The sequence below is a fragment of the Carassius carassius genome, chromosome 17, assembly GCF_963082965.1.
Source record: "Carassius carassius chromosome 17, fCarCar2.1, whole genome shotgun sequence".
Taxonomy (NCBI): Eukaryota; Metazoa; Chordata; class Actinopteri; order Cypriniformes; family Cyprinidae; genus Carassius; species Carassius carassius.
This window is the reverse complement of record NC_081771.1, coordinates 20,846,857-20,910,711: the sequence shown is the minus strand read 5'-3', so window position 1 is coordinate 20,910,711 and position 63,855 is coordinate 20,846,857. Positions and strand designations below refer to the sequence as shown.

The following is a 63,855-nucleotide window of genomic DNA, read 5'->3' as shown; positions in this document are numbered from 1 at the left end:
AATTGTTATACTCAATTGTTAAAGTGAGTTCGCATTGTATATGCTGATGAGAGGAATGTCTTTGGAATGCCCATGAGAGAGATTTGAACTTTATTCATATTAATCCGCAGATGGAGTAAAGTTATTGCTGGGCATGACTGTCAATAAATCCCCTTTGGTGAGCAGAAGTGAAAGTGTCCTGAGCCTTCTTAAAGGGAAGCTAGTTACGTGGAAGGAGAGAATAGAGGTGCACAAACACAGAGGTTAGATACTTCTAAGACATTATCAGATATACCTTCACTTAATTTGACTGGAGTGAGATTGGTCATGCAGTCAGACGCAAAGGAGCCCCCAGTCTACCGTGGAGATTCGTCAGACAAGCTTGGGGTGCATGAATGGGAGGAGCTGATGGACACATATCTGCGAAAGAGAGGAATACCATTAGCAGAGCAACATCAAGAGATTCTAAGCAGATTGATGGGTAAAGCTAAAGATGTTGTCAGAGTTACTCTTCGTTGTAATTCAGCTTTAAACCCAGTTGAGAACCCAAAGGTTATCATAGACATCCTGAAACAACATTATAGTGATGTCAATTATTCATGTATGCCCTTGGCTGATTTCTATGGCACTGTTCCATTAGCAGGAGAAGGTCCTGTTGAGTATTGGGTGCGGTTGAATAAAGCAGGGGATCTCGTGGAGGAAGCATTAAAAAGACTTGGAAGACGAATGGAAGATCCGTGTCAAGAAGCGGCTATGATGTTCGTGAAGTACTGCCCTGACTCCACCCTAGCTTCAGTGTTCTGTTTCAAAGCTCCAGAAAAAATGGACTGCACAGGAGATACAAGAACAGCTTGACAGGTACCAAACAGAGTTGAAAGAGCAGATGTCAACGAAGTCGAAGCGTCATGTTACTTCAAGACATGTCACTTCTCGTGTTCAGACTTCACATGATGTTGATGAAGTGGATGTTGGCTTTTCAACAGAACCAGTTGAGTGTAGTCGTATCAGCACAGCACACACTATAGATAGTGATGAGAATTGTATGAGAACTCTGATTAATCTTTTTGATCGTGCACTGTCTCAAAATGTCCAAATGCCATCTCACAAGCCCCAAGGCAAGCTCTGTAGAGTATGCAAATCTCCAGATCACTCCACTGTAACGCATTGCCGGCAAGAACATCTGTGCTTTGCGTGCTTCCAGCCTGGGCATAGTAAGAGACTGTTCAAGTGACAGGTCGATACCTGGTCTGACAACATTCAGGGGCTCTTCAGGTTTAAACTAGATAGCTCACGTTTGGAAGGGGGATGCGTGGGCACAAGCGAAGAACCCCTAGAGAGTGTTGATCTCCATCACTTATATGAAAATGCATGTGCACAGGCTCCCACAGGAACCAAAGTGATAGCACAAAATGTCCAGGCAGTTGAAGCATTTGATGAATTGTTCTATGTGCCAGTCAGTGTAAATAATGTGTTTCAAATGAAGGGAATACTTGATACAGGGTCCATGGCCTGCACTTTCAGCGACAAAGCAGAAAAGAGGATGATAAGTGAGAATGTATTGCCTCCACCCACACTTCTTCAACAGGAAGTCATTCTAGTAGGATGCGGAGGTAAAGTTACAAGGCCAAAGTGTATGTATGAGGTTGAATTGAAAATTTATGGGGAGAGTTGTCTAGTGCCTATTCTCGTTGTACCTGGCCAGCGGGATGATCTAATCATTGGCACAAATGTGATCAAATTCCTCGCACATCGTATGAAGGGCGACGGTGATTATTGGCGACTTGTTTCTAATCAGACAGAGGAGCCGATGGCTGGATGTGATCAGTTCCTGGATGTAATGGCCAACACTTGTCGGTGGAAGGGCTCAGAGTTGCCAGACAAGGTGGGAACCATCAAGCTCCAACAGTGTGTTACTCTTTTAGCAAGACAGGAGCACCTTGTCTGGGGAAAGTTGCCAAAAAATGTCCCCATGTCACCAGGAAGCACAGTTGTAGTGGAACCAACAACTTCAAGGTCTGTATCAGGAGACATCATGATCGGGCGTGTTATCACGCCATTATGGGGTGACCGCTGGGTTCCCGTAAAAGTCACCAACGTCTCTGACAAGCCAATTACTCTCAAGAGAAATCGCAAATTGGCAGATGTATCGCCATGTGTCGCCGTGGAGGACTTTGAACTTTTCCAGGGATTGAGTCGAACTGAGTTGTTTGAGAAGGAGAGTCAGTGCTTACCTAATCCATCTTCTGATTTCAGACAGCGACTGGAAACCGTTGGTCTTGCTGATCTTGACATCCAGTCTTGTTCTGTCAACCTTGGGACAAAAGAGAAGTTAGTCCAATTACTGGAGAGATACAACGATGTGTTTTCCAAACATGCTTTGGACTGTGGAGAAGTAAAGGACTTTGTTCACCGCATTCGGCTAATGGATGAGCGTCCATTCAGACTCCCTTATCGTAGAGTGCCACCTGCACACTACCAAAAGTTGCATCAGGTTCTGTCTCCGATGGAGGAACAAGGGATAATTAGGAAGTCTGTAAGTGAATATGCTTCCCCGTTAGTCTTGGTGTGGAAGAAGGATGGGGGTTTGAGGATATGCACAGATTTTAGATGGTTAAATGCAAGAACGATAAAAGATGCACACCCACTTCCACACCAGTCTGACTGTTTAGCTGCTCTGGGCGGAAACACACTTTTTAGCACCATGGACCTGACACCAGGATTTTATAACATACCCATGGCTGAAGAGGACAAGAAATATACTGCGTTCACGACTCCTGTGAGTGAAGTGACATTCAGCCAAGTATGGTGACCCATACTCAGAATTCGTGCTCTGCATTTAACCCATCCGAAGTGCACACACACAGAGCAGTAAACACACACACACACACACACACACTGTGAGCACACACCCAGAGCAGTGGGCAGCCATTTATGCTGCGGCGCCCGGGGAGCAGTTGGGGGTTCGATGCTTTGCTCAAGGGCACCTAAGTCGTGGTATTGAAGGTGGAGAGAGAACTGTACATGCACTCCCCCCACCCACAATTCCTCCCGGCCCATGACTCGAACTCACAACCTTTCGATTGGGAGTCCGACTCTCTAACCATTAGGCCACGACTTCCCTGTAGGGCTGCACAAGTATAATAGGATGCCGCATGGGCTATGCAACAGCCCAGCCTCGTTTATGAGGATGATGGTAAGCATTTTTGGAGACTTAAACTTTAGCAGATCGGCGAGATAACATAACAAGCTGCTAGTGTTCGCTCCAAGTGAGCAAGAGGCATTGGAAAGGCTGGAGGTTGTGTTCAGTCGCTTGAGGCAGCACAACCTTAAGTTGAGCCCTAAGAAATGTCATCTGCTGAGAACCTCTGTAAAGTTCCTAGGTCACATCATAGACAGGGATGGAGTTTCTGTAGATCCTGCTAAAGTCGAGGTGATCTCGAAGCTCTCCAAATTTGATCTGATGGAAAACGACAGATGTACCCCATCAGTGCAAAGAATTAAATCCGTCCTTGGTTTGATCCTTTATTATCAACATTTCATTCCTGGATGATGTTATTTGGCAAAGCCACTCTTTGCTCTTACGGCTGGGCAGAGAAGGAAGAAAGGAATTAAGGGAGATATTAAAGCAGGAACTTATAGGAAGCTCAAACCCACGGATTGGACGAAGGAATGCGATCATGCATTATTTAGTCTCAAGGAGAATTTGCTACAAAGTGTGGTTCTGGCACATCCTGACTTCACTCGATCCCTGATTCTTGCAATTGATGCTTCGTTAGACGGTTTGGGAGCTGTGCCTGCAGGCGAAGAGCGAGCTCGTCCAATCGCATTTGCGAGCAAGACCCTGAGCAAATCACAGAGGAACTATCCCGTCCATAAGCTCGAATTTCTGGCACTTAAGTGGAGCGTATGTGAGAAATTTAGCCATTGGTTGAAAGGCCAAACATTTACTGTTTGGACAGACAACAGTCCACTCACATACATTATGTCCAAGGCAAAACTCGACGCTTATGAGCAACGTTGGGTGTCAAAACTGGCAGCTTACACTTTTGAGTTGAAGCATATAGCAGGTACGAAAAACTTAGTGGCAGATGCTCTGAGTAGAGACCCTTTTGTCAAGACTGTGAGCGTCAGGCTAATAAGGGAGCGCTATCGTGACTTGCTTGTGGAAGCTGAAGAGGTTGATGGAGATGGAGTTCGAGATGCTTTTCGTCAAGGTGCTCAGAACTTACAGATCTGCCTTCAGTCCTGTCTTGCCTCCCACTTTGACAGCACCACTGTCAAAGCCTGCTTAAGTTTACATGATCAGTGGGAAGAAACATCAAAAGCAAGAGCTGTGCAGATAATTCAATCTTATCAAGATCTAGTACCAGCTGGTGCTGATACCCTTCCTATGATTACTGCAAACGAAATCAGGGACTTGCAAGAGGCTGATTTGGTCATTTCAAAAGTTATTTCCTTTATGAATTTAAAGCGTCAACCATCAAGACGAGAAAGGGCCAATATGAATTCCAGAGCATTATCTCTTTTCAGGCAATGGGATAAACTTAAGATTGTAGATGGAATACTGTACCGAGTCACACAAGATCCACACAGTAAACATAAGCGGTATCAGTTGGTCTTACCTTCCAGCCTTAAGGAACAAGCTTTGACAGGATTACATGACTTGGCGAGCCACCAAGGGCAAGCAAGGACCACCCATCTCGCCCGCCAACGATTCTTTTGGCCAGGAATGGGGCATGATATTTGTGGATATATCAAGTGCTGCCAAAGGTGCATTCTAGCCAAGGCTCCAGAACCATCCGCACGGGCCCCACTTGAAAGTATCAAGACCTCCATGCCTATGGAGCTGGTATGTCTGGATTTCTGGACTGCTGAGGATGGGAAAAAGCGTTTTGTTGATGTGCTTGTTATGACAGACCATTTCACGAAGTTGGCTCACGCCTTTCCTTGTGCAAATCAATCAGCAAAACAAGTCGCAAGGAAACTGTGGGACCGTGTATTCTGTGTGTACGGATTGCCGAGTCGCATCCATACAGACCAGGGAGCCAACTTTGAGAGTACCCTTCTAACGGAGCTTTTCAAACTGTCAGGAGTTGCCAAGTCTCACACCACTGCATACCACCCAATGGGGAATGGGGGGGTAGAGAGGTTTAATCAGACCTTGGGGAGTATGCTTCGAACTTCGAACAAGTGGCCAGAGCAAATTCAAACTTTGACCTTTGCCTACAACGCTACAGTCCATGAAACAACAGGGTATGCTCCTTTCCAGCTTATGGTTGCCGCGTACCAAGATTGCCGGTGGATGTTATGTTCAGACAGGTACTACATGACCCTGTAGTTGTTGATCATGGTACTTACCTAAAATCGTTGATGTCGTACCTCCATGAAGCTGCTGAGATCGCACAGCGACATTCTGAAATAGTGTACACCGTAGTGGACAGGAACCTGCAGACGCACACTTACAAACTCAAGGATGAGAAAGGGAATGTGAGGATAGTGCACAGGAATTTGATGTTGGACATAAGTTTCCTACCTGTTGAGTCACCTGATGAGGAGGAAAGCTTCCTGCTTTCTGCAGGAGAGTCCGAGGATGAGACCTGTAGTGCTAGGAGTGAGTTCTGCGTCGAAACCGTCGATCCACCAGACCTGGAGGAAAGAACCATGAGATGGGTTAATCAAGAGTCTGAAAGCCCTCTAGACCAGAACTTTGATGTTGAGGAAGCCATGGGCACAAATCATGAAGAGAATAGTAACGGGGATCTTCCTCAAAGTGATGCTGAAACCAGTCCAACATCTCTTGACGTTAACCTTGACAGTGACATGGATACACATACACAAGTTCAGGCTGACATTCAAATTGACACTGACACTCAAGTTCCAGTTCCTGATAGGGATGTCCAGATCCGATCACGTGATCGGAAATCGGGCCCGATCGCGTGGTTTCAGACTCGATCGGAATCGGACGTTACCTCCCGATCAGGACTCGGATATATATATATATTCTCATTAATTTTTAACACATCTTTTGTTATGCGGTGGCACAGAGTTAGACCCTTTTGACTCCACACAGAAAGAGGAGCTCTTTTCAAGAGCTGGTGTGAATAAATATAGATTCAAACTCAAAGAGACATGATAGTTTGCGCATGACCTGATATTTCATTCGGACTCAGGATACAGCGAGATGAACATCACAGAGCGCTAAACTCTCATGCAGTGTGTGTTTCATTCATACTCGAAGCCGGAGCGCGCTCTCGCGCTGATATCAGGAAACTCCTAATATGGACAAAAGCGTCCAGCTATGCTGTGGTGCACACAGGAAAACAGAAACTTATGCAAACACGAAGACGTTAATATACGATCACGACAATAAATTGTTCTTCAAGTCATCTCCAGCAGGTGATAAATAAAGTATGAACAATGCAGTGCTGATTGACATAGTATTTATTACAGTATAGAAACTATTCTGCATTATTATGTGATAAACAGTGTTTGTAGTATATAAACAAATCATTATTATTTGTTATTGTCCAGCATTTATAGATTTCTAAGCCAATTAAAAGCTAGAAATTAGAGAAAAAATAAAGTTGCCTATACTACCAGTCAGAAGTTTTTGAACAGTAAGCTTAAGGTTTTTTTTTTTTTTTTTTAAGAAGTCCCTTCTATTCACCAAGCCTGCATTTATTTGATCCAAAGTACAGCAAAACGGTAAGATTTTGAAATATTTTTACTAGCCTATTTAAAATAGCTGTTTTATATTTGAATATATTTCAAAATGTAATTTATTGAACATCCTGGATCTGTTTTTTCGCTCTTCTTTATTCTTTTTTTATGTATTATAGAAGTATCGGATCGGGACTCGGTATCGGCAGATACTCAAAATCAAATGACTCTGACTCGGAGACAAAAAAACCTGATCGGGACATCCCTAGTTCCTGATGTTCAGGGTGTCAGAACAAGGGCAGGTAGAGTTGTTAAGAACGTGAACCGGTTAATTGAGTCAATGGTTCAGAAGCCTTTTAACCTCCAAGGTGTAGGGAGTCATTTGAAAAAGAGATCTGGATCATTTATTTCTCTGTTTTAAGAAGTATTCTATTTTATTTTGTTTTGTGTGATGAAAGGACATGACTCCAAACAAGAGATTTAAGGGTCAGGTCATATTATGGTGTACCAGGCATCGTAATGTTCCAAGATGATCTTAGGCTTGATCACCCTGAGGTTTTTCTTGACCCATTAATGGGTAACTCACAAGTTGAATTAATGAATGTTTCATTGTGGACCTGTACCAGGTGATGTGGATTCAGTGCGGATTTTAGTGAAATCCGGAAGGGGTGAATGTAACGAGTTATAGTGAATACAGTTTGAATGTAACACATTGTTCTTTTTCACTAAAATCCTTTTTATTGTATTATTGATTTATTTCTGTTTTTCTTTAAGCAGTATATGTCGATACTGTTGTTCATTGTTTAGAGACTTTTATTATGAAAGTTCCTGTTGGTGCTCTACTGACGCCATTTTCAAGTGAGTGCGCGCTTCTCTTCAGTTCGCATTGTATATGCTGATGAAAGGTTAAGCGTTTGTCAGAGCTCTTCATTTTATGGATGAATTAAGTTTGCAAAGTGTATAAACTGACTAAATATTCTATTATATGTGCTTCTGTGACTGTATGCAGTGTTGTGTTATAAATTTAATGCGTGAGTGGATTAAGAATATGAAGTTATATCGTGTGGGCTGGATGATATGCTTTTGAGTCATTAATTAGTTAACAAATATTATATCATAAAGGAATGTCTTTGGAATGCCCGTGAGAGAGATTTGAACTTTATTCATATTAATCCGCAGGTATTTCACTCTTATTGTTTATTTTCTTTTATATTCTTGCACTATGTTAATACTCTGTTTCAGTGTTAATGGTGTCTTTCTCAATTGTTAAAGTGAGTTCGCATTGTATATGCTGATGAGAGGAATGTCTTTGGAATGCCCATGAGAGAGATTTGAACTTTATTCATATTAATCCGCAGATGGAGTAAAGTTATTGCTGGGCGTGACTGTCAATAAATCCCCTTTGGTGAGCAGAAGTGAAAGTGTCCTGAGCCTTCTTACACACAACGCAGATGATAGTAGCAGCTGTCAGAAAAGGACCGGTTACACATGGATCCACCCTGCCTTGTCTCAATGGTTCAGGCTGGTGGTGGTGTAATGCAGGGGATATTTTCTTTGCACACTTTGGACCGCTTAGTACCAATTGAGCATGGTTTAAATGCCATAGCCTACCTGACTACCTGTTTCTGACCATGTCCATCCCTTTGCGACTACAGTCTACCCATCCTCTGATGGCTACTTCCAGCTGGATTATGCACCCTGTCACAAAGCTCAAATCATCTCATACTGGTTTCTTGAACACGACAATGAGTTCACTTTACTCAAATGGCTTCCACAGTCACCAGATCTCAATCCAATAGAGCAGCCGACAAATCTGCAGCAACTGTGTGATGCTATCATGTCAATATGGACCAATATGGAAATCTCTGAGGAATGTTTCCAACACCTCTATGCCACGAAAAGGGGCCCAACCAGTACTATAGCAAGGTGTACCAGTGAGTGTATATGAAGAGTTCAGATGCAAAAGCCTCTAAATGCCATCTGAAATTTGCATCTAAAATTAGGATTTTTATCAAGCTCCTATGCTTAGATTGAGTAATTTTACTTTAATGGCAATGTGCAGGTCCTTTGCCAGACTATTAAAGTGAAATAACTGAACATAAATATAGGAGCCTGATAAAAATCCTAATTTTAGATGAAAATTTCAGATGGCATTTAGAGGCTTTTGCATCTGAACTCATATCTTCATTGTATTTATTTTGTAATATTGATAAAGAATCTATTCTACATCTGTTTTTATCATTGCCCATTCGCCAAGCCAGTTTGTTCAGAACTTACCATGTTAACTTTTCTAACCTGATTTTTTTGTATATTTAGTAACAATGACAGATACGTTTTTTTTCCTCATTCTGCTGATTTGTGTAGCTCTTATAGCTTCATGTGATTTATGTCCGTTTTCCTTCTGTGACTTCATAACTGTTGCAATATTTTCATTTGCATATAATAATACTTTGGCTTCAAGCTGGCAAACGTATTATGCAACTGGTCCTTTTTTTTTACATTTTCTTTTATTTCCAGATGTAATGATTTCTGAAAGTAATGTGAAAATCCTTCTGAAAGGCAAGAACCTGGTTGACAGCTCTGCTGAATGAACCGCAACTGTACTGTGGGAAGTCGTTTACGCGAATCGGTTCTTTTGAAACGTGATAACTGGATCAACAAACCAATTCAGTGATTCTTCTACGGTTACATAAGTGATTCAGATTATAGAAAACGCTCTCAGTTACTAACGTAACCTCGGTTCTCTCTAGATGAGGGAACAAGTGTTACGTAAGCTATCTTACGCTATGGGAAAATCCCTTTTTCTCGAGAATACTGAAGCCAAAAATTTTGCATACCTATTGGTCGCTCTGCAGCAACTGCTGTAACCTATCGAAAGACTGCTCGTGACGTAGGCACCAATGAGGGTGCGGGCGCCCGTTCACGTCACGTCCCGCCAAAATGAGCATGGCTTATGTCTATATAAGCTGAGTCCAGATAAGTTACTCTTCGGTTTTTCATTGATGAAGCGGAAAACAGAACGTAGCACAAGCACGGCAGGGTTACGCAACACTCGTTCCCTCATCTAGAGAACCGAGGTTACATTAGTAACTGAGAGTCCTCTCATGTTGCGTAAACTAGCTTACGCTACGGGAACCCAATGTAAAACGCTGTGCGTGCGTAGTAACATCCACACATTTATTCCCCAGGGCATGTGCCCGAGGTATACAAAATAGTGGGTAAATCCAGACCAACAACGTGGGTCTGAGAATATAATATGACCATCTAAGGACAAATGTGCTTATAACAGTATGACAGTCAGATCTGTAAGGCTTAGTTCCATGCTATCAGCACGCTCATAAAACACTGTTTGCACGACACAGAGTCTGACAAATCAGTGGATATACACCTAGACTGACCACAGCTTAGCCTGCAAGGCAGGAACTTCAAGGTTATAGAATCGAATGAATGTAGATGGGGAGGCCCAGCCTGCCGCCATACAAATGTCCTGGAGTGAAACACCACTAGACCATGCCCATGAGTAGGCCATGCCTCTTGTGGAATGAGCTCTGATGCCCAGCAGGCAGCAAATGCCCTTATATTCATAAGCCAGAGCGATAGCATGAACTATCCATCTGGAAAGGCTCTGTGTCGACGTGGATAGCCCCTTAGTACAGCCAACAAAAGAAACAAAACTCTGCTCTGACTGTCTGAAAACAGCAGACTGTTCAACATATATCCTCAGTGCCCTGACCGGGCAGAGGAGGTTTGCATCATCCTCGCTATCAGATCTTGGAAGGGCTGACAGTGAAATGACTTGTGCGCTGAATGGAGTGAAAAGTTACAGGTTCCTTTTTTGGACATTCGGCGCGTTCTTTTGGGAAATTTTTCACAAGTTCATCAAACAACCGCAGTAAGAATTTTCATCAAGCACGGTGAGTAATGGCTTCTCCTATCATTGTTTCTTGCACCTCTTGCCACATGTACAGTTTATCTATCTCTGTCGCTGATGAGGGATTCACATGTGATAAATGCAGGGAAATAGTTAGGCTGACAGAGAAGATTTCAGAATTAGAGACACGCATCCAAACTTTAATTGAGGACAGTAAGAATGTTAGGGCTCTAGATACAGCTTTGGATGCGTCTAGCTCAGGGATTCCTGTACATTGTTCGGTTCCGGAAACAGAGCCCCAGCAGCAGGGCAACTGGGTGACGGTGAGGCAGCGTAGTCGTGGGTCAAAACACCGCTCTTCTGTTCCGATCAAAACATTAAACAGGTTCTCCCCACTCAGTGATTCACCCACTGAGAAACCTGATGAAAGTGCTCTAGTTATTGGTGATTCTATTGTACGGAACGTGAATATAGAGACACCAGCCACCATAGTCAAATGTTTACCGGGAGCCAGAGCGCCTGACATCTTGGCAAATTTAAAAGTGCTGGCTAATGCTAAACGTAAATACAGTAAGATTGTTATTCATGCCGGCGCTAATGATGTTCGACTTCGCCAGTCGGAGATCACTAAAAATAACATTAAAGAGGTGTGTGAACTTGCAAGCACGATGTCAGACACTGTAATATGCTCTGGTCCCCTCCCTGCTTACCGTGGTGATGAGATGCATAGCAGATTGTCATCACTCAATGGCTGGATGTCTAAGTGGTGCCCACAGAATAACATAGGTTTTATAGACAATTGGACGAGCTTTTGGGGCAGACCTGACCTGTTGAAAAGAGATGGTCTTCATCCCTCCTGGGGTGGCGCCACTTTTCTCTCTAGAAATATGGCAAATAGTCTTAGTGTTTATACTTGACTAACTGGGGCCCAGGTCAGGAAGCAGACAGACTGGCTAAACCGACCGTCTGCTAGCTGCCTCCCGTCACAGAGGTCAGTTAATTCTCAGCACATAGAGACTTTTTCACCTAGATATCACACTATAGAGACTGTGTCTGTTCCCCGAACTATAAAATACAAAAAACGTCCAAACCAAGTTAAGATTAACAATTTAATTGAGGTTCAACAAATAAAAAACAGAAGCAATATGGATAAACAAATCATAAAGCTTGGCTTATTGAATATCAGATCCCTTTCTACGAAAACACTTTTTGTAAATAATATGATCACTGATCATAATATAGATGTACTCTGTTTGACAGAAACCTGGCTAAAACCTGATGATTACATTATTTTAAATGAGTCCACCCCCCAAGATTACTGTTATAAACATGAGCCACGTCTAAAAGGCAAAGGTGGAGGTCTTGCTTCAATTTATAACAACGTTTTCAGGATTTCTCAGAGGGCAGGCTTCAAGTATAACTCATTTGAAGTAATGGTACTTCATATAACATTATCCAAAGAAACAAATGTTAATGATAAATCCCCTGTTATGTTTGTACTGGCTACTGTATACAGGCCACCAGGGCACCATACAGACTTTATTAAAGAGTTTGGTGATTTTACATCCAAGTTAGTTCTGGCTGCAGATAAAGTTTTAATAGTTGGTGATTTTAATATCCATGTTGATAATGAAAACGATGCATTGGGATCAGCATTTATAGACATTCTGAACTCTATTGGTGTGAGACAACACGTTTCAGGACCTACTCATTGTCGAAATCATACTCTAGATTTAATACTGTCACATGGAATTGATGTTGATGGTGTTGAAATTATTCAGCCAAGTGATGATATCTCAGATCATTATTTAGTTCTTTGCAAAATTCATATAGCCAAAATTGTAAATTCTACTTCTTGTTACAAGTATGGAAGAACCATCACTTCTACCACAAAAGACTGCTTTTTAAGTTATCTTCCTGATGTATCCAAATTCCTTAGCATATCCAAAACCTCAGAACAACTTGATGATGTAACAGAAACTATGGACTCTCTCTTTTCTAGCACTTTAAATAAAGTTGCTCCTTTACGCTTAAGGAAGGTTAAGGAAAACAGTTTGACACCATGGTATAATGAGCATACTCGCACCCTAAAGAGAGCAGCCCGAAAAATAGAGCGCAGCTGGAGGAAAACAAAACTAGAGGTATTTCGTATTGCTTGGCGGGAAAGTAACATATCCTACAGAAAAGCATTAAAAACTGCTAGATCCGATTACTTTTCTTCTCTTTTAGAAGAAAACAAACATAACCCCAGGTATTTATTCAATACAGTGGCTAAATTAACGAAAAATAAAGCCTCAACAAGTGTTGACATTTCCCAACACCACAGCAGTAATGACTTTATGAACTACTTTACTTCTAAAATCAATACTATTAGAGATAAAATTGCAACCATTCAGCCGTCAGCTACAGTATCACATCAGACAGTGCACTATAGATCCCCTGAGGAACAGTTCCACTCATTCTCTACTATAGGAGAGGAAGAATTGTATAAACTTGTTAAATCATCTAAACCAACAACATGTATGTTAGACCCTATACCATCTAAGCTCCTGAAAGAGGTGCTTCCAGAGGTCATAGATCCTCTTCTGACTATTATTAATTCCTCATTGTCATTAGGACATGTCCCCAAAACCTTCAAACTGGCTGTTATTAAGCCTCTCATCAAAAAACCACAACTTGACCCCAAAGAACTAGTTAATTATAGACCAATCTCAAATCTCCCTTTTCTGTCCAAGATACTAGAAAAGGTGGTATCCACACAATTATATTCCTTCTTAGAGAAAAATGGTATATGTGAGGATTTCCAGTCAGGATTTAGACCGTATCATAGTACTGAGACTGCTCTTCTTAGAGTTACAAATGATCTGCTCTTATCATCTGATCGTGGGTGTATCTCTCTATTAGTTTTATTGGATCTTAGTGCTGCGTTTGACACAATTGACCACAACATTCTTTTGCATAGACTTGAATACTTTGTTGGCATCAGTGGAAGTGCATTAGCATGGTTTAAATCGTACTTATATGACCGCCATCAGTTCGTAGCAGTGAATGAAGATGTATCCTATCGATCACAAGTGCAGTATGGAGTACCTCAAGGCTCAGTACTAGGGCCGCTACTCTTCACGCTTTATATGTTACCCTTGGGAGATATCATCAGGAAACATGGTGTTAGCTTTCACTGTTATGCTGATGATACTCAGCTCTATATTTCTTCGCAGCCCGGTGAAACACACCAATTTGAAAAACTAATGGATTGCATAGTCGATATAAAAAACTGGATGACGAGTAATTTCTTACTGCTAAATTCTGAAAAAACAGAGGTGTTAATTATAGGACCTAAAAACTCTGCTTGTAATAACCTGGAACACTGTCTAAGACTTGATGGTTGCTCTGTCAATTCTTCATCATCAGTTAGGAACCTAGGTGTGCTACTTGATCGCAATCTTTCCTTAGAAAGCCACGTTTCTAGCATTTGTAAAACTGCATTTTTCCATCTCAAAAATATATCTAAATTACGGCCTATGCTCTCAATGTCAAATGCAGAAATGTTAATCCATGCATTTATGACCTCAAGGTTAGATTATTGTAATGCTTTATTGGGTGGTTGTTGTGCACGCTTAGTAAACAAACTACAGCTAGTCCAAAATGCAGCAGCAAGAGTTCTTACTAGAACCAGGAAGTATGACCATATTAGCCCAGTCCTGTCAACACTGCACTGGCTCCCTATCAAGCATCGCATAGATTTTAAAATATTGCTTATTACTTATAAAGCCCTGAATGGTTTAGCACCTAAGTATTTGAATGAGCTCCTTTTACATTATAATCCTCTACGTCCGCTACGTTCTCAAAACTCAGGCAATTTGATAATACCTAGAATATCAAAATCAACTGCAGGCGGCAGATCCTTTTCCTATTTGGCGCCCAAACTCTGGAATAACCTACCTAACATTGTTCGGGAGGCAGACACACTCTTGCAGTTTAAATCTAGATTAAAGACCCATCTCTTTAACCTGGCATACACATAACATACTAATATGCTTTTATTATCCAAATCCGTTAAAGGATTTTTAGGCTGCATTAATTAGGTAAACCGGAACCGGAAACACTTCCCATAACAACCTATGTACTTGCTACATCATTAGAAGAATGGCATCTACGCTAATATTTGTCTGTTTCTCTCTTGTTCCGAGGTCACCGTGGCCACCAGATCCAGTCTGTGTCCAGATCAGAGGGACACTGCAGTCACCCGGATCCAGTACGTATCCAGACCAGATGGTGGATCAGCACCTAGAAAGGACTTCTACATCCCTGAAAGACAGCGGAGACCAGGACAACTAGAGCCCCAGATACAGATCCCCTGTAAAGACCTTGTCTCAGAGGAGCACCAGGACAAGACCACAGGAAACAGATGATTCTTCTGCACAATCTGACTTTGCTGCAGCCTGGAATTGAACTACTGGTTTCGTCTGGTCAGAGGAGAACTGGCCCCCCAACTGAGCCTGGTTTCTCCCAAGGTTTTTTTCTCCATTCTGTCACAGATGGAGTTTCGGTTCCTTGCCGCTGTCGCCTCTGGCTTGCTTAGTTGGGGACACTTCATCTACAGCGATATCGTTGACTTGATTGCAAATAAATGCACAGACACTATTTAACTGAACAGAGATGACATAACTGAATCCAATGATGAACTGCCTTTAACTCTCATTTTTGCATTATTGACACTGTTTTCCTAATGAATGTTGTTCAGTTGCTTTGATGCAATGTATTTTGTTTAAAGCGCTATATAAATAAAGGTGACATTGACATTGACAAAAGCACTTTGGGGACATAACCGTGTCTCGGTTTGAGAATGACTTTAGAGTCATTAGGTCCAAACTCGATACATGCAGCACTCACAGAGCGCATACAGGTCTCCCACTCGCTTGACCGAGGTGAGAGACACAAGGAAAGCGGTCTTAAATTAAAGATACCGCAGATCCATGGACTGCAGCGGCTCGAAAGGGGCGCCCTTCATAGCGTCCAGGATTGTGGAGCAGTCCCAGACCAGAACCAGAGGGGGCCGGGAGGGTTTAATCTCCTAGCACCAGCCACGTAGACTTTGAGCGTGGAAGGGGACCTGCCCTTCTCCAACAGCTCCTGAAGGAAGGAGAGGATCTCCACAACACTACAGCGTTGTGGGTCTATGTCCCGACCCAAGCACCAGCCGGAAAACACTGACCAATTTGAGGTGTAAAGCTTTCTAGTAGAAGGTGCTCTCGCCTGTGTAATAGTGTTCAACACTCTGGGAGGTCCGCAGGTACCCGTTGATGACCCAGACGTGCAGGGCCCATAGGTCGGGCGCGGGTGCCAAATCGGACCCCTGGCCTGAGAGAGGAGATCACTCCTCACCGGAATCAGCCACGGGGTCGTACTTGCTAGCTGCATCAGCTCTGGGAACACAACCTGCTTCTTCCAAAATGGCGCACAGAGCATTCGCTCTCCCTGATTCGCTTGATCACCTGTGGAAACAGTCCGGGTAAACGCATAAAAGGGGGCGGCTGGGCCATACATGGGCCAGCACGTCTCTCTCTTTGGTGAAAAGAGCACACAAGGAGGTGTTGCGCCAGTGTATGGAGGCTCCGTGATCTGAGACCGCCCTGGCAGTTTATGTAAGAAACCACCGCCATATTGTCCGTACGGACTAAGACAATTTTCGTTTAAGCAGGGGAGGAAATATCCCAAAGCATTCTCAACTTTTTTCATATCGAGACAGTTTGTGTAAGCGAGTTGGAGGCATCTGTCGAGATTACTGATACCAGTTTGCCACCTTCCAGGACTCCAGTGCTGCCACACAGTTCTGAGTCACCCTGAGGTGAATAGCGCCAGATGTCCAAGCTCGATGCGGGACCAATGTTTTCAGCTAGTGCTGCAGAGGGCGCATGTAAAGCAACCCTAGTTGGAGCACTGCCGAGGCTGAAACCATAAGGCCTAGCATACTCTGAAAATTCTTGAGAGGAAAACTGCTGCCGGCCCTGAAAACCGCTGCTGAGTGTTGTATTCACAGCGTGCACTCTGACATGAGTCGTGCTGTCATCGATACAGAGTCCAAATCTGTCCCCAGAAACGAGATTTTCTGACTGGGAGACAGCGAGCTCTTGAGTAGAGGTTAGGGTTATGATTGGACGACCCTTCCTCTCTGGGGCTGTCCGAGGCCAGCAGCACGGGGCGCCGTCAGGGCTTCTTGGTCTTCCGACTCTGTGGGTGGTTCCCGCGGGGCTGACAGGATGGCTAGTGAAGGCAAACAGGCGATCAAATCCCGGCCAATCCCTGCTGAGGAGGACTGGAACTGGCAGATCCTTGACTATCCCAACTTCTACCGGCCAGGCGCCAGGGGGCACGGTGATAGTTCATGAGGGGGCGTGGTGATAGCTTCGGTGGGCATGGGCTCGTCCTCGTATATATATATATATATATATCTTAAACCAAATAAACACATTGCATTACGCCAAATACACAAAATAATGTTCTTTTTAGCAAAGTCATATGATCCCTTTAAAGCAACTCATTATCTGGCTCCGCTATGTGTTCATCTTCAGTTCTCTCTTCACAGCAGTTCAGTCAGTGTACTGTTTGAGTACATGAATTACTCCGGGATATTGGTTTGTTTGAACTCAGAGGGAGTGTCAGCCACATTAAAAAAGTTAACAGCTTAAGTCATTTGTGGATTAATGTTTAAAAACGATTCAGTTCGATTTGGTGAACTGGTTCAAAAAGATCCGGTTACATCCGGTTTTGAACTCTCTCACAACAGACACGAAAGAGAAGACAATGCTGAATAAAGTCGTAGTTTTTGCTATTTTTAGACCAAAATGTATTTTCGATGCTTCAAAATACTCTAACTGACCCTCTGATGCCACATGGACTACTTTGATGATGTTTTTCTTAACTTTCTGGACATGGACAGTATACCGTACACACAGTTTCAATGGAGGGACTGAGAGCTCTCGGACTAAATCTAAAATATCTTAAACTGTGTTCCAGGTCTTACTGGTTTGGAACGACACGAGGGTGAGTTATTATTTACATAATTTTCATTTTTGGGTGAACTAACGCTTTAAGAAGTCTTAGACCTTTCCAACAATATATAGTTTGTCATTATTAGATTAAGATTAAACTGTAATATAGTAGTATAGAATATAGTAATATAGAAGTAAACGTCTGCTAGCGGGACTGTAACAAGGGGTTAAGAAATGTTAAAAATCATACTTTTGGATGATCAATAGTTTGTACTGTGTGACAAATACTGATATTAAAATAGTTCCATTCATACCTGATTCCGTCTTGTTTTTTTTGTGCGTTTTTTATTTGATATTTAGGGAACTGCACTGAATGCAGTTCGGGTCAATTTGACCTTCTCCATCAAAATCATACCCAGAAATCGAACATTATACAAGTGTTAACTAAACAAAAAACAAAAAATAATAATAACTATTTTCCGGTACAATTATTTCATGTTGCAAAAAAACAGAAAAGATTAGAGTAAGATTTGCTCATAGGTTACCTACTGAACCCAGTGGCGCCCCCAGAAAATGTTAACAGGGGTGGCCAAATGAGGCCACAGTAAATTTTGGGGTGGCACATTAAAATAAAGAAAAACAAAAATTAAGGGTTTGCAATATAGACAAAAAGTTATATCTGTGAGTTATAGGATTTAATCGATAATGATAATTACACTATTTTGCTGAGTGTTATTGTGCTGATATTTTTAATTGTGCTGACACCTGATTTTTTTTTTTTTTTTTTACCTTTACAACATTGTTTCTAAAAGTGTGCACCATATTTTAGGTCAAATACTTGCATTTGGGCTGTTACCTCACAAATGCAATCAGTATCAACAAAATTGATCTTTGCAATGCAGATAAAACAGAAGCTGCATCTGAAGTGTTATTCAGATGTTTTTACACACTGTTTAATGCAGTGGAACATGGAATACTTTAACCTGCAGTTACAAATGAATAAATAATGTTTTGATATTTTAAAGATAAAACATTGAAAACTGATGTTTGAAATTATTAAAAAAATGAAAAGGTTCCATAAAATGTGAAATTAAAACCGCCAATAGGTGACAGCGAGTCACTGTTAATAAGTGAGTCATTGCGATTGAACCGAATCATTTAAACGGTTGATTCATTCAGGAACGAAACACTTTAATGTTGCTCAGAGACGCAAAACTGTGGCTGCAGCAGGTGCTGCACTTTTTTTCACTTCTTAAACTATTGTGAATTTACATTCTGCATTTAAATTAATAGTACCCACTGCAAATAATCCTAGGGGTGGCCAGAGTTTATACAGGGGTGGCCGTGGCCAAATTTATTGTGTGTGAATAAATTTAAGGAAGGGCCAATCATATCTAACTGTTTGTGACTGAGAGTAGCATTTAATGTTTTCACTTGGAAATATTTAACTTGTTCAAGTTACACATCCTGGGCAAGAATGTGCTAATGCCACTTTTTTGAAAGTCATATTTCATTATATACTTGATTTTTCATTTATTTTATTTCTCTAATTGTTCAATATTGTTTTTACTGCATTACTTGATCTCAATACCTGTACCAGTTGTACAACTGGTAACCAATTAATCTTCCTCCAGTATTTCCAACCATTGCATAAACCACATAATAAATGGTTTAATTTTAAATCATGTGGTTTATGCAACTTAATATAATATAGATATCAGTGCAAATAAACGAATTCTCATTAATTGTGGACTAATATGCATGATACGTTTTAAAGTTAACTCCATCACAAATCTGTTAGCAAAAATGGTTGACTATTTTTTATCCCAAAATAATTAATGAAGGTAAAAGAGTGTTGATTAAATTTTAAAATATTTCAAATTGTGGGAACACAAATGCACACCATTGTAAGTGTTCTGAGACATTCTGTACTGTTCATAATTTACATATTATTTTCATTTTGTGGGTTATTTAATAAAAAATTCTACATTTGTAGGATGTAAAATATACCACTGTACAATAAACAAACAAAAGAATCGATCTGAGTGTGCAATTATTTAATCTCCTCAGGAAGTTTCCCCTGAATAATAAAAAAAAGAACATTCATTGCGATAGTAGTCCAATTATATATATATATATATATATATATATATATATATATATATATATATATATATATATATTTAGTATATATAGTTCAGCCACTTCAGGATGCACTGACCCCAAACCAACGGACAATCATCTCCTGGGACCTTACCTGTTAAAACCAGAGTACATTTCATTTTGTTATGCTGATTACATTTTGTTCAACTGCATAAGTAGAACTTAAACAGCAACAGGACTTAATAACAAAACGGCAAAAAAAGGCACAGGTGGCAGTGTAGATCAAGCGAAATCAGGTTACCCACAGTCTGGGCAACAGCCGTTGAAAGGCGCTCTGCAGATGCCGCAGTTCTCATCGTTACCCACAACCATGACGCCACACCATTCCACTGCTTTATTTTAACCTTCATCTCTTCTGGAAAGTCACAAAACAAAAGAGACTGCACTAACAAAATGTAATTTTATATAGGGTCCCTTATACCATGCTACCGAATAAATATCATGTTCATGTTACGTTACCCATACAGAAGTCACATAGATCGAAATATATTTAAAATAAATACATTTTTATATATTGAAATATCTTAAATTTAAATAGAAGAAAATATTTTTTATAAAATATATGTAAATATATTTAAAAATATATTACACAAATATATTTAAATATTTGATTTTGGCCGCTTTTTAATATTTTCCACATATATTAAACATATGTAAATATATTTTTATTGGAAATATTTACATATATTTATTTCCCATATATGTAAATACATTTAGATATCAGACTATGTAAATATATTCATTTGTAATATATGTCTATATATTAATTTCTAATATTTGTTAACATATTACATTTATATATGTAAATATATTTTATATTGTAAATATTTACATATATTTATTTCCCATATATGTAAATACATTTAGATATCAGACTATGTAAATATATTAATTTGCAATATATGTCTATGTATTAATTTCTAATATTTGTTAAAATATTACATTTCAGTGTGTGTATATACATTTATATATATATCCACATTTATATATATATATATATATATATATATATATAAAACATTCAAATACTGAACAGAAATTTGAGACTGAAAAATGTAAAAATCCCCAGACAATGCAACTTAAAAACTGTGACAGTATAAATTCACTTGCAATAATGAGCAGTATATTCAGATGACATAACACCAAAAAACAAGAAAAACAAGAATTTTATTGATATTGACAAAAGAACAGACGGCACATAAACTGCACAATTAAAACAAATTAAACCAGCAACTTTACTGAAATTGCTATTGCTATTAATACTAAAGGATGATGCTAAAACCTGAAAAGTAATTCTTGAAGAGTTTTTTTTTTTATTATTATTAATGAAATAAAGTCTGTTTAAAAAAAAAAGAAAAAAAAGAACTCTTTCATTTGTCTTATAGAGAGGGTGAAAGAAGAACATCCAAACCCTGCCCCTGATTCCTACAAGATTTTTTTTTGAATTTATGTAATGGCAATAGTTTGATTTGTTTTTTTTTTTCTTGCAAATGCAAACTGTATCAAAATTGTTGTTTTTTTTGGAGTGTGTGTGTAGTTTAATTTGTAGAACAAAACATCAAAGTATTGTCATGTTAATTTTGCCACTCCCTTTACTTTACGAAAAAACACCATTATATAAATCCATAAAAAATCTTGAAGGGAGCAGGAGCAGGGTTTGGATGTTCTTCCTTCACCCTCTCTATTAGACAACTCTAAACTCTAACAGGTTTCCTTTTTCTTCAGTTGGAACCTCAGTTCCGCCAACTTGGAATTAATGGCCTGTCCCAGGTGTCGAGCAGTTGCCTTTTCATTGTGTTTCATGACAGCATCTGCAAAACAAAACAAAACAAGAAAGAAGATCAAAAACATTTGGATTAGTCAGTTGTTACTTGACATGATTCTGGTCAAGTGTTTTTACCCTTAACCCTTAAGGTAACTGCACACTATAGTCCAATATTTTCGCACATTAAAAAATAAATACGACCTCACGTTGTATCAATCACGTTTACACAATGCCTCCGAAACTTGTGTTCATCATAAAAAAAAATATTGGTAGTTTGATTTTCTGCTTTATCACATCCGTAGCATACACAAGACCGACATTCCGATGAGTCCCGACACACACACACACCAGTGTCTGGTTAGCTATATAGTAGTGTTGTCAAAAGACGGTACTTCGGTACCAAGTCGGTACTAAAAAAATGAAAATGTGATGGTACCAGGTTTCTTTAAGTTCTTTAAAGAACCTGCTCAAATTCTTGACCCATACAGCGCTATGATTTCCGCGAAGCAGAAAACGCGGATGGAATCTCAAAATCCAGCCATGAAAATTAAACTTACATTTTAATATGGACAGTCACGGAATTTTGTAAAGTTAGCATAAATTAATCAAATCAAATCTTTATATGGACCACTATCTGTAAATGTTAAGCCACAAAAGTTGGTTGAAATATGAATCCCGCATGTTCTGCGCGTCTCTGTGTGAATGAATGAATGGTTTGTTTACTACATAGACTGAAGCGTGTGACACTTGCAGTGATTTCAGCATCTGCCGTCTCAATAAGGACATAAATACATAAACAACATCAGCAGAACTGTTCTGAGTCACTTCACAAGCATTTTACCGTTTCATTTGAGTAAAACCAGTGTCAATTTAATAAAGGTACTCACAGGATCCCGTCAAAATAAAAGTTCATTTTTACATAAAGGCATCGTGCTAGAAATATTAGTATTATTTAGTAGAATGTATCTGATACTGCTACTAATGTTGAAAAAATTAATACAACTATTTTTTAAAGAAATAAAATCACAAAATATTTCTTACATGTTTTAATTTTAATATCAAATCCTCTTTATTTACCAAAAAATAAAATGGGTTTAAATTTCATTTATTAAAACACAAATTAAATTTTGGTTAAACTTGTTTACTGTTTTTCATAATTATATTAATTGTAGAAAAACTTTAAACACAATTGTAAATAAGGCTAAAGAATGGCATTGGTTTTATTTTTAGTCATAAAAATAAAAACAATTTAGCATATTTTTGTGTTTTGCTTTGGTACTGAAATTGGTACAGAGAACCGTGGATTTTCACTGGTATCGGTACCGAATACTGAAATTTTGGTACCTTGACAACACTAGTTGTACCTCCCTGGTTGTAGTGTCCTCAGTGCAGTGTTAAACAGGATGGCCTTGTAAGACATACAGGACACAAAACATATTTGATATTTATTTGATATATTTTTTAAATATCTGATAAACTTTTGAATGTTTGCAGTTTTTCTTACTAGTCAGATGGTTCATAGTGCCTGGAGAAGTTCTTCAACAAGAGGTAAACTCCAACTCTGCTGCATCGTCATCAGCATGGAATATAGGAAAATAAACAATTTGTCACAGAGCCAACAATACGTAGTATACAATGTCAGATTTATTAGAAATAAACTACAGCAGAGGTGTAATGCAGACAATAGAAAGAATAATGTACAGAACATCCTACAAAAAATATAAGGAAAGAGAATCTACATTTTTAGGTTTTAAAGATGTTTTGATGATATGGGTGAAATATTTTGTGAAAAAAGCATTTTAAGTTATTTAATAAGGTTTCTCAGATCACCTGTGTTTCCTATATCTGCAGCTCCCATTAGAGGACTTTTTTATGACACTACTAAAACCACATTACAATTTTTTATTAATAATTGTCTACTCTACAATGAAACATAAAAACATGTTTGGAATAGTTTCAGCCCATTTTAGTTCATGTATGGTTGCCAACATGATGAAAATAAGGGACATTCGTGGTTTTTCATAGAAAAATATGGGACAGAATAAGGGACACACACACAGGCCTATATATATATATATATATATATATATATATATAAAAACGGGTATATATCTTTTAGATTTGTAATGTTTTTTAATGGAGTCTCTTATGCTCATCAAGGCTGTATTTAGTTGATCAAAAATACAGAAAAACAGTAATATTGTGAAAAATTTCTAATATTGGTTTCCTATCTTATTATACTTTAAATATAATTTTTATTAATCTATTTCTGTGACGCACTGTATTTTCAGTATCATTACTTCAGTCTTCAGTGTCACATGATCCTTTAGAAATCATTCTAATATGCTGAGTTATTATCAGTGTTGATAATATTATCAACTGTTGTGCTGCTTAATATTTTTTGGAACCTGTGTTCCATAAATAAAATAAAAAGTTAAAAACAACAGATTTATTCAAAATAGAAATTTTTACAATATTCTAACAATATCACTTTTTATCCATTTAACACCTTAATCCTTGCTGAATAAAAGTATTCTAAAAATTTCTTTAAAAAAAAAGAAATATACTGACCCCAAACAGTAGTGTACATATATTTAAAGCCCATGTTGCAGGTTAAACACCACTGTCGATTAATGGGTACATAAATCACTCAAGATATGTATATAATTTTTAAAATGTCTCAAAAATGGTCTTAAAGACCAGTTTTTTACGTTTTTGGTATTAACGTTTAAAGTTTTTTACACAACTCGGTGATGACGTCACGTTGGGGAGAAGTGGAGGAAAGGTAGCCTCAGCCTAGTATTATAACTATAGCGACTGACTGGGATGAGGAAGAGGTGGCAAGAGCCAACATGTATGATGGCCCGCAGCCGTGTAATTTCGAACCTGCTAGACGTGAGAGGGCAAATGAGGAATTGCCAAGAACTGATGTCCGCCAAAGCCTATGCATGGTCCGAGGAGAATGAGTGGAGAGTTGGTGAAGTGTCCTGGTGAGTTGCTATCATTTAGCATCGCAGCAATGAGCACTGGAGCTAGTCTACGAGCAGGAGTGCACAATAACGACACATATATAGTTTTTTTACTGTCATTGGATAGCACCGAGTGAAAAATCAACATTTTCTTTGTATCTAGTGGCAGTGATCATGACGTTAGTTCAGATAAGTACCGGTAACCTTTGTCATAGTGTCGTAGTACTGGTAAATTTTGTCTTTGTCATCTAGAAATAGAAGGCTTCATGCTAGCTATATGGGCGTTTCTAAGCGTTTATCTCTTCCTCCGGTGAAAATGTTATTGCAAACGTAGCCGCGTGTCTGTCGCTGTGTTTGGCAGGTGCTTGTGCTGTAGGGAAATGAGTAATTTTGGTCGCTGTTGGTCGATATCTGTCTGTCTGTCTATCTATATATCTAGTCTATCTATCTATATATATCTATGTATTTATCTATTTATCTATAATCTGTGCTATCTGAATACTCTCGTCTACTACTCGTCTCTCTAGTCGCTCTCTAGGCGGATTTTGGTAAATTCTCTCCCCAACATGACGTAATGCATGTTGGGAACGGAGAATCGTTGCAAACCGCTGTAAGATAATACCTACTTTTTCGTATTGTATTCCGTTTTGTGATACCCAACAACATAAAATACAATGGATAACAGTTTAAATGTTTATTACCAACAAGCAAATTGCACAAATTCGTTGAATAATTAACCCTACAACATGGCCTCTAACACACACACAAAAAAATATTTTGAATAAAAACGGTTATTTATACTTTTTATTTATCAAAGAACCCATAAGTAATATCACAGGTCCAAAAAAATAATAAGCAGCACAGCTGTTTCCAACATTGATAATAAATCAGCATAATTTAATGATTGAGGGATCATAATGATGCTAAAAATTTAGCATGGCTTTACAGGAATAAATTACATTTTAAAGTATATTAAAATATAAAACTTATGTTAAATTGCAATAATAGGCTATTTCACAAAATTCAAAATTTTTCTTTATTTTATCAATTTTTTTATTATCTGTTCACATCTTATTTTTTATTATCTGTGTGTTGTTTTCTCAGTGTTCTGGAACCTTGTGACACAAACAAATTCCTTGTATGTGCAAACATACTTGACAATAAAGCTCTTTCTGACGCTGATTTGTGTGTGTGTAAAGGCTATACAGTAGGCCTACTACAGTACAAATGGAAATGCTTATTTTTCAATTAAAGATAACTAAAAGAGTTAATGGACTGCTTTGAGTGCTTGACACTTCATTGGTCATTTTGTTTTTTAAGAGTGATATTCAAGGTTAAGAGTACGCTGTAATTTATTTAAATATAAATTGTTTCATCTAGGTCCCCCTTCCTCAAATCTTGCCCTGAAGGTCCAATGCGCTGCAGAGTTTAGCTCCAACCCTGATCAAAGTCACCTGCCTGTGATTTTCTAATGATCCCAAAGACATTGATTGGCATTGATTAGCATGCTAAGGTGTGTTTGATTAGGGTTAGATCTAAACTCTGCAGGAAAGTGGATCTTGAGGTCCAGATTTGAGGAACCCTGATCTAGGTATTTAGCAACATTACCTACATCAGGGGTGCCCAACCCTGCTCCTGGTGATCGACTGTCCAACCCTAATCAAACACACCTGCCTTTAATTTTTAAGTGAGCCTGAAGACCTTAATTAGTTGCTTCAGGTGTGTTTGATTAGGATTGGAGCTAAACTTTGCAGGACAGTCGATCACCAGGAGCAGGGTTGGGCACCCCTGACCTACATTAAAGAAAGACAACTTTCCTTATTGATTATGTCTTCCCTCAGGTAAAATGCACGTTTTCTTGCATGGCTGGATGTTGGAATCACGTTGTTTGCATTCTCCCAAACTGATTAGCTGAAGTCGAAACGTGGACATTAAATAAACCTAACTCGGTTAGCACAAGTCCAGCTCGCTGTGAAGCGGGAGCGGAGCGACCAGCCGGCAGAGGATTGCCCTTAGTCTTAAAGCCTCCCTTGAACGGCTATGCTCACAAATCAAACACTTGTCAAAAAAAAGAAAAAGTGATTATCATCTTAGAGTTTGATATTCATATGTTCTAGGTGGTCATATGGCATATGCCTTAAACACGGGACAAACTGCGGCCTGTATAGCTTTCATAATGCTTCTTTGATGCCTTAAATACAGGATGATTCCATATTATACAGAACGGTTGGCAACCCTAATTAACAGTACAGTGCATACTTTTAGGTTAAATTAATTTGCTTTTTTTTTTTTTTTCAATTTTATTTGCATAAATCTGTTAATCAGCTTCAGTCCTGATCAAAACTACCAAATGTTTTTAAAAAAATCCAAGATTTTAACTCTTTAATTGCCAAGTTCATAAATTATGTCACTGATTTTGGGGGAAAAAATACACAAAATGACTTCTTTTCAATATAAAAGTAATTGTGGCTGGATTTTTTTTTACTTTTTATAAAAATCTTTTTATATTTTTACAGTTGATCACTAGGTGGGACCATTAACCCTTTAGATAGGCCTGTGCAAAAAAAGGCTTAGTTTCTGGCTTGTATATGGCGTTATATGGAGTATAACAGCAAATTATAGTGTTTGTGTGTGTGTGAGATTCTTGATTGTTGGTGGTTTTCCCTGTTGGGAAGAGGTAACATTTGTTATTTTTACTGTACACCTCAGCTCTCAGAACTACATTGAGTAAACAAAAGTGTATTTATGCACCTGCTGCCTTTTAATGGTGGTGAAAATATTCGGTTGTTAAGTGATGACGTAAGAAGCGCTGTTTCCGGGTCCAGGCCTCAACTCTCTTCACTTGAGAATATGACCTCAGCAGCCGTTTATAAGCACTGTTTATTCATATTGATAATTTAAGCTAAACTCTTTCAAACTTACGATATACACTACTGTCTCCGTGCTCACAGCGTCCCAAACACAAATAATTTTTATATATATTTTTTTATATTTATATTTTCATTGTCTGGCTATCTGGAACTTCGGTATGGAGTTAAAGGTTAAGATTATAACCTTTTCGCTAATATTCGATCACATTGTGAGTTTATATTAGCACCTTTTGTTGTTTTGTCGTGGTAACTGATAGAGCGTTTGGACACGGAAGCGCTGCTACATGACGTCAGACTTAACAAGCGAATAGACTAAACAAAAGCAAAGCACGTGGATTTAAACACTTGCATGCCATCTTGCTGGTCATTTAATGGTGAGAAGAGCAGCAAGCAACACGTGAAAGGGCTTGACTTGTACCAAAGTTTTAGTAATGATTATGTAACTTGACCCCTCCAGCAAGCTGTTGCTTATTTGAAGTTGGTATTGCATTTTGGTTCATAATACATTATGTTCATAAATTTGATGCAAAGTAGATTTCTTTTACAGGATTTTAAGGTTTTACACTGGCTCTACCATCAAGAAAAGACGAGCATTTCACATATAGGCCATCTGTACTTTTCACCATCAAAAGGCAGCAGGTGCATAAACACACTACTTTTTTTATTGTTTACTCCATGTAGTTCTGAGAGCATGAGGTGCATATTTGGATTTTTTCAGATACTGTACATCAAGGTAAGTGCACAAAGGTCTCTCTCACACCCTCTCTTTCTCTCTCTCTCACACACACACTATAATTTGCTATTATACTCCATATAACGCCATATACAAGCCAGAAACTAAGCTTTTGTTCTAAAGGGTTAATGGTCCCACCTAGTGATCAACTGTAAAAATAACAAATGTTACCTCTTCCCAAAAGGGAAAATCACAAACAATCAAGAATGCATGATTATATGGTGTCATGACTTTGCAATCAAAAATGTCGTTGTTATGGAAGTCAATGGGGCAAAACAGCCACCAACAACAAATGAGGGAGAAAAAATTAAAATCTTATGCTGCACAAAATGTGATAAAAGGTAAAAAAAAATATCCAGTCCACAATCACTTTTTATATTGAAAATATGTAATTTTTTGGGTTTTTTTCCCCCAAATCAGTGACATTTATGAACTTTGTAATTAAAATGTTAAAATCTTGGAATTTTTTTTTGTTTTAACATTTGGTAGTTTTGATCAGGACTGAGGTTAATTAATAGATTTATACAAAAAAAACTGAAAAAATATTTATCTGATACATTTTTACAGCAGTTTAATTTATTGGATGTTTTCATCCACGAACATACTGAAAGGGTAGTGAATTTGCCCACAGTGTACCGTTGAGTTTTTGAAAAATTTCAAAGCATTTTCCCAAAATATGGGTCAAAATAAGATTTGTCACCAAAAATCATTCCATTAGCTCAAACACAGAGAAAGTTGTGGCCAAAATAAGACTCAACTTTACCCCCTAGTGGACGAAAACGTCCCCAACAACGCATAAGGGTTAATTCATCCATTAACAAATTGCCAGCAAAACATTTACAAAGCTATGAAAAAAACTCATCCTCACATAATATGTGATTAAAATCCCAAACTTTCATAAAGAAGAGGTCAAATCTATAGCTAGCTTACCTCTTATAGTTAGCCTCTGTTAGCTCACGGTTGTGATGCTAATGGACTTATTCCCAATGACACTGAACCATTTCTGTAAAGTAAATATTCAACAGAAGTGTGTCAATTACATGTAAGAAAGTGTCAGTTAAAGTTGGATGTATTATGTGTAATTTTAGGGACTAAACTTACCTGAAAGCAGTAAAAACAACCGTGAGAGAGGAGGAAGTTTGCTACTTGTCAGTTGAGCTGCCACCCCATTTCCATGGTAACTCCCTCCACTCCAGTGTAAACACATTACACAGCGTTTACATAGTACATAACATTATAAACTTGTCCTGACACTTGATAACATATTAAGTTGATAGTAGGCCTAAACTGAATTAAACATAGGATCTATATAATATAATATAATATAATATAATATAATATAATATAATATAATATAATAGCTTTAAAAATGGTAAACATAGTGTAGAAACAAAATGCATTGCTGAACTGCAAAAACACATTGATTATTTGAGGCATGAATATAATTTCAAAAATAGCCTATGTAAACACACACAGGCAGCATATGTATTTTTAAAATATATTTAAAAAAATATTTCAATATATTTTAACAGTGCTTCACATATATGTGAATATATTACCTTTCCGTATGGGTAGCCTGATATTTACATGACACGTTGCAAAGTAATTCAAAAATACTGTGGTAACGTACATGTAATGAAACTGCTTTTCATGGTTATACTACTACGACACAAAAATTTTATATTATGGTATAATTATTATTATTATGGTATTTTTTGTTAAAATGGAATGACATATCCACCCATGTCAACTCTGCTATGAGTAAAACAGTCAAGTTAACACGAACGTAATACAAATCTCAACACGTGACAGAGACTAAATAATCAAACTGGTTTAAAAATACTAACCCACAGAAGTGTAATCATTCATCAATCTCACTATGTTATTTAGAGGTGGGCGGATCGATCTAAATATCGGTAGTATTGATGCCAACACTAGTATTGGTATCGGATCGATACAATTGTAATTGAATCGATATTTTAATTTAAATATCTCTCATCAACTTTCATTATACTTTGCTCGTGTCTTCTTCCTCTACAGTCGTGGCCAAAAGTTTTGAGAATTACATAAATATTAGTTTAAAAAGTTTGCTGCTAAACTGCTTTTAGATCGTTGTTTCTGTGATGTACTGAAATATAATTACAAGCACTTCATACGTTTCAAAGGCTTTTATCGACAATTACATGACATTTATGCAAAAGAGTCAGTATTTGCAGTGTTGGCCCTTCTTTTTCAGGACCTCTGCAATTCGACTGGGCATGCTCTCAATCAACTTCTGGGCCAAATCCTGACTGATAGCAACCCATTCTTTCATAATCACTTCTTGGAGTTTGTCAGAATTAGTGGGTTTTTGTTTGTCCACCCGCCTCTTGAGGATTGACCACAAGTTCTTAATGGGATTAAGATCTGGGGAGTTTCCAGGCCATGGACCCAAAATTTCAACATTCTGGTCCCCGAGCCACTTAGTTATCACTTTTGCCTTATGGCACGGTGCTCCATCGTGCTGGAAAATGCATTGTTCTTCGCCAAACTGTTGTTGGATTGTTGGAAGAAGTTGCTGTTGGAGGGTGTTTTGGTACCATTCTTTATTCACGGCTGTGTTTTTGGGCAGATTTGTGATTGAGCCCACTCCCTTGGATGAGAAGCAACCCCACACATGAATGGTGTCAGGATGCTTTACTGTTGGCATGACACAGGACTGATGGTAGCACTCACCTTTTCTTCTCCGGACAAGCCTTTTTCAAGATGCCCCAAACAATTGGAAAGGGGCTTCATCTGAGAATATGACTTTGCCCCAGTCCTCAGCAGTCCATTCACTATGCTTTCTGCAGAAGATCAATCTGTCCCTGATGTTTTTTTTTTTGGAGAGAAGTGGCTTCTCTTGCTGCCCTTCTTGACACCAGGCCATCTTCCAGAAGTCTTCGTCTCACTGTGCGTGCAGATGCGCTCACACCTGCCTGCTGCCATTCCTGAGCAAGCTCTGCACTGGTGGCACTCTGATCCCGCAACTGAATCCTCTTTAGGAGACGATCCTGGAGCTTGCTGGACTTTCTTGGACACCCTGAAGCCTTCTTTACAAGAATTGAACCTCTTTCCTTGAAGTCCTTGATGATCCTATAAATTGTTGATTTAGGTGCAATCTTAGTAGCCACAATATCCTTGCCTGTGAAGCCATTTTTATGCCACGCAATGATGGCTGCACCGTTTCTTTGCAGGTCACCATGGTTAACAATGGAAGAACAATGATTTCAAGCATCACCCTCCTTTTAACATGTCAAGTCTGCCATTCTAACCCTGACATCAGCCTGACATAATGATCTCCAGCCTTGTGCTCGTCAACATTCTCACCTGAGTTAAAAAGATGATTAATGAAATGATCTCAGCAGGTCCTTTAATGACAGCAATGAAATGCAGTGAAAAGGTTTTTTTGGGATTAAGTTAATTTTCATGGCAAAGAAGGACTATGCAATTCATCTGATCACTCTTCATAACATTCTGGAGTATGCAAATTGCTATTATAAAAACCTAAGCAGCAACTTTTCCAATTTCCAATATTTATGTAATTCTCAAAACTTTTGGCCACGACTGTACAATCCTGAACAAACGCTGATTTCACATCCTGGCCCACTTTGCTACTCCTCCCCCTCCTGCTGCTCTGCTGTGATTCGTTGTTGTGTCGTCACGTGACTCACTGACACAACGCGCCGAGGAGCAGCGAACAGAGTGAGCGAAGCTGATAGCACATTCAGAAGGGGGGCTCAGGGAATGTAATTGCACAGGTATATTTTTCTTTGTTTGTTTCTTCAGTAATAATTGTGTACACTTTTTCATTTGCTTTTAAAACCAGAAAAAAGTGAGATTTTTTTTTTTTTATTCTTTATTTATTTAATTTTTTTTCAAAGGCTGTAAAGAATTCATTCTACAGTGCCTAATAACTAATAATTTTGTGGACTTCAATACATTAATAAAAAATATTGCCTAAATAATTGATCATTCATCCACCTCAGAAATAATGACGTAGACCTACTGCACTCCCCTACACAAAAGTCTTTCTTATTTTATATTTTCTTTTAAGTAAAAAGGATCGTATTGGTATCGGTGATACTGACCCTATATGTATTTGGTATCGGATCGATACCAAATTTTGCAGTATCGCCCACCACTAATGTTCCTAACATACATTGCTTCTTCATATGTGCGCACTGCTTCTTCTTCTTTTCTTTTTTTTATGGCGGGTGGCATCAAACGTTAAAGTGCTTTACCGCCACCTACTATACTGGAGTGTGGACCAGAGTGACTAATAGAACTTTAAAATAATAATAAAATATTCTTTATTTTCTATTTATTAAAGGACATGCTGCAGCAAAATGCCCAGATTTTCCAAAGTATAAGCAACGTTGTTGGTTGAGGTGTTGCCTTGAAATTTACTGCCCAACACTGTATATAACCCCTTTAAATTTATCAAATGATGGAAATGGAAGTTCCTTTTAGCATTTTAAGTTATAGTTAGTTATATTTATATGTATTGTTTTTAATTCCAGTTCATCAATTGTACTTCCTTATATCCAGAATCAGTTCTGCATCCTTTTTTCTACCTCCAATTAAATTAATTTCTGATTCAGAACTGAACTGGAATTTTAAAAGCCTTTTCAATTAAATTATTAATGGTGTACAACCCTGCCAAGCATATACTATTTTTTTTTAAAAAAAATATCTTTATAAATGTTTGTTTGTGTGTGTGTGTGTCTGCGTGTGTTTGTGCTATAGGCACAGTTGGAAGTGGACTCTGTGGTTATTGAGCATAGGCAGTTACTCCAGCAATGGAAAAGCAGCCTGTTAATGATAAGGAGGAGGGATGATACTTACACTGCTATGCAGGAAGAACTGAGGTGAACATAATGATTAAGATTTCTTTGTGTGTATGAGCCAAACAACAGTACTGATTTGTACTGATGATCCCTCCTCCAGGCTGACCAATGATCAGGTGCGCTCTCTGGACACAGAGATTGAGGGCTACAAAAAGTTCATCACACAGGAAGAAGAGCAGAATGAGCATCTAACTCTGTGTCTAAACCGGGCCCAGAATGACTGCACCACCTCACGTAAACTCACACACTTTCAGAACCATCAGGAGGTCCTGCAGGCCCAGTTTAGCACATATACACGAATGCTGCAGGAGACAGAAAAGACCCTTAGTACACTGAGTGGGGTACTTAATTCACATCAACCTACAGCTCAAATATTTTTGAAGACCGGTTAGTGAGCACTAGTCAGAAGCTTTTGTCTCTCTTATTTAGGACTATGATTTGTGTCAGTCTAAGGTCAAGGGACTCAGGAAGCAGATAGACCAGATCATGAGCAAGCTGCAAGAGCAGCTTACTCACAATAATGCAGCAAAGTACTTGCGTCGACTGACTGATAAATCTGCAGCTCACAGGAGAGAAAAGGTAGGATGCTTTCGATTAACCCATAGATTTAGGTTAATCATTTGTAAATTTATTTTATTATTTTTTTTTTTTATTAGCACCTTGATTTTTAATTACCTTATATTTTCTTAGGTGTAGTTTGACCTGGACACATTGAATTCAAACTTGTGCATTTATATGTATGGAATGATATTGCGGACTTTATTCAAAAGGCATTGCAAATTGTATTTGCAATTGCGTTTTCAATTTGTGGACGCATAAAATGTGACATAATCCAAACGCAAATGCAAATCGCGCATTACCGTTTTCATTTTCGATTAAGTGAATGCACAGTGTCTGCCAAATTTAAAATGGAAATGCAAAGTCCGTTTGCAATTGTGTTTCCCATATCTTACGAGCTATGAGCCTGTCATATTTAAATAGCAATATTAATTACCACATTTGCCTTTTCACTCTCTCTGCACTGTGCATGTAAACTGCCAAAACTCAAATGGAATCGCAATACCTTTTGCATTTGAATTTCCAACGTCTATACGGAAACCTGTCAATCAAGTGACAGGGGTGGGGCCATTTTATTGGGCGTGTTTGCATTGGGAAGTGACGATCGTACTAAAATGTACCATGTTTTTACTAGGGTAAATATGAGTTAACGATAGTGTTTATAATTAAGCCACAGTAGCCACAAATGTACAGTTGTCTGAGACGTTATGAAATGTTCTTTAACATCATGAACCATAAAATGTAGTCAGTGTTCTGCTATTGTTTATTTTCATAATAGGTAAACACAGGCCACAAGTTAACACGGTCACATTTCCTTGATTCAGCAGCTAGGAGTCCTGTCTTGAATCTAGACATCTGGTACTGATTCAGTGTAGCTTGGTAGCTCAGTGGTTAGTGACTGTCATCTCTCACGGCATACTGTCTTTTAGCGCGTGTTCGAAACCCGGGCCAACACAGACGTTCTTTATTTTTTTGTTTATCCTACTAACTTCAGCCGCTGATTTCGGACTTGCATCCTCAGTAGTTCAGACTTTGTGCATTCGACTCGGGAGTGTGATGTCTGCGAGGACGCAGGTCCGGTAATTCTGCAAACAGCAGCGTACTTGATAACATGTCAGCTCGCCTTGACTACTGCAATTTTCCTCACTGTATGATTGCCCGTTTGGCGGCTGAAGTTGGTAGGATAAACAAAAAAAATAAAGAACGTCTGTGTTGGCCCGGGTTTCGAACACGCGCTAAAAGACAGTATGCCGTGAGAGATGACAGTCACTAACCACTGAATCAAGGAAATGTGACCGTGTTAACTTGTGGCCTGTGTTTACCTATTATGAAAATAAACAATAGCAGAACACTGACTACATTTTATGGTTCATGATGTTAAAGAACATTTCATAACGTCTCAGACAACTGTACATTTGTGGCTAAATTATAAACACTATCGTTAACTCATATTTACCCTAGTAAAAACATGGTACATTTTTAGTACGATCGTCACTTCCCAATGCAAACACGCCCAATAAAATGGCCCCACCCTGTCACTTGATTGACAGGTTTCCGTGTAGACGTGGGAAATTCAAATGCAAAAGGTATCAAGTAGGGCTCGCTGCAGCCTGCGGTGGACATCCAACCCCGCCCACATCCAAGCGTGATGTCAGATACCCCGCCCACATCCAAGCGTGACGTCAGAAACCACACCCACATCCAAAGACGTCACATATCCAACCCTGCCCACCCGGATGTGCCATCATAAATCGCGCCTATATCCGTTTACGTCACGTTCTCATTAAATTTCAAACAGGAAGAAGCGTAGAGAAGACTGAAGTGAAGAAGTTTGTGATGTTTTTAATCGGTAAAAGAAGGAAATATTGTTTTGCGATCGCCAGAAAGAAGAAGTTGTTGTTATCTGTATTTGCCAGTTGCCCAGAAGAGGAAGAAGTTATCTGCCATGGCTTTAAGTAATGAAAAATTCGGTTCTTAGCCCAAAAGTGTTTGTCACACTCACTGTATGTCTCTGCTTAACGTTAATAGTTAAAATGGTAAAATGTACACATTAAATTATCAATGAATATTTTGTTAGACATGAAGTGAAACGATAGCACAACGATAACTGTTTTGTTATGAGCTTTAGTAAAGTTACAAAGACACGATGCTGACTTCACACAGGCACGTTATAAGGCTACCAACACTGCTGTGTTTACTTTCATAATGTCTATAATGCTCCGAACTGTATCCTGATAAAATGTATGTGCATTGATTCATCCTTCATGTTTTTTTTTTATATCCCTGACACATAATACTGATCTCTCTTTCACTCACACACACACACAGACACACACACTTCACCTCTCTCACATACATGTACTCCCCTGGCCCCACGCAAAACACATGGAATATATTTAATGATATACACTGACAACTCTTGCACAGTAACTTGTTTGAGCAACCACACAATTCACTATGTCTTACTATGTCTCTGTTCGTGGCAAATCTTTGTATCCTTCTATATACACATAATATTTATCATGTTTTACAGTATCCTACACCTCTGCAGTCCAAACCTGATCCAGAACGATCCAGAATGATGGCGCCTGTGTTTGGCGATGCGTCTGTCACTTCTGTCACTTCTCTGCTCTCACGTACATTTGTAATCCTCCTTGTAATATTACTTGTGTCAACCCTATCAACCACCAGCTATGTCTCTGCAATCATACGATACGATCGGGCCGCGTTGTTCCGCATTAACGCACATATGCAGGACTTGTGTATTACCTGGGACAGATATTATGAGGTTTTCCCTCCAAAACTGGAGTGCCAAGCGCCATCATCGGAATACCTTCTGCTTACTCGGCGCCGTGGCAGGAGAAGGAAGCGGGGATCCAGGGCTGGGGTTCAAGTCTGGAGGAGAAAGTGGCGATCCCGTGGATTTTCTCCCGGGCCGAACGGATCCAGAGCCCCCGGGAGTGAGCGGTGCCTGAGGCCGGTTCCGGTCTGCGAGCCAGATCGGGACGCGATCTGTGCATCGTCACCTGTGTGGTGCACCTCTGACCGGATCTTCCCCACCCGTCCCGCTTGCCATCGTGCACGCCGTCAGCGTGCCCTGTGCCCGGTTACCTGTCGGACGGATCATGCCATCCAGCCTGCCCCAGGACAGCCCTTTGTCATGCACGCGCACTACCAGGATTACACTTATCAACGCGCGCTCCATTGCGAACCAGGCTTTTACTTTGAATGACCATTTCACTAATGAGAACTTGGATTTTATGTTTATTACGGAGACTTGGCAGCGGGAGAACGAACACTTTCATCTTAAAGAACTATGCCCCCCGGACTGCTCCGTGTTTGGGACTCCTCGGCTCACGCGACGTGGAGGCGGTCTTGCGCTGGTCTTTCGGGACTCTTTCTGCTGCAGCTTGACGGACACAGCTTCGTTCGACTCATTTGAGATGCAGATGTGTAAGGTTGGGAAAACACACTCCTATTACTGTGTTTTAGTTTACCGACCTCCTGGTCCTGCACGCACATTTCTTGATGATTTCACTGAGTTTTTAACGTCTATCATAAAACTAGATCGCGTTTTAGTCCTTGGGGACTTTAATTTGCATATTGATGATCCCACTTGTTTGAATGCAGCTGAATTGTTGACTACCATGGACTCGTTTAATTTTGTACAGCACGTTTCTGCCCCCACCCATAAAAAAGGTCACACATTAGATTTGGTCTTCTCTTGTGGCCTAACCATTGATAAACTGAGTGTGGAGGATTTTCTAATTAGTGACCATTGTTGTATATCTTTTAATTTGTCACTTATCACGATGCCTACTGTCTGCAATGTTGTAACACAAAAACGCATCATTAGTGAGACAACACTTAGTGATTTCTCTGCCTCCTTTGACTCTCGCTCCTTTGTTGATTGTGATGATGTTGATTCATTTGTGCAAAGTTTCAACAACCACTGTCTGTCGATTTTGGATATGGTAGCGCCTGTTAAAAACATTTCAGGGTCACATAAAAAAGCCCTCCCATGGATGAATGATAACATTTGTAGTTTTAGGAGAAAATGTCGTAAGACTGAGCGTCTGTGGAAAGCAACTAAATTGGAGGTACACAGACTCCACTTAAAAGATATGATATTGGATCTGAATGAACTGATAAAGCAGGCTCGCTCGGCTTATTTTTCCAATCTTATTTCAGGTAATAAGAAAAAACCTAAGGTCTTGTTTGACACCATCGAAAATCTAACTGCACCTTCAGCTCCTCTTGTGCCTGTGTACACTCATGAGGACTGTAACAACTTTTTGTCGTTTTTTGTGAACAAAGTACAAGACATTAGGGCCAGTGTTAAAGTTCCCATAATCACTGTGTGTTCTACTGAATTTTCAATGGTGTTGTCTTGGTCGTCCTTCACTCCTGTCAGCCTACAGGAGGTGAAGACCTTAATAGGAAATATGAAACCGTCTTTAAGCCCTGCTGATATTGTCCCAACACCCCTATTGTTGAAAATGTTTGATATTGTTGGCCCCTGTATGGTAAAAATAATTAACCTGTCACTTGCATCTGGCTCAGTCCCCAACTACTTCAAACACGCTGAAAAAGTGGTGGCAAGCCAGCTGACCTCCTTTATGGAGCAGCACAACTTGTTTGATATTTTTCAATCTGGTTTTAGAAAATTGCACTCCACTGAAACAGCTCTTATTAAAGTCTCTAGTGATGTGATGATGGCAGCGGACACTGGCCGCTACACTGTACTTGTACTTCTCGATTTGACTTCCGCTTTTGACACGGTAGATCACAGTATACTGATCAAACGGCTTCACAATGAGATGGGACTATCTGGATCTGTCCTCCAGTGGTTCTCTTCCTATATTCATGACAGAACCTTTAATGTCGCTATAAACAATGTACAGTCAGATGTGACCAATTTGACCTGCGGAGAGGCACAAGGGTCAGTTTTGGGCCCCTTTTGTTTTTACTGTACATTTTGCCACTTGGTCCTATTATGGGTTGTTTTAAGGATGTTTCGTATCTCTAAAATACGCAAAATGTTGTCAAAGAAGGATCTGGAAATTATTATTCATGCTTTTATATCAACTAGACTTGATTATTGCAACTCTGTTTTTACCTTCTTGAATAAGTCAGCCTTGAACAAACTGCAAATGGTTCAAAATTCTGCTGCTAGACTTCTAACTGGTGCCCCCAGAAGGTCTCATATCACTCCCGTTTTATTAGCTCTCCATTGGCTCCCTGTAAAATTCAGGATTGATTTTAAGATTTAATTGTTGACTTATAGGGCATTAAACAGTCAGGCCCCACAATACATCAAGGACCTTTTGACCCCGTACTCCTCAAGCCGCACTCTTCGGTCCTCTGGCCAGAACCTGCTTATGGTCCCAAAAACTCGCTATAAGACCCGAGGGGACCTGTCTTTTCAGTCTGTTGCCCCCAGACTGTGGAATGCCCTGTCTCTGCGTCTGGCAGACTCTGACTCTTTTAAAAAAGATTTGAAGACTTGTTTATTTAAGAAAGCTTTTGGTTGATGGGGTTTTTCAGTAGTGTTACTTTGATTTGACTTATGTATATACATACTTTTATTGTTTTGTTCTACTTTTCTTGTGTACAGCACTTTGTGATTTTACAAACCGAATTCCGGAAAAGTTGGGACGTTTTTTAAATTTTAATAAAATGAAAACTAAAAGACTTTCAAATCACATGAGCCAATATTTTATTCACAATAGAACATAGATAACATAGCAAATGTTTAAACTGAGAAAGTTTACAATTTTATGCACAAAATGAGCTCATTTCAATTTTGATTTCTGCTACAGGTCTCAAAATAGTTGGGACGGGGCATGTTTACCATGGTGTAGCATCTCCTTTTCTTTTCAAAACAGTTTGAAGACGTCTGGGCATTGAGGCTATGAGTTGCTGGAGTTTTGCTGTTGGAATTTGGTCCCATTCTTGCCTTATATAGATTTCCAGCTGCTGAAGAGTTCGTGGTCGTCTTTGACGTATTTTTCGTTTAATGATGCGCCAAATGTTCTCTATAGGTGAAAGATCTGGACTGCAGGCAGGCCAGGTTAGCACCCGGACTCTTCTACGACGAAGCCATGCTGTTGTTATAGCTGCAGTATGTGGTTTTGCATTGTCCTGCTGAAATAAACAAGGCCTTCCCTGAAATAGACGTTGTTTGGAGGGAAGCATATGTTGCTCTAAAACCTTTATATACCTTTCAGCATTCACAGAGCCTTCCAAAACATGCAAGCTGCCCATACCGTATGCACTTATGCACCCCCATACCATCAGAGATGCTGGCTTTTGAACGGAACGCTGATAACATGCTGGAAGGTCTCCTTCCTCTTTAGCCCGGAGGACACGGTGTCCGTGATTTCCAACAAGAATGTCAAATTTGGACTCGTCTGACCATAAAACACTATTCCACTTTGAAATAGTCCATTTTAAATGAGCCTTGGCCCACAGGACACGACGGCGCTTCTGGACCATGTTCACATATGGCTTCCTTTTTGCATGATAGAGCTTTAGTTGGCATCTGCTGATGGCACGGCGGATTGTGTTTACCGACAGTGGTTTCTGAAAGTATTCCTGGGCCCATTTAGTAATGTCATTGACACAATCATGCCGATGAGTGATGCAGTGTCGTCTGAGAGCCCGAAGACCACGGACATCCAATAAAGGTCTCCGGCCTTGTCCCTTACGCACAGAGATTTCTCCAGTTTCTCTGAATCTTTTGATGATGTTATGCACTGTAGATGATGAGATTTGCAAAGCCTTTGCAATTTGACGTTGAGGAACATTGTTTTTAAAGTTTTTCACAATTTTTTTACGCAGTCTTTCACAGATTGGAGAGCCTCTGCCCATCTTTACTTCTGAGAGACTCTGCTTCTCTAAGACAAAGCTTTTATAGCTAATCATGTTACAGACCTGATCAATTAACTTAATTAATCACTAGATGTTCTCCCAGCTGAATCTTTTCAAAACTGCTTGCTTTTTTAGCCATTTGTCGCCCCCGTGCCAACTTTTTTGAGACCTGTAGCAGGCATTAAATTTTAAATGAGCTAATTAAGTGGATAAAAGTGTAAAATTTCTCAGTTTAAACATTTGCTACGTTATCTATGTTCTATTGTGAATAAAATATTGGCTCATGTGATTTGAAATTCCTTTAGTTTTTCATTTTATTAAAATTTAAAAAACGTCCCAACTCTTCCGGAATTCGGGTTGTATCTGTGAAAAGCGCTTTAGAAATAAACTTTACTTACTTACTTACAGAACGGTTCTGCCGTGATGGGGGGGGGGGTTGAATGTCCCTGCTGCAGTTTCACCACTGAAGAGAAGTTCTCTTTCACACTTCACCTAGAGAACCACATAAGTCATGCAGTGGACCATGGAGGTATGGTGAGAGCATGTCTTTAGATAATGATTGGTTTTTGTGTTTTTAAATCATATATGCATGTATATGTATGTTGTATAATCTAAATATGTATGTGAATCTCAAAGAACAACAAGATGAACTGTAGTTTCTTGGGAACCACTAAAGTGATGAGAATATTGTTGTTATTTATCTATGTGTGTTTTGTAACTTGCTGTGTACACTCTACACTTTTGTTAATTTTTTTGTCTACAATCCTACAGGTTACTTCATCTTAAAATAAATGGCCCATGGAAGATCATTAAAACCAAGGTACGAGAATGCAATAATCAGTTTTTTTTCAGTCCTTGTTCTGTAGTTATATGTATAAAAAAAATTAATTATACATTTAAATATTTGATAGAATATTCCAACCCAGAGAGAGGGACTGGATTAGGGTCTGTTCATGCTGATGGTAAGATGTGAATTACAGATTCTGAGCAGTTATGGTGATGGCAGAAGTTTAGTTTAGTTTACATGCAGTATTTAGATGAATACGGTCGTGTTATCTGTACGTTACAGTAAATTGGTGTCAGTTAATTTCAATATTCGAATTTTCTCAATGGTATTTGTTGTCTGTTTCAGTATGCACTCTATATAGCCCTGGACTGGACATTTGACTTTAGCCAGGTGATGACCTCATTTTCTTTTGGAAGGTTTTCCTTTTTTATTTATTTATTTTTTCCAGAAGTTTTTTCAAATGCATTCTCAGTTTTTTATTTTGTGTTTTATCTGTTAGGATAACATCCCTCAGCTCCGAAGGTGGTGGTGTAGTTTGCTCTTGCAAAACATGTCACATCCAATGTACACACAACTGGTTAATGAAAAGAAATTGATTCTTCTGCATTCAAACTACCCAGACACACTAAATGTTTCCTCCTTGAATGTTAAGCGGTAGCAAAACTTTGGAGAGGCCACAATATTGAATGTTTAGAAATGTGTTGAATGCTTTGAGTGGTTGGAAATACTAAAAAGATGCTCTACAAATGGTCCATTTACCTAACCTTTGAGTCTGTCTTTAGGTTGTCGGAGTCCACCATCACCAAACAGCCAGCTAGTACGGAAACTGTGATGGGTCAAGATGACAATGATGAGGTAAAAACTTTTTTTTTTTTTTTTGTGAAAATAATTATAGTAATTTTAGATTTACCCCACAAACACAGTTTATTTTGTACTTTCAACAGAAGATCGAAGAGGAACTGAAGAGGAAGTTCGAAGAGGAACATAAGGGACATTGGTGTAGCATGGTGCTGGGTTCAGAGCCACTGTCAGCTGTTCCATGGAGAGGTGACAGAGCCTGAATTTCTTCAGATGGACGAAGAAAAACAGTCTAATATAATCAAAGACTACCTGAAAAGAGAGACTAAGAAAGCAAGGGATGCCTGTGTGTTTGTCTTTGACAATCGCGAGGATATGGAAACGTTCTTATTAAAATGTGTTGATGAACAGGGGCTGAAAGTCAATACCATGTTTCTGGGAGTTATTTAATTTATAATAATTTATTTACTCTACATTGTTGAATATTATTGTTTTGTGAAATAAATATAACAATACCCAGTGAAACAAGGGATGTCTTTTTATTGATCTTTATGCATCCGTAGGACTTGGACACATTTTTATATTTGTGTTGATGGAAAAAGGCCCAAAAGTCAATGCCATGTTACTTACATAATCTATCAAAGCAACCAATGACTTAAGCCTATGTATGTGTAGCTTAGTCTATATAGAGAACCATCAATCCTATCATGCAAATGTAGTTGCTCTTTTTTGCGAGGTGATAAATTTTTTTTTTCCATGCACATATAAAAAATATTAGTGTGTAGATCATAATTGTTCTTGTATATAATTAAAAGGAAAATACAAATACTTAAAACCAAATGAAGTATATAAATTTTATTTAAAATGAAAGAAATATGAAAAATAAACCCAATTTAAAAATAATAAAGAGGGGAGGATTCCAGTTATTGCATAACACCCATATTTATCCTTAAAATAGTGATATGATCACAAACATTCCTACCTTTATAAATGAAACATAATTTTAGAGAATTAGATAAATAAAAATGCCTTAAACAAAATGGTCTACTTAACTTTGAAATTGTCTAAGGTATGTTACAATCGATCATAAAACAGTGAATTTGTCATTACATAATCGAACAGCGGAAGGTATAAATATTTTATTAATTTACCTAAGTATAATCAACCAATGCATGCGTTTTACTGGCTGTTTGGATGAATTTACTTCCATAAATTAGAGATGTGGCCTAGGTTTAATTTGTACTATTTAAATTTATTTAATGCAAGTTATTTAACCTGTATTAGTAAAACGAAAGATAACATTATTTAATTTGATCCCCGAAACAATATACTTCCGCCATATTGATTCAGTTTTGTTTACGTCTTAAAATTGTACTTTGACAAAATGTTAATAAAAAAAAAAAAAAAAAAAAAAAAACATACTTCCGCCATTTTTGCACATGCGCACAACACATGGGTGTTCACCTGGCATCACCCGATGACGTATTTTTACGTATGGCATAGGCGTGGCGTCTGACGTCACACTTGGATGTGGGCGGGGTTGGATGTCCACCGCAAGCTGCAGCGAGACGCTCCTCAAAGGTATTGCGATTCCATTTGAGTTTTGGCAGTTTACATGCACAGTGCAGAGAGAGTGAAAAGGCAAATGTGGTAATTAATATTGCTATTTAAATATGACAGGCTCATAGCTCGTAAGATATGGGAAACACAATTGCAAACGGACTTTGCATTTCCATTTTAAATTTGGCAGACACTGTGCGTTCACTTAATCGAAAATGAAAACGGTAATGCGCGATTTGCATTTGCGTTTGGATTATGTCACATTTTATGCGTCCACAAATTGAAAACGCAATTGCAAATACAATTTGTAATTCCTTTTGAATAAAGTCCGCAATATCATTCCATATATATGATTTCTCAGGAGGCTCAGTTAACTAAGTTAGAGAATGAAATCAATGCAGTAATGCTTGAGGGGCAAGAGGTGGCGACACATCTGGATTATCTGGGTGCATTTCAAGCTGAACTTGAGCAAGAAATAAGCCAGCGTTACTTGCTCCTGTCTTCTCACGAGACAGAGATTGCTAAACAAGTTACAGATATTGAGCGAAAACAGGCCACGATCAGCACCTTCAACAAGAAGATCAGGGATATTGTGTCCAGTACAGGGGTTAGAGCTCACACTTTGCAATCAGTACATGTTTTAACATGGATGTTTTGAATAACGCTTAGAGTTCTCTGAGTTTAGTTTTTTGAGACCGTGTTTATAGTTGTGAGAAAATGATTAATTGTTTCATGAATTGTGTCTTAGCAATCGAGAAAAACTTAAATGTAAAAACCTTGTCATTGCCATTTGTACAAAGAGAACAAACAAACAATCAAAGTTATCAAATGTGTCTGAGAAATAAATACACAATTAAAATTGTGCTCTGCATATATGTGTGTTGTTTATTTCTGTGCCTGTCAGGTGTGATGGAGCAAGATCAGTGCAAGCAGGCAGATCTGGAAAAACCGCTTAAAGCTCTCATTGCAGATATGGTCAAACTGAACTCTCTGCTCACTTAGAACAGTGATCTGAATAAAGCCCTGCAGCAGAGCAACAGTCTGATGGAAACAAGAGTTCAGACAGAGACTCAAGGTACAACTCTACGAACTGTGTAGTTTAATATAAAAATCTAATTTTTAAGTATTCTTCTGTTTTTACTCTTTCCATTTTGTCAAATGTACTGTGTTAGTTTCCAGAGCTCACAGTGTATAGTAAGAAATAACTAATGTTGAGTAATGTTGAGTGTAGAATACTGTGGCCCTCGTGATCCTTTGTCCTGCAGAGTTTGAATAGGGTTGGAGCTAAATTTTGCTGGGCAGTGAAACTCAAAAGTTGAGAAACCCTGATAAATAGACATGTTATATCAGTTACATGACTTGTTGTGTAAAAGACATTTTAAACACTTTATTTGTATTAATCTTTTGTGTGTAGGAGGCTGAGAGGGATTCGGTTGAGACTCTGCTGAAGCTGGAGAGGTTAAACGAAGAGAAAGAGAGATTTATAAACAGCCTAGTGGAGGCAGAGTGAGTCTAACACACTTCACACATACACAGCCTGACACAGACTCCGATTTATCACTTTATTCCAAGGTTCTATTTGTTAACATTAGTTAACTAAATTAGTTCACATGAAATAACAATGAAAATACAGGTCTAAAAAAAAAAAAAAAAAACAACACTTCAAAATGATCAGTTTTTCTGGTTTTTACTATTTATCGGTATGTGTTTTAGTAAAATAAACATTTTTGTTTTATTCTATAAACTACTGACAACATTTCTCCAAAATTCCAAATAAAAATAATTCCATTAAGAGCAGTGGTTCTCAATTCTAGTCCTTGCAACCCCGTTTTGCACATTTTGTATGTATCTCTTATCACTTCATATGTTTGTTAAATTCCAGTGTAAGTTCCCTGCAAAGTGGACTTCACAGGATATTATAATTCTAGTTTGAAAGGAGTGTATTTGTTCTATTCAAAGGGCATTAAACTATGTTAAATAAGAGGGAGATGCAACTCCATGAAGCGGTGGGTTCAAAAAACATCTACTTAATGACATTGCACTGTAACTCTTTACTATGGGAGAATAGCTAATGTATGTGACATTTTTTTATGGAATATGGTTGGATCACAGTAAGTTTTCATTTAATGACAACATCAATCATTCTTTTGCTTTTTTAAATTAAGTTTTTGGTAATTTTCCATGTCCTTTCTATTGCTGCTTAGTGATTTTGCATTCTTTAGCCACAGCAGTTTTCTTCTGGTTGTTGTTGCCATTCATTCTGCAGCGTTTGCCCAAATGTCATGCCATTGGATACAGCAAATTCTTGGTTTGAATAGCATAATTATATTTAGCCACTCTTATAAATCATGTTAAAACAATTACAATTGTAACATGACTTAACTGGATCCACACCCATTTGTGTTACCTAAATTCTAACTAAATGCCTACCTAGAGAACATTTTTTGGCATTTTCAGTGATGAGTAAGCTCATATCTCATATGCCTTTGACCCAAATGCTGTTACAATCAAAAGGTCATTAGATTAGTGATACAGCCATACATACTGCCACAATGCATAGAATCAGTATAATACCAGGGCTAGAGAATAAAAACTATATTTCTTTGTTTTGTGTGTGTGTTTGTGTGCAAAGGCATCAGATCTTGCTGTGGGAGAAGAGAACCCAGCTGATGCGAGAGACTCGCTCTGCCATAGATTCAGACACTGGACAGGGAGACGTACGAACCATGAGAGCAGAGATTTACCGTATGGAGGTGAGGGTATACAGGTCCTTCTCAAAAAATTTGCATATTGTGATAAAGTTCATTATTTTCCATAATGTATTGATAAAAATTAAACTTTCATATATTTTAGATTCATTGCACACCAACTGAAATATTTCAGGTCTTTTATTGTTTTAATACTGATGATTTTGGCATACAGCTCATGAAAACCCAAAATTCCTATCTCAAAAAATTTGCATATTTCATCCAACCAATAAAAGAAGTGTTTTTAATACAAAAAAGTCAACCTTCAAATAATTATGTTCAGTTATGCACTCAATACTTGGTCGGGAATCCTTTTGCAGAAATGACTGCTTCAGTGCGGCGTGGCATGGAGGCAATCAGCCTGTGGCACTGCTGAGGTGTTATGGAGGCCCAGGATGCTTCGATAGCGGCCTTAAGCTCATCCAGAGTGTTGGGTCTTGCGTCTCTCAACTTTCTCTTCACAATATCCCACAGATTCTCTATGGGGTTCAGGTCAGGAGGGTTGGCAGGCCAATTGAGCCCAGTAATACCATGGTCAGTAAACCATTTACCAGTGGTTTTGGCACTGTGAGCAGGTGCCAGGTCGTGCTGAAAAACAAAATGTTCATCTCCATAAAGCTTTTCAGCAGATGGAAGCATGAAGTGCTCCAAAATCTCCTGATAACTAGCTGCATTGACCCTGCCCTTGATAAAACACAGTGGACCAACACCAGCAGCTGACATGGCACCCCAAACCATCACTGACTGTGGGTACTTGACACTGGACTTCAGACATTTTGGCATTTCCTTCTCCCCAGTCTTCCTCCAGACTCTGGCACCTTGATTTCCGAATGACATGCAAAATTTGCTTTCATCCGAAAAAGTACTTTGGACCACTGAGCAACAGTCCAGTGCTGCTTCTCTGTAGCCCAAAGTGGCTTGACCTGGGGAATGCGGCAACTGTAGCCCATTTCCTGCACACGCCTGTGCACGGTGGCTCTGGGCCGGGTTTCCCGATAACGATGTATCTTAGCTCTTAAGAGCGTTTTCTACGTGTAAACTTAGAATTCCACGAGCGTTTCCCAAAAATGCACTTAACATGCGAGAACGCGCTCTACGTGCTACTTACGAGTCGCTGTCCATTCGCAAAGTGCTGAAATTTAACCTTATAAAGAATCGTATTCTGAATGTTTAACCTAATAATTGTCATCTGTTTTGGATAACCAATCAAGACAATCAAGTCTATATAAAGCACCTACATACAGGCGGAGACACTGACAAAATGGCTGAACAAAAAAAAAAACAAGAAAAGATACCTTTCAAAAGGATGAAATTAATGTCCTCTTAGAGGAGATAGAGAAAAACAAAGACGTGGCAGGATTTTGCAAGCCTGGCAAAAAGGAAGAGGGCACTGCAGAGGACTGCAATTAAAAAAACAGGTGGTGGGACCAATGAGTCCCCCCTTCTTACAGCCGAGGAAGAAAAGGCATTGTCAATACTTGGCACAAGTGCTTCAGATGGAATTAGTGGTGGTATTGACATCCATGGAGGAGTAGGGATAACTCAACCTGAGCCTGAGCCTGAACCTGAGTCAGGTCCTTCATGCTCAGAGGAACCATCAGTTTCATCTGCCATCTCCGAGCACCTACCATCTCCTAGTCCTCCAAAAAACCCTCCCAGGCCACAGCCTCCATCTTCAGTGGTCCAGACTGCAGCCACAACAACTCAGCTTGAGAATGTCTGTAGCTGTAGTCAGGACCTAGTGCAGCTGGAGAGAGAGAAACTAGATGTCTTGAAAGACATTAGGCAATGCCTTCAAGAAGCCAATGAGAGAGACAACAACTTCCAACAGAAGCTCATTGAGCTCAAGAAGGCCAAACTGGCCTTAGAAGAGAGGAGGCTTGCACTAGAGGAGATGAGTTTTGCAAGGCCCTCAATTTCTGTGCCAATTATCTTGCCAGAAGACACAGGTAATGTGATTTATTGTTTCAGTAATTTGTGCAATGTGAAATGTTTTCTATATGTAGTTATGACTCATCTCACTGTACAATGTATTTTGCAGGTTGTGGGGAACTGAATAACCCAAATTAATAAAACTATGCAATGTTTTTTATTAATACAGCTATATGCAGTGTTTTTGATGTCCATGTGTTTGTTGAACCATGCACACGAGGCCTAAGACCATATGAAATAATATAATAATTGTTATGAGTTCTTCCAAATGTCTCTGAAGTAAATGGCTAATGGTTGATGATTATTTTCAGACATAAGCATTTAAGTTTCAATATTATTAATATAAAGTCTATATGTTTGGCGTGACAGATAACACAAATATATATATATACAGTACTTCATCTAGCCAATACATTTCTACAGGTATAGACAAAAAAATCAACATTTTTTACCAGTAATGTTCTATGTATACATTTTTATAATAAGCACAACTTTTCATCATTATGAACAGAGGATAGATTAAAGGAATATATTATGTAATCTATACAGTTTCTAAGCATGCCACACCTTCACTTTCTTCAAGGTAGGGCCTAATGTCATTACTGAAATTTATGATAGGCAGTGGGATATGTGAACATTATCACAGCCTGATGACCTTCACATGGTTTCTTCAATTAAGCTAGGATTAGTATAGAGTTTACACCTCACTAGACTTGCAGAGGAAATCATGGCTGCACTACAGCATGTTCTTCAATTGAGGGTCAGAGAAAGACAAAGACAGAGACGACCACGAAGTAGACTGGTGACTTTAAATGCCTTCTTCAGACAGCATCAAAACCCCTTGGATATCCTTGATGACATGGCTATAATAAGGCGATACCGTCTGCCAAGAGGACAAATAGCCCAATTGCTAAATAGCATTGGACCTCAGCTGATGCGTGCCACAAGGAGAAATTTTGCCTCGTCCCCTGAAATCCAACTCCTATCAGCCTTGAGATTTTATGCAACAGGCAGTTTTCTCCTGGTACTTGGTGATGGGCTTGGACTAAGTAAGGCATCAGTTTCAAGAGCTGTTCAAGCGGGTCACCAATGCATTACTTCCACTTGCTGTGGAACGCATTCAATTTCCAGCATCAAGACAGGACATCACAGAAATACAACAGTATTTTTTAACACATTATCACATCCCACAGGTCATTGGAGTGATCGATGGTACCATGAACCCGATCCTTACACCATCTGTGGAATGCCATGTATATATATGCTGCAAAGGCTATGCAGCTATCAACTGCCAGGTGATCTGTGACCATAAGGGTTTGATTACAGACATTGTGGCAAGGTGGCCCGGAAGCACACACGACTCCTTCATGTTCACCAATTCATCTGTTGGTCAGGAGGCACAAAACTTACAGGGACAGTGGAGGCTGCTTGGGGACAGTGGTTACCCACTGAGGTCATATCTCTTCACGCCTGTGGCTAATCCTATGAATAACAGGGAGACAAATTTCAACGAGGCACACCGTGTTGCACGTAGTATTATGGAACGCACAATAGGGAGGTGGAAGATGCGCTTTCGGGCAATTCACCAGTCCAGCGGTTGTCTTTTGTTTGCTCCACAAAAGTGCTGTGCAGTAATAATAGTAACAGCTATGCTGCACAACATTGCAGTGCAGTTGAGAATTGCCCTTACTTAACAGGGAGGAAGATGAAGAGGTGGAGGAGGAGGATGTGGAGGACGAAGATGGCATGGGACTACATGACCAACCAAGAAATGCCCAATACATGGCTGGTTTTCATGCACGTCAGCAAGTCATTGACAGATTTTTTTGAATTCATTCCTATTTTACCCAGTCTTTGAATCAAATTTCCCACATTACTTCTTTTATGATTTTTTTTGTTCATTAATTTAATTTAGATCCGTTTTTTTATCTTGTTTTCCCCTTTTTATTTATTTCATTTATAAATTCATGTAAACAAAAAAACGAGTACAATAAAGTGTACAATAAATTACAATCAAAATATTATTATATTACTCGCGTTGCAGTGTGTTAAATCTAGATAAAAGTGTAATCTGCCAGTTGTCCTGCAGGTGTCCTCATAAATCTGTCTTCTTACGATGCACTTGGGGATGTACGATTACTCCAGAGCACTTGTAGATCTACGAAGATTTTCAAGTGCTACTTAAGCTACGATGCTTTTGGGAAACAGACCGTAATATTAAGATCAATCGTACGGTCGTTTTTACGATCAACTTAGGCTTACGATGCTTTTGGGAAACGCAGCCCTGGATGTTTCTACTCCAGACTCAGTCCACTGCTTCCACAGGTCCCCCAAGGTCTGGAATCGGTCCTTCTCCACAATCTTCCTCAGGGTCCGGTCACCTCTTCTCGTTGTGCAGCGTTTTTTGCCACACTTTTTCCTTCCCACAGACTTCCCAATGAGGTGCCTTGATACAGCACTCTGGGAATAGCCTATTCGTTCAGAAATTTCTTTCTGTGTCTAACCCTCTCGCTTGAGGGTGTCAATGATGGCCTTCTGGACAGCAGTCAGGTCGGCAGTCTTACCCATGATTGCAGTTTTGAGTAATGAACCAGGCTGGGAGTTTTTAAAAGCCTCAGGAATCTTTTGCAGGTGTTTAGAGTTAATTAGTTGATTCAGAAGATTAGGTTAATAGCTCGTTTAGAGAACCTTTTCATGATATGCTAATTTTTTTTGAGATAGGAATTTTGGGTTTTCATGAGCTGTATGCCAAAATCATCAGTATTAAAACAATAAAAGACCTGAAATATTTCAGTTGGTGTGCAATGAATCTAAAATATATGAAAGTTTAATTTTTATCATTACATTATGGAAAATAATGAACTATCACAATATGCTAATTTTTTGAGAAGGACCTGTAAGTGTATTTGTGAAAGTAACTTCTAAGTGTGGTTCCAGTCTGAAATGTTATGTATTGTATGTGTCCAGGTTCCTTATACTCAACTGATGAAGCAGCAGGAGAGGTTGTTGAGAGCAGGGCTTTAAAACGAAAAAAAAATTCAATTGGTTCACTCCGAGCAGAATCGATATTTTAACGGTTCTGTTCTGCGTTCCTCTGATATTATTACCATTCCTAAACGGTTCGGGAGGAAAAAATACCGGTTAATAACGTTATTTTTTTAAAAACAATATTATTTGCCTATAATTTGCCTAATAATAATAATTAGATAATACTAATAAAGGAAAAAATACAGATCTAACGCTTACAGTTTACAGCTTGCACCAGATTTTGTCCAAATGTAAGCTAGGCCTATACTTAAAAAAAAAAAAAAAAAAAAAAAAAAAAAAAAACACTATCAACACTTTAAAAGTATTTTTAAGATATTTAAAAATGTTTGCTGCATTGTTAAAAAAACACTTGTATAAGATTTCGTTTTGAGAGTAAAAAAAAACGTAAGTCACAGCTCACATTGCATTTTATTAGCCATTACCTCCCGAAATAATGAAGGCTAAAATGCCTGTAGTCTAAAGCAAAATGTTTAAAAACATTATAAAAACAGTTATTAGTTTCTCTTCAAATCAAACCCTCTAAAGTTTAGGCTATAAAAACCTCAATCCAAAAACAAATTAATGTAAGCTGAAACTGAAGCTGACGCCTACCACTCTCATTCAGCACGAATCCAAATGTTTCCATGTTCCCGACGTATCTGGATGCTAAAATGTTATTTAATATAAAGAATATAGAATAATAGTAAATGTATAATAAGTAACGCTGTATATGCGTCCGAAAGTCGGACTCCAAATTTCATTCAATAATTATTTTGAGGTTAATAGCAAATGAAAACTGTTCAGCTTCTGGGAAATTTGTGAATCTCCGCTAGGCCATTTTAGTTCCCCTCACTCCACAACAAAATAATTTCAATTAACAGTATTTAGAAAAGAACAAAAATTACAAATATAAGAAGCTATAGCAATATTAACGACAAACCAAAACTAATTAATTTAGACTAAAACGAAACTGAAACCAACGTTGGGTTTCTCATTCAACACAAAATCAAAGTTTCCGTATTCGCCATGTATTTGAATAACAAATGATTATAAAAAATAGCCTAATGTTTGTAAACATTTTGTGTCTGAATTGTCTAATTTTGAATGAAATAATATTTTTTCTCTAAAAAAAACTTATATAGTTCTCTCTCTCTCCTCTCTATGCTATATATATATATATATATATATATATATATATATATATATATATATATATTAACCATGCAGGAAACCTTTTTAAATATTTTGATAATTTACTGAAAATAAATAAATGACTTTTTAAACCGTTTTTCTGTCCCGCTCCCGCAAGATTTTATCCCGCTCCCGCAAAAATATGTTATTTTCTCCCGCTCCCGCGCTCGAACGATCAAGTTTCGTCCCGCTACCGCCAGCAAAATCCTGCGGGTAAAGTATACGTTTTTTTTTGTAGTTTTTTTTTTTTTTAAATGCATTGCATATTCTGCCTGCTACTCTGTTATCTTTTCAATTGCTCCCCTGTTGAATATAAATTTAAAAGAGAAAGAAATGTTTCGTTTTATTTGCGTTTAATTAAATGGATGAAAGGAATGAACATGGAACTTAGAACATAGAACATAGAAATACAGTAAAAAAGTAAGACATTTAAATAAAAAATATACCTATTAGGCTATAGTATAGCCTAATGAATTCTATAATAATAATAATAAACCTGGATTTATTTCATGTTCAAAGGAAAATTAGCCTATACTGCTTAAGAATGGCTTCTTTTCCTCAAACATTAAACAAACAAAAAAAAATCATTTTTCCTCAATAACAAAATAGACCAATTTGAAATATTTAGCAAAATAAATAAATAATTACAAATAAACGGAATTAAAAATTGTAGACTACGACTACTAATGTAGTCCGTGCAGGAATAGCATGTCCTTCATCGATGAGGGCTTCAGATTAATCCGTCTCTGCCCACTTGCGACCGCAATTACTGAAAGCCCTCTCCAATGGTGCGCTGGGAGCTGGAATGAAAAGTAGCCTACGTGGCGTGTTACTTTGCTTAATCTCGGAAACTCTTGATATCGCCTTTTCCACCACTGGATCTCTCGCTATTTCGGAATGGAATTACACGTCGATGTCCATGGTTTCATCAGCATCCTCCCATTCCGCAAAGTCAATTTTATTTTATTTTAGTCTAATAGAAATAAAGGTTTATCTGTTTTTAGTAATTTTATTTTGCTAGATATTTCCACTTTGTGGCAGTCCCGCAAATAACTTTATTTTCCCGCAACCCGCACACAATAATATCTTGCCGCCCGCGTCTGCATTCACCAATCAAATATTGTCCCGCGACGCACTCGGTTGCGCTGGGTCCCGCGGTACTCCCGCGGGAATGCAGGTCTCTACTTGAGTGTAGTATGCACATGCACCAACGCCTAGAAAAAATAGGCCCTTTTTGCGCTGCGTCATCAGGCCCACTTTGGTCTTAATCCGGCCTTGAAGGCGGTTCATTGCCTTTGAGACTTGACTGAGTTCACAGCTGAGCGGACATTTCACTCGCTGGCTTCAGAGTCACATTTGCGTATGCTGTAGCCTACTGCTGGAATTCTGATTGGTTGACAGCAAATTTCAAATATTAAACGGAACGATAAAATAACGTTATTAACCGATTAATGCCCATTTCAAATTTTCGATTCTGTTCAGAACTAAAAAAAAATCATTTCGTTTCTGTTTCTGTTCCTGTCAAAATATCGTTCGTTTCCGGTTTTCGTTTTCGTTCCTTGAACCGGTTCAGAGCCCTGGTTGAGAGACATGGAGTCAGTGGTGGCCAGACTTGAGACAATAGCTGTTCGAAGTGAGGCTCAGGTACGATCTGACCAAAAGCAGCCCACACACAACGACTACCACAACACTCTCCAGAGCCTCCGTCGAAAGATTCTCCAAAGAAGGTGTGTGTGTGTGTATCAAGGTTATAATAATATAGACATTTTAAATTAGTTTCTCTTCTATTTTGAATATATAAATTATTTATTAGTCTTGTTTTTTATTATTATTACTTCCCACTTTATACATAATTACATTTACTCTTAACTTTTTCTACTTTCAGTTTACTTTTTCTGCACTTACTTTCTAGTAGAATTACTAATGTTAACAGTTTCTGAAACTGAATTTTTCCTGGTAAGTTATACTTAAGTGTGATTGGCCAGTGGTGGCAATCACAATCTTACAAAATATTTTGCACAGTGATATAATTGACCAGTGTCTAAAGGCCCTTTCACTCCGGATGCGTAACGAAAAAGCGAAACGAAAAAGCGAATAGTTCGCGTGCGAATAGTTCGCGAAGCGAAAAAAATAAAAGTCGTTTTTTCACCTCAGCACATTCGCGTTCGGTGTGAAAGCAATCATTACACAAACAGCTGATCAAAAAATAAAACCATCGCGCGAATTATTCGCGCGTCAAAATCGCGTCCAGTGTGAAAGGACCTTAAGGCAGCTGAATTTCTTTGTGGCTTCAGTGGCATGCAAAAGTTTGGGAAACCCTTGCAGAATCTATGAAAATGTGAATTATTTTAACAAAATAAGAGAGATCATACTCTCATACATAAAATATGTTTACATTTAGTCCACAACACTGTAGCAAGAATCACTTTCTGGGGAATAATTAACTCAAATGAAGTGAATATTCATGAGTCTATAAATATTCCCTCTTTGGGTAATTTAATATTTGTAAGCAATAAGCACATTATATTCAATCATTTAAATGTAACCTTTACTAGAATTAAATTAAGTTATCTAGACAATCTGTTCGTCCCGTGAACTGGATGCTAGACTTCCTTATCAAATATCAATAAAAATACCCTTCTTACAAACTCCAAGAAACATTAATCTTCTGATCAGGAAAACAATATTTCCTATGTTTGTACGATTTAGATTACTGAAAATAATTCCAAGGAAACAAAGCTTTGTAGCTTAGATCACACGATTCAGGGACTTCGATTTTGATAAGCAATAAAACAGGTTATGGTATTTAATAAAAAGCAGACTAAAGAGTACATAACTACAATTCACACAGAGTAAATATGAGTATATATCAAAAAAAAGATAAACGAACAGGAATAGTAATGAGATCGAGAGAGAGAAAGAGCGAGAGAGAGAGAGAAAGAGTAAAGGCAGATCTCAGAGTGACAATTTTAAGTTGCGATATAAGAAAGTACTTGCTTTGATCTGGCTCTTCTCTATAGCTGAGTTCAAATTGCCCATTGGTGCAGCTTCTGCATTGTTCATTCAGGAGCAGATGATGCGTGAGCTCAATGGTAAACACCAATGTAAACTTTGCCAAAAGATGATTAGACTTAAGTTCATTCGGCTCGTGAAGACAATTGAACAAAGTCAAATATCAAAATACAATAAAGAAAAACTAAGATGAAACGAAAAGAAAAGAAGAACAAATGGAGAGACTTCTTGGGAAGTCCTGTCATGAAGATGAGAACCCCCTCTTTCTCTGGCGGAATGCCAAGAACAAGGGTTTTCCTTTGTTTTCATGGCAAGGCAATCTCACTGTATGAACCAATGAAGTGTGAGAAACTGAGGCGGGAAAAATCTTCTTTGTCTGCTGATTGCCGCCCACTGGTCTAATTTATGGCGATGACAAAATTGAAAATTTTTCCTCCGAAAGATTGTACTTCTGAAACAATGCATATTTTTGTAATTTGCCATCGAGATTCAACACAGTCAGGTTTACGATTATAAAGACACCATAAACTATAATTTTGCGAGTCAGGGATTAAGAGATGCAGGTTTGTTCCTAACTACATGCATATAAAGTTTGATTAAACACACAGTAAACATTATTCCACTATTCCAGCTATTCAACTATGCCACGTGAAGACATCTAAGCACAGAAAGAGTTCATGTGCGAGCCAGAAATGCTCGTGTGTTGGTGTTTGTGTGTCTGTGTTGTGGAATGTGTCGTCGTGCCGTGGGGGAAAAGGCGGGTGTTTTGTTTTTCCTTTGAGGCTCACGCGAGTATCTCTGGACTCTCTCAAAAGGTGTAATAAATGTCACCTCGTCATGGGATGTTGCCGACATCGCAGCGCCCAAATGGTGAGTTATGTTGGAAGATGTTGTAAAACGAAGGTCCTTGTTTACTCAAGTTCTGGTCTTTGAGTGCAGAATGTGTTAGAGAGTCAGGATTCATTAATATGGAACAGATGGCTGAAATACCATCCGCTCATTAGTGTTAAACTCCCCCTTTGTGGTTGGATGATGCCCTGTGGTCATTATCGGACAACACCCATCACAATGGTCGGATGGCAGGTGAGTGGTGCCAAGGGTCAGGAAGTGGCTGATGACCGTGGAGATGCACAGTGCCATGTCAGCTGCAGTCCAGGCTTGGGCAACAGGTGAGGTGTTCAGGATGGGCAAATAGAGGCAAGGCTTGGAGGGCTGCGTCGACAGGAGCAATGTCAATGAGCTGAGCCCCCCTTTTTCAATCCATAGTTCTAACTCTGGACCTAGGGTGAAGTTGTAGTTCCTGAAGAAGGATGGGATTTCTAGTTCTGATTGGTACTCTTCACTCGGAACATGGTATAAGGCCAGATCGTCAAGGTGGAGGATGGCCCTCGTGGGACTTGAATCCACATGCTCTGGTCAAGCAGGTTGCCACGGGTGTCATGCTTGTCGTAGGTCAGTGTAGCGGTACATACTGGAGTGTTAACGAGCCATCTGTCACCTACAGTCTTGGCTTGTGTCTCGGTGACTTGGCTGCGAGGCTGGGAATCGGCAGGGCAACGCGTGTCACTGATCATGGGTTGCAACCCGCAGATTCCATCAGTATTGTCTTGAAGAAACAGTTTGCTGGGGCAGAGGTAGTGGATGTCTTTAGTCAGGGTGCACACGTGCATGTTCCGGGCTAAGTACAGCTGGGTGTTGCTGTCATGGTACACCACCACCTCAGGGATTTGAATCTTGATATGAGTATTCCATATTACCCTTCCAGAACCCCACATTAACAATGTCTTTGAATCTGTAGATTTGGCTCGACTCTATGATGGGTAAGTTCAGGAGGAAACTCATCTCCTTCTGCTCGGGATCCATGTAAAGGGGAAAAGCGCTACCCAGAGAGTAGGCAAGGTGTATTTGCATAAGATCAGTGGGTGTGGTGATGGCGGAAGCCAGCACATTTTGCACCAGGCTTAAGGGTATCAGGTATGGTGGAATTCTTCCCATGGCTAGACTGTCGATGGAGGAACTCACTTCCCGTAACATGTCAGTCATTAAACGCCGTGACCAGGCCATTCTGGAAGACAGTGGTACTAGAATGTGGTGTAAGCGGTGACAAGGTTGGAGTCTCCTGGTTGATACAGCAAGTGTAGTGGCAGGGTCATCTGCCGCCCAGTCATGAGTTCAAAAGGGGACACCCATGTTGATTCCTGCGGGGTAGCTCTGATGGCCATCAGCACAAGGGGGAGTTTCACATCCCAGTCTTTCTGGTTAGCAGACACACACTTTTTCAGCATGGTGACCACCAATCGGTTTGATCTCTCTACCTGGCCGGACGCGATTGGATGGTGTCTGATGTTAAGTTTAGCCCCTACCCCTAGGCATTTCCAGATCTGTTGCATGATCTTGGCAGTGAAGTGGGTACCTCTGTCTGAATTGACTCTCAGTGGCAATCCGAACCGGGAGAAGATATGGTTCATCAGGAGGTATGCCGTGGTTTGGGCAGTGTCATTGGGTGCTGGCAGACACTCTACCCACTTGGTAAACTGGCACACCACCATGAGAAAGTACTTGATTCCTCTTGTTGACCTGGGCAGGGGTCCTACCCAGTCATTTGGAGGTCTGACCATGGGAACGTGATCCCTCTGCATTGCAGTGGGGCTCTGTGGTTTGGGTTTGCTGATGTGAACTGGCAGCACACAAGACATTCTCTGAAGTACTCTGCCACATCTTACTGCATGCCGGGCCAAAATGCCACCTGTCTCAGTGTGTCATACGTGGCTCTGGTACCATGGTGTCCAGAACATGGTGTGTCGTGGGCGTTACCTCCCTTTGGCATCGTGGCACCACGAGCCTTTACGCTGTGCTGTCATCAGGTGCAAACCACAGAATGTTGTCCTGCAAGAGCAGCATGTGCCTGGTGTTATGTAGGTGTCTGAGGCATGAGTCATCAGTGAGCTCAGCCTGAGTGATAGGGTGGTTGGAGGGGTCAGAGAGGTGGTTAAGAATTGTCTTTATGGCAGTGTCAGAGGCTTGCATATCTGCAATGTCGTTGTCGGAAATCTTTGGAGTTAGCGATAGCGGCTGTGAGGCGGGCACTGCCACAGCTGAAGGTTGTTTGCTGCGGGTTAACACTGAAACATTGGGGCTGGGTTTTTTGGGTGACCACACCTCCCCATGTAGTGCGCCTGTTTTGATGAGGGCGTCAGTTTGATCATTTAAGTCCTTGTCTAGACCTGGTAGCTTTGAGTGTCCTTTAACCTTCTTCCAGTACATAGTCACATTGTGTGTTTTTGTGATGTTATCACATTCCTGGAACAGGTGTTGGTGTTTGGCTGGCCTGTTGTTTGCAGTTCTGAAACCATTCTGTTTCCAGCTCGGAAGATGGCACACGAAACTGAGTCTGGCATAGTTAGAGTCTGTACAGATGAGGATTTCTCTGATGTCATGGGCTGATGCGATCTGCAGCATTATGAGAATGGCTGCTATATCTGCATATTGTGATGACTGGCGACCTAATTTGAAGTGTTGTGGTGGGCACGGCTGGTCGTTGACCCACAGCACTCCTGCACCTGCCTTAAGGATGCCATTGTGGTTGTAGGAGCATCCATCAACATAGCCTGTGAGCATGCCTTGACACGCATTCTCTTCAAAGTACCTGTGACAGGTCGGTTGTTGCTGTTGGGGTTCTTGTACACCCATTGCTTCCACAGGTGTGTTATCAGAGCAGTTTTGGCATGTGGCCAGGCCATTGCACAGTGCAGACTTGTGATTCTGTGCATACCGTGCCTCAACATTGCGTCCTTGGAGAGCCATAAACCATGTGGCTAAGCGTGAATTGGTGACCACGCCATCTCTCATTCGTTGGCTGTTGAGAAACATTACTGGCTGGTTTTAAGTCTCTATGATAACTTTCTGTGTCCCAGTGTAATTGGAGAATTGCTTAATGGCCCATACAGTGCAGAGCAGAGCTTTTTCACAGTCTGAGAACTTACACTCTGGTGGAAGCAGTGTCTTGCTGGCATAGGCAACTACTTACTTGTCTTGGTCATGCCGTTGGTACAGGCCAGCACTGAGACATTGGTCGGAAAACCCAGCTTCCAGGTAGAATTCCTTTTGTGGATTGGGGTAAGCAAGACATGGAGCTGTGCATAAATGTCTTTTTAGTTCTTTCATGGTGTGTTCTTGAGCCTTCGACCAGACAAAAGGGCAGTCTTTTTTTAGCAGAGCTGTCAGAGGTCTGGCAATGTCTGAGTAGTTTTCGATGAACTGTCGAGAGTAATTGCATACCCCTAGAAAACTCCGCAGCTCAGAGACGATAGTGGGAGGCTTGATGTTTTGAATAGCATGAATACGGTTTGACTGTGGTTCAACGCCTTGGGATCCGATGAGCAGGCCAACGTGGTTAACTTTAGTTCGGCACCACTGTCCTTTGTGCGGGGCGATCTTGGCTCTGGCGGTGGATCATTGGCTCAAAACATAGTCTATTTCTTTCAGGTGGTTGCCCAACGTTGTGCTCTTCATGAGAACATTGTCTGCGTAGATAAGGTCACCTCTCATTCTAGCGTCAGGGATGCACATCGTTTGGAGATTAGTGAGACCACAGTCTAAAGAGTCTTTGGCAAAGGATTCTTTAAACTTATACAGAATTTGTCGGAGTCCTTGACGATCCGTATCACTCTGAAGTGCATTAGCTTCTTGTAGAATTTGCTGCACTTGAGATTCGAAACCTGGGTAAGGCTCCTCCGTCAGTGTGTCATCAGTCGGTTTGGTATTAAGAGGTATAGTAGGTTCATTAGTCCCACCGATGCTCTGGTGGGAGACTGTGTATACTGCGAGGTGTTGGTCCTCGGTCAGCTCCGTTCTGCACACCTGGCCTTTCGTCACTGACATGACAGATGTGATGGCAATTAATTTTAAGGGTGCAGTGAACAATGTGTTGTCTGTACTCCCTTCGGGTATCAGTGCAGGTGGAATGGGCCCAATGACAGGTAGTTCAAAGTCATGAAAGTCATGGCTCACTAGCCATCCCAGCCGGTAGGCCTTGGGAATGTTGATATCAGTTGCCATGCAGTTATTGAACAGGATGTAGACTACACGAGATGACACTTCAGTGAGGGGTGTGGCTTCCAGTCTGAGTCCGAGTTCCACACATTCAGGTGAGGGTTGGAAGAAACCCAGCGTGTGGTTTAAGGTTTGACCACATCGCATGTTGAGCCGAATAGCGACCCCTTTGGTGTAAGCTGGTACCACCATTCCCTATTCATTGACTAAGGTGCAAACCTCCGGGATGGTCTGCCCTGACAGGAGGTTGTCATGGTTGATTGAAACGCGTGGCTCCAAAGTCAATGGGGCCCGTACAACTTCGTTAAAGATGTCTACATGAGCCTTGAGGCGAATCAAGATGTCTGCTCCAATGTAAACATTGAAAATGGAAATAATAAGGAAATAATAAGTCAGGCACCGGTAATTCCATTTCACGTTCAAAGTGCAGATTCCTCTGGCAGACACCACAGAGGATGGGTGTGAGTTCAAAGGGAAACGGGTGCGCTTGCTGGTATACGGAAGGTCCGGTGTCTTTTCAATGATTGCATTGAATAGTGAGAGACTAATGGCTGAGTTGTCTGCCCATATTGCCAGAATACTGTCCGTTGTGGTTACATCATGCAGCTGCAGTTCGGTCTTGACCTTGGGGCAGTAGGTATCAGAGTCTTTGGTGGCCTTGGAGGAGCAGAGGAGCGAACTTGAGCCTTGGTTTGTTGTTGAGGCTGTGTACCCATGGCTGGCTGCTGGGGTTCCTGTGAGCTCTGTGACTTGGCAGTCACTCTCTGTAGGAGTTCCTGTGACCTCTGTGACCTGACAATCTGGCAACAGCGACTTGTGTGGCTGGAGGGGAAGAGGTTCTCGCACTTGAGCCCAGACTATCAGCTGTTTGAAGTCTAGTAAAGGCTCAAAGCGATCTAGCAGGTCCTTCCCGGTGAGAAATGTATGGAAGCATATGAGTAGCATTATTCAATTTGGGATCTAATATTCAAAATGACAATGCAATATGTAAAATGACAAGGCATTTCTCTATTTACATTTACATTTTCCAATACATTTGTGGAACGTTTGGTGCAAAATGAAAATGAAAATTAAATAAAATAATTTTCATTTGCCATTTCATACACCAGTTTTAATATGTAAAATGAATACTAATTTTAATGCTTTATAAGTTGCAAAATTAAAATGAAAATGTATTACAGAAATGATTAGATATGTATAACATGTTCAAGCAAAAACTGTGGCAAAATGATAATTTAAATGCTATTTTTCTTAAATGCATTAACACTCACATTTTCATTCAATGTCCCGCAATGAATGTAGCAAAATTCAATGTGCACATTGAAAATGCATTCCGAGCCGATCACATCTCCGCCCCCTCCCGACACGTCAATCACTGCGTGAACAAGGCAGGGCTTGCAGAAGGTCAAGAGATTCAAGACTCAAGAAGAGGATTCAAGTGAGAGAACCATGGAGAGAACATGGACAAGACAGTTGGTCCGTGTATGTTTTGATCATTTCGGTTTATGGCTTCAATATTTAATTCGCACTTGTGGGCGGAGCTGAAACGCTGCTTTCATCTGATTGGTCGAATCGCTCAACCTTCAGCTCAGTCTTTTCAGAGCCATATAGAGAAAGAGTTGCGACGACTCCATTGACTCCAATGGAACGCTTTTTTTACAGCAATGGCGGCTCATGGAGCCTCTCAATAGTTCCCGGAAGTAGCAGCAAACCGATGCCGCGCCGTAGAGATGCAGCAGAACAAACCGTTTGCGACACACTTTTAAAAGGTAAGACGTTTAAATAATACGATTGTAAATTATTAGTACATCTTAATAACAATAAACTGTAAGTTAAAACCTTCTAGTAGATTATAACTCATTAAATGAGTAAATTTAAGGGATGTTATCAGATAACTAACAGATTAGGCTAGGATTGTAACGTTAGCTGAATAAAGTTAGTAACGAACACCCTATTAATTGTAAAATCTGTTCTCTTAATTCAGTTTCATCCATCGTGTTTGGAATTAAAGAAAAGGAGTCTAAAATTTTTTTTTTTGCTGGGTGGGGAAAGTTAGCTAACGTTACATAGCCTATTAGTTCAATATTAACTTTTGACCGCGTGTGACAGCGGTAACTGGAAGTGGTAAAATGAGGTTATAAAGTTTGTTCCTTATTACACGTATTAAATAAATTCCTTAATAATAAAATGCACCCTATTGATGTAAATTTAGAGTGAATTGAGTTTGCAAAAACATGGGTGTAGTGTTTTTAGTCATTGTGATTCATTGACTATTACCTGTCTATATTATATAACCTATCTATATTATAATACTACTGTATTATATACTTAAACTTGTTAGTGTATAAAAGTAACATACTGTAACATTTTGTGGGTGCTGGTAGGTGGAGGATTACTGGTGCCACTGGATTGTTCTGTGATGGAGCATCAGTGAGGATGCAGGTCAGGAGAGCTGAGGGGACCTTTTTTTTTTTTTTAAAGCTGCCTTTTCATTCTTTATTTTTCTTAGTGCTGCCTTTGCATTGTTTGATATTTTTTTCTTGTCTCTTTAATTTTTTTAATAGACCCAGGTAACTGGCTGATGGTTCACTGGAATGCTGACTGGCTGCTGACTGACTTGCTGCTGGCTGACTGAGTAGTGTCAGCTGTCCCTGTCTCTCCTCTCTAGCCATGTCCTCTTTTTCTTCACTGTCACTTTCCCTTCTCTAAGTGTCTTCATTCATTTTTCCCACAACCTTTGAAACTGATAGAGGCAGAATACATGGAATTGCTAATTTTAAATATTGAAAATATCACATCACTTCAAAATTAGAAATATTACTTCAACTAGTACGAGTTTGTACTTATTATATATGTATCACCTGAAATAATATAGCTGTAATCAGCAGCGATTTGCTGTGTGTTTACAGGTCTAGGGGTGCATCCTGGAGCAGGGGCACTCCTCTTTTTGACCACAAAGGTTGTCGGAATAGCACCTGGTCTCAGCCTACTCTTTAATTTTTTGGTCATGACAAATTGGTTTTCCTCAAAATGTGCCTGCAGAGTGACTTGACTTTAGTTTCCACACACAACTTTTTTTTTTTTTTTTTTGTCTACCCACATATTAAATGCACAGTTATAGGTAACACTGATGACTCCCTGCAATGTCTCAGCTCCCTGGGTTTAAATAAATTTAAGTATAATTACCTAACAATTTTTTGTTGTTGTTGTAATGTTTATTTATATTTAGATTGCTGCTGCTGACTTGATCCAACCATTATTTTCTCCTCTCCATGTCAGCGGGGAAGCCATACATTTGCACACCTTCCTCTGACCGAGTGGAGCATCCCCACGCAGCACAGCAAACCATGGTGGAGACTATGCAAGGACAACATGAAAGAAAGGACACATACAAAATGCTTGGAATGCTATTGAATTTATTAAAAATGTATTCATGAATTGCTGTAAA

The 63,855-nt window shown here is 39.4% G+C and overlaps 1 long non-coding RNA gene and 1 pseudogene across 1 annotated transcript; both read left to right on the top strand.

The window, feature by feature from the left end:
* The first annotated feature begins 15,390 nt into the window (after nucleotides 1-15,390).
* Nucleotides 15,391-57,222, top strand: LOC132091052 (coiled-coil domain-containing protein 40-like; annotated as a pseudogene).
* A 4,799-nt stretch (nucleotides 57,223-62,021) lies between these two features.
* LOC132161320 (uncharacterized) lies at nucleotides 62,022-63,134 on the top strand. Its single transcript, XR_009438119.1, has 3 exons — nucleotides 62,022-62,176; nucleotides 62,792-62,849; nucleotides 62,972-63,134. It is a non-coding gene; the product is annotated as an uncharacterized LOC132161320 (long non-coding RNA).
* The last annotated feature ends 721 nt before the right edge of the window (nucleotides 63,135-63,855 follow it).